The sequence below is a fragment of the Triticum urartu genome, chromosome 7A (genome assembly GCF_056163025.1).
Source record: "Triticum urartu cultivar PI428250 chromosome 7A, HENAU_Tu73, whole genome shotgun sequence".
Lineage (NCBI taxonomy): Eukaryota > Viridiplantae > Streptophyta > Magnoliopsida > Poales > Poaceae > Triticum > Triticum urartu.
Window position 1 is genome coordinate 255,484,960 of NC_141879.1, and position 69,677 is coordinate 255,554,636.

At 48.4% G+C, this 69,677-nt stretch overlaps 6 protein-coding genes and 1 pseudogene across 10 annotated transcripts; 4 read left to right on the top strand and 3 right to left on the bottom strand.

Annotated features, from left to right (window-relative positions):
- Positions 1 to 5,661: 5,661 nt before the first annotated feature.
- LOC125520733 (pentatricopeptide repeat-containing protein At3g42630) lies at positions 5,662 to 7,153 on the top strand. The gene has a single exon (XM_048685726.2). The coding sequence runs from the start codon at positions 5,738 to 5,740 to the stop codon at positions 6,992 to 6,994; it is 1,257 nt and encodes a 418-aa protein (XP_048541683.1). The 5' UTR covers positions 5,662 to 5,737; the 3' UTR covers positions 6,995 to 7,153.
- Positions 7,154 to 7,366: 213 nt separating this feature from the next.
- Positions 7,367 to 10,960, bottom strand: LOC125520732 (Pseudouridine synthase family protein). The gene is made up of 8 exons (XM_048685725.2): positions 10,454 to 10,960; positions 9,994 to 10,065; positions 9,736 to 9,894; positions 9,306 to 9,434; positions 9,103 to 9,219; positions 8,879 to 8,980; positions 8,035 to 8,193; positions 7,367 to 7,795 (listed from the first exon to the last, which is right to left on the bottom strand). The coding sequence occupies exons 1-8, from the start codon at positions 10,754 to 10,756 to the stop codon at positions 7,421 to 7,423; spliced, it is 1,416 nt and encodes a 471-aa protein (XP_048541682.1). The 5' UTR covers positions 10,757 to 10,960; the 3' UTR covers positions 7,367 to 7,420.
- Positions 10,961 to 11,372: 412 nt separating this feature from the next.
- Positions 11,373 to 13,776, top strand: LOC125522543 (putative mitochondrial adenine nucleotide transporter BTL1). The gene is made up of 5 exons (XM_048687593.2): positions 11,373 to 11,684; positions 12,142 to 12,236; positions 12,369 to 12,702; positions 12,938 to 13,178; positions 13,352 to 13,776. Exons 1-5 carry the CDS (start codon positions 11,493 to 11,495, stop codon positions 13,597 to 13,599), a joined length of 1,110 nt encoding a protein of 369 aa, XP_048543550.2. The 5' UTR covers positions 11,373 to 11,492; the 3' UTR covers positions 13,600 to 13,776.
- Positions 13,777 to 16,407: 2,631 nt separating this feature from the next.
- On the top strand, positions 16,408 to 19,003 carry LOC147959226 (exocyst complex component EXO70I-like). Its single transcript, XM_087532504.1, has one exon. It carries the CDS (start codon positions 16,848 to 16,850, stop codon positions 18,954 to 18,956), a length of 2,109 nt encoding a protein of 702 aa, XP_087388630.1. The 5' UTR covers positions 16,408 to 16,847; the 3' UTR covers positions 18,957 to 19,003.
- Positions 19,004 to 19,140: 137 nt separating this feature from the next.
- On the bottom strand, positions 19,141 to 26,281 carry LOC125520999 (pumilio homolog 5). The gene is made up of 10 exons (XM_048686037.2): positions 26,031 to 26,281; positions 24,814 to 25,408; positions 22,603 to 24,020; positions 22,290 to 22,431; positions 22,081 to 22,188; positions 20,763 to 20,975; positions 20,554 to 20,664; positions 20,105 to 20,299; positions 19,626 to 19,797; positions 19,141 to 19,512 (listed from the first exon to the last, which is right to left on the bottom strand). Exons 2-10 carry the CDS (start codon positions 25,402 to 25,404, stop codon positions 19,490 to 19,492), a joined length of 2,973 nt encoding a protein of 990 aa, XP_048541994.1. The 5' UTR covers positions 25,405 to 25,408; positions 26,031 to 26,281; the 3' UTR covers positions 19,141 to 19,489.
- A 336-nt stretch (positions 26,282 to 26,617) lies between these two features.
- On the top strand, positions 26,618 to 33,165 carry LOC147959227 (uncharacterized). Of its 5 annotated transcripts, XM_087532506.1 has the most exons (6): positions 26,618 to 27,169; positions 27,302 to 27,362; positions 27,671 to 27,693; positions 28,002 to 31,145; positions 31,188 to 31,758; positions 32,307 to 33,165. In XM_087532506.1, exons 1-4 carry the CDS (start codon positions 26,918 to 26,920, stop codon positions 28,065 to 28,067), a joined length of 402 nt encoding a protein of 133 aa, XP_087388632.1. In that variant the 5' UTR covers positions 26,618 to 26,917; the 3' UTR covers positions 28,068 to 31,145; positions 31,188 to 31,758; positions 32,307 to 33,165. The 5 variants fall into 5 exon arrangements, with proteins under 5 accessions (XP_087388632.1, XP_087388631.1, XP_087388633.1 ...); XM_087532505.1 differs by having other exon boundaries at positions 28,002 to 31,758; XM_087532507.1 differs by having other exon boundaries at positions 27,682 to 27,693; positions 28,002 to 31,758.
- On the bottom strand, positions 29,536 to 31,206 carry LOC147959228 (uncharacterized; annotated as a pseudogene).
- Positions 33,166 to 69,677: the final 36,512 nt, after the last annotated feature.

Genomic DNA, 69,677 nt, shown 5'->3' on the forward strand with positions numbered 1-69,677 from the left:
TGGGAGGTATTTGATGGCGTGTAGGTCATCACCGTGGGCCATGTGGATATGGAGGAGATAGTCCTCGATCCATACCGCAGGATCTGTTGTGCCATCGTATGATTCGATGTTCACGGGTTTGAAACCCTCGGGGATTTGATGATCCATTACTTCATCTGTGAAGCATAGTGGGTGTGCGGCGCCTCTGTATTGGGCTACATCACGACGCAGCTCAAACGAGCTTTGTCTCCTGTGTTCGGCTCGGCCGGATTTACTGTATCTGGTGTGACGAGTACCGTCTCGTGCCGTGGGGCACCCACGTGATCCGTAGATCGATCTTGTTTGCCTTGCCTTGTCCTCCAATATATCTCGCAGGTCTGGCGCATTTTCCCATGCCTTGGTAGTTTATGAGCGGCGCCGGGGTGCGGCTTGAGTGGAGGGCCGAGAGGCCTCTCTGTCACGGCCACGGGGTGGCCGGTCGGCCGCATCATGCGCTGGTGATGTAGGTTTAGGTGCTTCCTCCTCTAATTGGGGTAGCAACCTGTGCTTTGGGTAGCTCTTGGAGGGGCGTTCGAGTTCATACTCTTCGGCCGCGAGGACTTCAGTCCATCTGTTGGCTAGCAAATCTTGATCAGCTCTAAGATGTTGCTGTTTTTTCTTGAGGCTGCTTGCCGTGGCCATAAGCCTGCGTTTGAAACGCTCTTGTTCGACGGGATCCTCCAGCACGGCAAATTCGTCGTCGTCGAGGCTTGCCTCGTCTTCGGAGGGAGGCATATAATTATCATCCTCGACCTCTCGGTCTGCCGCTCTCTCATGAGGGCTGGCTTCTCTATCCTCCTGTGCTGAATCTTGCTGGAGGTGGTTGTCTTCGGCACTGTCCAGGGTGTTATTATCCCCCGTGCCGGAATCACCGTTTTTGTTTTGGCGGGATTTAGAGCGGCGCCGCTGACGCCGGCGCTTAGGCTGCTTCTTGGAGGGGTCATCCTCCGCTGTTCCATAGCCATTGCCTTCTTTTGGGGTGTCCACCATGTATATATCATACGATGAGGTGGCTTTCCAGTGCCCTATAGGCGCTGGTTCTTGATCGTCTCCTGCATCGGCATCCATACCGTCGATGTCCTCGGAGTCGAAGTCAAGCATGTCGGTTAAATCATCGACAGTGGCTATGAAGTGGGTGGTGGGTGGGTAATGAATTTCTTCATCATCCGCATCCCAACCTTGCCGACCATAGTCCGGCCAGGGCTCTCCTGACAAAGAGAGAGACTTTAGTGAATTCAGAATATCGCCGAAGGGCGAGTGCTGAAAGATGTCCGCGGCGGTGAACTCCATGATCGGCGCCCAATCGGGTTCAATCGGTCGGGGGTGCGGAGGGCTCGGAGTCTAGAGAGGAGTCCGGCTCCTTGGAGTCACGGGCTTCGCAGAGAATAGGGCAGGTGTTCAGCTCGATCGCCATAGAGATTGCAGCCCCCGAGGCGGTGTCTAACCACCCATCCTCGGTTGGTGTGATCGGCTCCGAGCTAGGGGTCGGAGCGGACACAGGTGCGGCCTCCAGGGCACTGTTCGGCGGCAGAGCTAAATCATGCCCATCGTGACAGTGCGGCGCGCTCGGCTGTGGCTCGAATCCGTCGAAGATCAAGTCTCCGCGGATGTCGGCCGTGTAGTTCAAACTTCCAAATCTGACCTGATGGCCAGGGGCGTAGCTTTCGATCTGCTCCAGATGACCAAGCGAATTGGCCCGCAGTGCAAAGTCGCCGAATACGAAGATCTGTCCGGGGAGAAAAGTCTCACCCTGGATCGCATCGCTGTTGATGATCGGAGAAGCCATCGGGCCTAAAAGTGACGACACAGAGGAACTCTCAATGAAAGCACCAATGTCGGTGTCAAAACCGGTGGATCTTGGGTAGGGGGTCCCGAACTATGCGTCTAGGTCGGATGGTAACAGGAGGCAGGGGACACGATGTTTTACCCAGGTTCGAGCCCTCTTGATGGAGGTAAAACCCTACGTCCTGCTTGATTAATATTGATGATATCGGTAGTACAAGAGTAGATCTACCATGAGATCAAGGAGGCTAAACCCTAGAAGCTAGCCTATGGTATGATTGTTGTTCGTCCTACAGACTAAAACTCTCCAGTTTATATAGACACCGGAGAGGGCTAGGGTTACACAGAGTCGGTTACAATGGTAGGAGATCTACATATCCGTATCGCCAAGCTTGCCTTCCACGCCAAGGAAAGTCCCTTCCGGACACGGGACGCAGTCTTCAATCTTGTATCTTCATAGTCCAGGAGTCCGGCCGAAGGTATAGTCCGGCCATCCGGACACCCCCTAATCCAGGACTCCCTCACTTTTGTTGTAGTTGCGGATGCTTGCAATAGAGGTTAATCATAAGTGGTATGCTTGTCCAAGTAAGGACAGCACCCAAGCACCAGTCCACCCACATACCAAATTATCAAAGTACCGAACGCGAATCATATGAACGTGATGAAAACTAGCTTGACGATAATTCCCATGTGTCCTCGGGAGCGCTTTTCTCTATATAAGAATTTTTCCAGGCTTGTCCTTTGCTACAAAAAGGATTGGGCCACCTTGCTGCACTTTATTTACTTTTGTTACTTGTTGCTCATTACCAATTATCTTATCACAAAACTATCTGTTACCTATAATTTCAGTGCTTGCAGAGAATACCTTGCTGAAAACCGCTTATCATTTCCTTCTGCTCCTCGTTGGGTTCGACACTCTTACTTATCGAAAGGACTACGATAGATCCCCTATACTTGTGGGTCATCAATCATCATCGTCACCACGCCGTGATGACGGGACTCATCTACTACCTCGACACCTTGCTGGATCAAGAAGGCGAGGAACTCACCGAGCTGAACGTGTGCAGAACTCGGAGGTACCATACATTCAGTGCTTGGTCGGTCGGAGCTAGAATAAGTTCGACTACATCAACCGCGTTGTCAAATGCTTCCGCTTTCGGTCTACGAGGGTACGTCGACACACTCTCCCATCTCATTGATATGCATCTCCTAGATAGATATTGCGTGAGCGTAGGGATTTTTTTGAAATTGCATCCTGCATTTACCAACAATGCTACCCTGGCCGTTCCTATTTGAGGTGATGAGGAAGAAAGGGTTTGGGCCCAAGTGGATTGGCTCGATCGCAATTCTTCTCTAGACCGCTTCTACCAAGGTACCCCTGGTAAGAGTGTATATCTTGCTTGCGGCTTAAGACAAGGTGATCCGGTTCCCCCTTGCTGTTTGTTATTGCCATGGACGTCCTCACGCATATCTTCAGCAAGGGTGCCGATATGGGCGTGCTTAGTTCATTCAGAGGGATCTCGGCTATGCAGCGGGTCTCTATCTACGTCGATGATGTTGCATTATTTGTGAAGCCTAGCGTTGGAGACCTCACTTTTGTCAGGACTACCTTGGGGGCTTTCGGCCGGGCGTATGGTCTTCGTGTTAACTATTGCAAATCTTCGGCGATTATGATCCAAGGCAACAAAGAAGATCAAGGCAGAGTTGAGAGTATGATGCAGTGCAACATTGGAGAATTCCCTTGCAAGTATCTAGGGCTTCAGCTTGCCATCAGGCAGCTTACCCGTGGTGATTGCCAGCCAATTTTGGACAAGGCAAAAAAATGGTCCCTGTGTGGCAAAGGGGACTCATTCACCGACCTGCCAGGCTGATTCTTGTAAAATCTGTCATGACTGTGAGGCCTATCCACGATTTCATGATCATGGATGCTCCAAAGTGGGTTTTTGAGGACCTAGATAAGTGGATGTGTGCGTTCTTTTGGACTGCGGAAGACAAGGTCAAGGGAGGACAATGCTTGATCCCATGGAACACCATTTGCAGGCCCCTCTACTTTGGTGGACTAGGAGTAAAAAATTTAGAGCTGCAAGCGCTTGCGCTGCGAGTCCGATGGGAATGGCTGAGAAGAACAGATCCGGAGAGGCCATGGCAGGATATGCCCTTGGTGGTTGATAGAGAGGCTCGACAAGTTTTTGACAGTTTGGTGCACATCTCGGTTGGTGATGGAGCCAACACCTTATTTTGGCGCGATAGATGGATACATGAATTCGGCATTGCAGACTTTGCCCCTCTGATCATAAACTTGGTGGAAAGAAGGACGCAAAATAGACATATGATTCAGCAAGCACTCGAGAACAATCAATGGGTCAGTGACATCAACGGCGATCTGAATTTCATGGCGCACTTGCAATTGATCATCTTGGGGCAAGCCATTGCCTCGGTTCCTCGCGATGACAGCCACCCTGATGCTTTCTCCTGGCCCGCTGACATCTCTGGAAAGTACACCGCCGGCTCAGTTTATGACAGGCTGTGTCAGGGCTTGGAAAGGGTGCCTTTTGCCTCTTGCATTTGGAAGAGCTGGGCTTCTTTGAAGTGCAAGTTACACATGTGGCTGACGGTGCAACATAGGGTTTGGACATCTGATCGTCGCGCTAGGTATGGTTTACAGGATCACCCTTCGGCTTGCTTCACGTGCTTACAAGAGGAGGATAACGTGGATCACATCCATGTCCAGTGCGTCTATGCACGGAAGGTCTAGCACAAATGCATCCAAAGCCTCGACTTGAGTGTAGCCATACCGCAGGTGCATGATGGCATGTTAGACTGGTGGCTTCGAGCTAGGAGACCTTTTGTTGGGAGGATCAAGAGAGGTTTTGACACCTTCGTCATTGCGGTTGCCTGGTCTCTATGGAAGCAAAGGAATGCCCGTGTGTTTAACCAGAGGGAATAGGAAAAGAACGTTGATGAGTTGCATTTGCACATCCTCAACGAGCTCAAGGAGTGAAAGGATGCAGGCCTAGGTGTTGGTAGCTTACATCATTTTATGAGAGAGGAGCTTTAGGCATAGGTATTGGTGTTGAGTTGTACTCCCTCCGTTCCGAATTATTTGTCGCGGGTATGAATGTATCTAGATGTATTTTTGTTCTAGATACATCCATTTCTACGACGAGTACTTTGAAACGGAGGGAGTACTTCCTTGTGTGGATGTTCGCGTCACACGCAAGCTCTTGTAAATAACCTTCTGTCTTTCATAAAAATATGGTACGTCATTGGGGTACTCTCGAAGAAAAAAAGAGTACAATGAGTCCTATTTGGAACAGACCTGGCGGCACGGCACGGCCTGTGCTAATCGTGCCTGGCCCGGCACAACCCGCCATGGCACGTTTAATAGTCGGGCTGTGGCGTGCCGGCCCACTGGCGCTGCTCTTTGGCCCAGGCACGACCTGATTAGTAAATGGGCCGGCCTGATGGCCCGTTTAGCATGCTGGGCTGCACATTTTCAACCTGTTGAGCTGGTTTTTTTGTCTATTGGGCTATATTTTAGGTATACATAAGTAAAAAAGATTTAAAATTATATAAAAAAAATTAAACGGGTCGTACCATGCCAGCCCGCGTACCCAGGCTCCAGGCCCAGGCATGGCCCAAGGCGTGCCGCGTGCCAGGCACGGCCCGTTTAGCCCGTGTCGTGCCTGGCCCATGGCGAGCCGTACCGGCATGCTCGCGGGCTGGCCTGTTTGGCCCGGCCCATTTGGCCAGCTATAGTTTGGAACGGGAGATTTTCCTCGATTCTTTAATATTTGAACTGCCTGGTGTGAAATTTCTGCGAAATTCGTGTTAAGCTACAAATAGGACTTGGCTTTTCTTGTGAAACCTACTCTTGGATCAATGATGGCAGTCTTTTTTCTTTTCTTACGATGGCTCCATGAAAGGATGAGGTGATATGGGCTCCCTCTTCCTTCCATGGCCGCTGCCTTCCGCCGTTTGTCCTCTCCCGGCCGCTCGTCGCCGACCCCCGGAGCACCACCACGCGCCGCTCGCCGTCCCATCCTCCTCGTCTCATCACGTCCGCCTCCCTCCTCCCCTTTCTTCGCTCAGTGAGCTCCGTCTCACTCAAACTGACCTCGCCCGAGCGCACACGCCGGCGTCGACGCGCATCGTGCCCCGTCCAAGAACTGCCCCACCGGATGCCGACGCCGCGGCGGCCCTCATGGTCGCCCGCGCGGAGGCCGGCGACTTCGTGCGGGCTCAGTCCATCTGGGCGCAGCTCCTGCTCAGCTCCGCCGCGCCGTGCCTGACTGCCGCGGCGCCCCGCCTCCTCCCGGCGTACGCGCGCGTCGGCCGCTACGACGAGGTCCTCCTCGCCGCGAGGGAGCTCGCCGCGCGTGACCCCGCCGCGGCGCGGGACCTCTACCCGCTCGCCGTTTCCTGCCTCGGCGCCGCCGGCGAGCTCGCTCTCATGGAGGACGCCGTGCAGGAGATGGCCCGCGCCGGCCTCGGCGTCGACTCCGCCACCGGCAACGCCTTCGTGCGGCACTACGCAGCCTCCGGCACCGTCTCGGAGATGGAGACGGCGGTCGGCCGGCTCAAGAAGACCGGCCTCCTCATCTCCGTCGACGCCATCCGCGCCGTCGCTTCGGCGTACATCGCCCACCGGAAGTACTACAAGCTCGGCGAGTTCGTCAGGGGCGTCGGCCTCGGCCGCCGGGACGCCGGCAACCTGCTCTGGAACCTCTACCTTCTCTCCTTCGCGGCCAACTTCAAGATGAAGTCGCTGCAGCGCGCCTTCCTGGAGATGACCGCCGCCGGGTGCCGGCCGGACCTCACCACCTTCAACATCCGCGCCGCCGCCTTCTCCAAGATGTGCATGTTCTGGGACCTCCACCTCACCGCCGAGCACATGCGCCGCGACGGCGTCGCGCCGGACCTCGTCACGCACGGCTGCTTCGTGGACGCCTACATGGAGCGCCGGCTCGCGCGCAACATCTCCTTCGCGTTCCGCCGGCTGGATGGCGGCGCCGAGCCTGTCGTGGCCACGGACGGCGTCGTGTTCGAGGCGTTCGGCAAGGGGGGCTTCCACGCCACCTCCGAGGCGCTGCTAGAGGCGGCCGGCGGGAAGCGGCGATGGACGTACTACGACTTGCTCGGCGTCTACCTGAGGAAGCAGCACAGGAGAAACCAAATCTTTTGGAACTACTGATCTTCATCAGTGCAGCACTGTTACACTAGTGCAACAAGGTAGGAGTACCAGATGCTACGATGTACAGGGATGATTGTTATGCTAATAGAAACAAAATCATAGATGTAATGGAACTATGGAAGAGTCTTTGTAAGATGACTGCCAAATTTGATTTATAATCTCCCTAAAAAAATTACAGTACTAGCATCAATTTCTCACTGATTCTGAAATGCCAGCTGCTACAAATCTACAACCTGACAATCCCAAAGAAAACCTAAATAACAATATTATATGTAACTCCCTAATTCTGAGTTTCAGAATATGCCACTCCATGTGTCACTGAAATGTGGGCATGGGCCCTGCACGTCAGTGATCTTAAAGGGGTCACATCATGAAATGCAACTTAAGAGGAGTCACATTAAAAATCATTCAAACAAAGATAAACTATTACACCAGGTAGGAAGACATTATATTCCAGCTAATTTTCATGTGCGCGGGCAACGGTGCAATGAACCTTAGGAGATTCGGCTTCTCCTTGGACCATGGGGTGCCATTATCATGCCACTCTCCGGTGTTACTCAGGAACTTTGCGATGTTCGGGACCACCATCTCCCGGCAATGCAGGTGCAGCAAAGGGACTTTAGAGAGAACACTGCCCTTCTGAACCTCCAAGCCTTCAGGCCGCCTCAGCTTGTATGGTTCCCCGGTGAACGGCTCAAAGTCCGGTTGGGGATTCTGCTTCCACCTTTGGTGCACGAACCACCCATATTTGTAATCTCCAACAATGGGAGTGCCCAAGGCTTCCGCACAGTGCACTCGGAGCTGCAGCAGGGTCAGCATAGTTTAGATTGGTGATTTCAGTTAAAAAAAATCAATTATAAATGTAAGGATATGTGAATATATTCACCGTATTACAAAACAAACTCGGGTGTTGAAGGGGAAATCGAAAGATGATGCAACAGGATGTACGGCGTATCCATAATACAAGTATGTTAACATCTTCATATATTTTACAGAAATGTGTTTCACCAGTAAGAGTTAATTAGGTGCCGTGAGACTACCTGATGCTTCCGGCCTGTCAATGGGCGCAACTCAATCCAGGAACAGCCATTGATGGTGGGTCCCATCACTCGATACTCAGTAACAGCCTCTTGTGCACCATCTATGCCAGAGGGATGCGCCAGAATGACCCTCTCAGCTTTTCCATCATCAAGAAGTACCTAGTTCAGTGAGAAAGAAACCAGGACATGTGACAAATCTTGCCATTAAAAAAATGGATCGTTACTACATATGAGTATGACCTTATCTATGAATCATCTTGGTTCAATCCGTGGAAAGGAGCCAGGGATGCACCAACTGTGATGGTTGATGAGAGTGCTAAGAGCATCTCCAATAGGTGCCCTATTTTAAGGCACCAAAGTGTGCTTGGAGTAAAATTTACAACATCAAAAAGTGGATTATAGCCGAAAAATGTTCATCTCAAACAATTGCCCTAAAATTGGTTCCCTAAAATACATCACGGTTGCCTTCTTGCCGGTGCCCTATTTTAGGGCACCTGTTGGAACAACGAAGTGAGCTGTTTTCTTGTGGTCTTGCGTGGTCCCTGCTGCCCTAAAAAAATTGCAACAGCAGCTGAAGTGTTGCAATGCAACACTTGGTGCTGTATTTTGCAGCTGCCCAATCCTTGGGAGTATTTTTTTTTGCATATAAGGCACCTGTTGGAGCAGCGTTTTTGCCCTTCGTGCGCTAAAAAGCGGTTATGCCCTATTTTAGGGCACCTATTGGAGATGCAAAGATGACTACATCTTCTAAATGATGCAATGATTTAAGTAACATAAAACATTAAAGGATTCTTCATTTCTTAATAACCAAATACTTTTCTTAGTAAGATACATGATATAATACCTTTGTGAGAGGAGCAGATATAACTCCTTCACTCTCTGTAGGGGTCCCAATGACCAACGCCCAGTACCTCTGCACGTATGATTCACAGGCAGTATTCCATATCTACAAGATGCATCAATAATACAAGACATCAGTGGGCTATTACTGCAAAAGGGCATGTCAATCAAAATCATTTAGATATAAGCCCACTTGCCAAGTCGCCAAAATCACGAATTTATGTTAACCTGCGAAGCTGTTCTTGCCAATTTGATGCTAGTGAAGAGCCAGTGCAGCCGGGTAAAGCTTTCTCTTGTTCTTCCCATCAACAGCAAACCACTAGTATCTCTGTCCAGTCGATGGACCTGCACTCACAAACCGCAGGAAGAAAATCATCAGAGAGAGCTTAAGACAACACATAGCATCCCAAAATAAAGAGAAACAATCTAACCAATTTTGGACCCTCTTCATTCCCATATGACAGTGCTGCTGCTGCAAGCACATCCATACTGTTATGTACTGGTAAATTCCCCTTCATGGGCACTTTTGGAGGCTTGTTAAGCACAAGTATGGCTGAGTCCTATAATTTAGAAAGTTCAGCATACTATGATGGATCTGAATAAGGAAAATCAAATAACCAAACCCTAGGTGACACCTTTGAAATATCAATAAGTAACTTGTGAATGGCATTTTTACGGCATTGTGGAAGTAATATAATATGTAGATAGACACTTGATTTACACATATCATAATCTTGTATGCGCAAGTTAATTTACTGTACAGAGGTCAGGGGCTTACACAACTGCCCACAAAAAAAGCATTTGTTACGGCAGCAATCATGCAAGAAACTAATCAGAGTACAACATAGAATGATAGATTACCTTGTAGATGACAAGCCTTTTCAGGTACTCAATCTCATCCCTATTGGGATGCAGTGTGGCAGTTGGAATGGTCTCATACCGCTTCTTTATCTCGGCCTCAGCCACAGACACAGGAAGATGAATTCTCATGCCAGGCTCCATCACTTCAGAATGCTTGATCTGCAACGAACTGCTGAGCATATTTACTTCACTCACGTAGTAAATAACATTTCACTAAAAGAACCCCAGAAAATACAGCATGAATTCTTCATTACATACCTTCTTCAAATGATGCTTCCGGCACCAAATGCTCTCTGCTGAAACCTCCTGATCTGAGCACTCAGTGTAAACCTGATAACAGATAGCAGCACTTTTCATGTCAGATTGAAAACAATGCCTACATGCAGTGTAAACTGGTAGTGAAATGATAGAAACTAAAGCAAAATATACCAAAGCGAATCAATCAATGGCTCATTGGAGAAAAACATTGCGATCATTAACTGAATTCATCACAATTAATCAATGGTACCTAAGCATGAAAGCAGCTAAATCATTTCGCCACTATAATAGCCTACACTTTGAACAAGCAATTCACATCTGAGAACAATGCAATCCCATTCTTATCGCGTGTTAACACTAACTGAAAAAAGTAGTGCAATCTTTTCATTAATAAGACCGCAGATGATAACAACAGGGCCTGTATAGAGTGCGGAGGCGTGGCACCCGCAGTAATACGCACCTGCCTCTTGTTGAAGTGCGCCTGCACGACCTCCTGCGGCACGTCGGCGAAGCAGTGCTTCACCCAGCTGACCGCCGTCACGTGGCGCGGCGCCACCTTCCTCCCGGGGAGCGGGTCGGCGCCGGCAGGGAACGGCGGCAGGGAGAGCAGCTGCCGCGGCCTCGGCCCGGGCTTGGGCGCGCCGAGGCGGGCCACGTTGTTGCTGTCCACGCGCACCACCGGCGCGGGCGCGGGCGGCGCCAGCCGCGACAGCCCCCGCCTTGCCGCCGGCCATGGCCACGTCCCCAGGCGACGCCGCAGCATCCTCCTCCGAGCCGTGCTGTGGTGGTGGGCACTGGCCCGCAGCGGCCAGGTAGATTACATAACTGGGCCGTCCTGACCCCGAGACCCGTGAAGGCCCGTAAGCAGAACTCAATCCTGCACGGCCCGGCGCGAGGGCAGGCCCGATACGCTGATATCTCTCGACAGGTAATCGCCTCGGGTTGCTCAAAAAAAAAAAGGTAATCGCCTCGGGAAACGTACAATGATGGTCCTCCGCTTGTTCAATTTGTAGTTCTCCCGCTCTCGAAAAATAAGGGGGAAACTTAAATATCTCTATGGTTTGCATGCAGGATACGAACCCAGTCTCTGTCTTCGAAAATGCCACTGTCCCGAAAATCCCAGGAAGAAACCCCTGACGCAAATGTACAAAAAACTCGCACACGAACGTGTAAAACATACGGAGAAACTCCAAAAAATATACGAAACGTAGCACCGAAAATGTTCACATCACGCTTTTCTCTTCTATTTCTGAGGAAAAAAACGTTCACATCACGCGAGACCACAACAATGCACGTCGAAAACGTGCAGCAAGTTAGCCGAGCGTCGCACAACATGTAGAAATGTGTCAAAAAAAGTGGACACTGCAGAATAAATACACCTCCTCCTTTCCGCCGTGGAACCGTAGACGACGGCCGATTCTTTCCGACGCCACGTCGTGAATCGCCGTTCTTCCTTCCCCATTCCGCGCCTCTGTTTGCCGTTGTCCGGGGTTCCAGCCATGGGCGTGGAGGAGGGCTTTCGCGGCAACAAGCTCACGCTCGCCAGCATCGGCTTCGCCGAAGCCCGCGGCGCCGGCGCGTTCAAGGACGACGGTCTGCTTGGAGTGGGGCTCCCCAAGCCCAAGGACGGCTACCTCGACTGGGACGTAGCAGTCAGGCTCAGCCTGCCGGACGTCGGCGCCGCCGTCAGGGTAAGGAACCGCAGATCCCAGCGCCTCGGGTAGCCGTGTGTGCGGTTCATGCAAATTGGGACGGTTTACGACTTCGTTTGGAGGCATTGTTGCGCTTTTTTTCTAAATTTTTTTGGAAATTGCTGTGCTTGCTTGTTTGTTCTGATGCATTTCGCACTTGGCGATCTTTCGTCAGTAACTGTTCACAGTGTTTCTGCTGAAGCTTCTCTCTGTCAGGGTTTCAGAACGTCCACTTGCTTCAAATTTGAACTCCCTTGATCTGTTTCGCTCTCTTTCAATTGTATGGTATGATAGTACAACAGTCACTGCAATTGTTTTTACTAGTATGACTATGGCTGATGTATATCTTATGATTTAGGATTAGCTTTGTAGTTTGATGTGTGCATCTTTCTATTTCCCATCGACATGTGTTGTGAGTTGTTACATCAGAACCTAAGAACCTTAATTTCTAGCGCAGACTTTGCTGAGGCGTCGAGAAATTGCAGAATTCGTCAGCGGGGCAATGGCTGGTACCATGACTAAAGCTGTTCTTGCTCCTCTAGAAACTATCAGGTATTCATTTTACTTTCATCTAAACTTTCAATTTTTTCTGATGATAGCAAGATTCGATTGGTCGGGTAAGTTAATCAGGCTCATTTGATATTAATAAAAAATAGTGATGCCATGGTTTCTGATTGATTTCAGGACAAGAATGGTTGTCGGTGTAGGGTCAAAACAGATTTTCGGTACTTTCATGGAGATCATGGAACACAATGGCTGGCAAGGGCTCTGGGCAGGCAACACGATTAACATGATCCGCATCATTCCTACTCAAGCAATTGAGCTCGGCACATTCGAGTGCGTCAAACGGAGCATGACTTCAGCACAATTGCGATGGAAAGAGGATGGATGCCCAAAGATACAGCTCGGTGGTTTGACGATCGAGCTGCCTCTTCACCTGCTATCTCCAATCGCCGTTGGAGGCGCGGCAGCTGGGATAGTCAGCACTTTAGTGTGCCACCCCCTTGAGGTCCTCAAGGTACATCAGACCTGACTCTGTATTAACTGACTACAATGATACTGACAAATTTGATGGTTACTATCGATGATAAACTACCTGTGGCTTAAATAAATTGTGTAATGTGCTGTCTGTTCCCAAATCAGCAGGGCATACTGACAAATATCTTTGCATTTGATGTGAATGTGATGGTATTTTATATACTTGTGCTGGCAAACCACTTGCCGATTCGTTGATGTTCTATGCTCTGTCTCAGGATCGTCTGACTGTTAACCGCGACGCGTATCCTAGAAATATCGCCCTTGCGTTCAACAAGATCTACCGAACCGAAGGCGTCGGCGGTCTGTACGCCGGCCTGTGCCCGACGCTGGTCGGCATGCTCCCTTACAGCACATGCTACTACTTCATGTATGAGACGATCAAGACCTCCTACTGCCGTGCACATGAGAAGAAGTCGCTGAGCCGTCCCGAGCTGCTGGTCATCGGAGCTCTTTCAGGTGAGAGGATTCAGTGCAGCCCAGAAGGCAGAAAGTTACTACTTGGTTTCATTCTGTTTACCTGTGCTGTGCAACAAAATCCTTGGAGAAACTTAGAAATGGGGTGTGTTCAAGATTCACTTACAGTTTGGCCACTGAATACGCCGTTAAATTTCGAGGTTGCTTTTGTCCAGGTCTGACGGCGAGCACGATCAGCTTCCCTCTGGAAGTGGCGAGGAAGCGGCTGATGGTCGGAGCCCTGCGAGGGAGATGCCCGCCCAACATGGTCGCGGCCTTGGCCGAGGTGGTCAAGGAGGAGGGCTTCAAGGGGCTGTTCCGCGGCTGGGCGGCGAGCTCCCTCAAGGTCATGCCCACGTCCGGCGTCACCTTGGTGTTCTACGAGGCATGCAAGGACATCCTTCTGGCTCCACACCTAGCCTAGGCGTTGCCTTGCCTGAGATCATTCAGCAGGGCAGCAGGCACAACTCATTGTGATGTGCTTGTGTGTGGATTGTCATCTTTTTGTCCCATTTGGAAACACGCACTTGCCAGGAGCAATGCTACACCTACGAAGGGAGTTACATAAAATTTACGCCAGTTGGCAGATTGTGATTGGATCTAGGGGGAGGAGGGGCCCAACCCATTGAAATTAGGGGGGGGGGGGGGGGGGGGTAGCGAGGGAAAGTTAGGTAAAAAAAATGTAACCCCTTCATAGGTGTACGATTATTGCACTTGACAGATATCTTAGATAAAGTGGTTACTCGCCTGACAGTTGTCCGTACCCCGTCTTCCTCTCTAGGAAAAAAGGGCGATTGTGGGCATACAGTTTCTCCTTTTGGTGAAAGCCGGCAAGGCCGTGGTTTCCTCCTCCTCTGCTCGCTACTGCAACGGCGGGTGGAGGAGGGTGTCTTGTTTCTTTCCTGTGCTTTTTTCATAGGTGGAGTTAGTCTTTTGTGTGATGCCGCCGGAAGGATGAGAACGGCGCCGTGTCGAGTAAAGTTGCCTCGGTGTCCTCCTCACCATGACGACGTTCTCAATGACGGCGTTGAGAAGCCGATGGCCTCATCCTCTCACTGCCTAGTCAGGGTGATGAGATTGGGTCTTCTTTTCCTCTCCGGCAGTTGTTGTTTTCTGTAGTGGTGTCAGTGGCTGGGTGACGGTGTAATACACTGCGGGTGGCCACCGGAGTCCGGCAGCAGGCCCGTCTTGGGGCCCATTAATCTCGACGAAGACCTAACCACAAGAGGAATCCTCGGAGCTCGGATAAACGACAAGGGTCATCTTGGCGAGCAAGCCAAGATGGCGGCAGCTTAGATCGGATCGATCTCCTATAAAACCCTAGCCCTTGTCATCTATATAAGGTGGGGCTAGGGATAGCCATTGCCATCTATATTCGTAGAATCATACTCTCGCATGAGGTACTCCACCGTGAATACAAACCAAAAGCAGGAGGTACAATGATACTCTTTCCCGGAGGATAGAGTCTGAGTAACTTCCTCGTGTGATCTCCGATCAGGTACTTCAGACCATGGTCGCTGCCCTACGGGGGTACTGATGGGTTTATGCACCGTCACTTGGCATGCCAGGCATGAGCCTTGTCAACGGCCCAATTGAGGGCTCGGGTTTCAGCTCTCCTCTGATACAGGAACGACCCCGGAAGCCACAAGATGAGGGAACCGTGACGCGCAGGCCCGAAGACCTTCCCGAACCGTGATGCGACGAGAAGCTGTGAACCCGTGGGGCTCGGGGATGAAGACTTGCAAGCACCACTAGGCCACGCAACATGCAGGCCCGAAGACCTCCCTGAAGTCGGACTCACGAAAGCAAGCAACAAGGATATGGGGAGCCCGCTTGGGCTCTAAGAGATCGAGGCGCTTCAACCCAAAACATGCTCAGGGGCTACTGGCGGTGTAATACACAGGGGGTGGCCACTTGGTGGGAAGCCTGGTAGCAAGCACATCTCAGGGCCCACGAAGCTCTGCGAAGACCTAACCACAGGAGGAATCCCCCGGATAAACCACAAGGATCATCTTGCAAGCAAGCCAAGATGGCGGTGGGTTAGATCGGATCGATCTCCTGTAAAACCCTAGCCCCCATCATCTATATAAGGTGGGGGCTAGGGAAGGTATCTACATATGTAGAATCACACTCTCAGTAGTCTCATACTTCATCCTCCATTGTAACCCCCGCACGAGGTACTCCACCATAAATACATACCAAAAGCAGGACGTAGGGTGTTGCTCCTTCATGGAGGCCCGAGCCTAGGTAACTTCCTCGTGTGATCTCCCATCTGGTACTTCCGGCCACGTTTGCCACCCTATCAAGAATAACGACGGGTTTATGCACAGTCACTGGGATGAGATGGATTTCCTAAAGCGGGATTCATGGGACGACAAATTGTGGATTTGGCACTCTTCCCCAACTACATCAATGGGATGTGGTGGATTCGGGTCTAGCTTAGCATGGGGATGTTCCCAAGTCGACGTGCCATAGCGACATGTGATGTGCAATGGTGTCATCGACTCAGAAAGCCATTATGGCGATGGTGTTTCCCTAGATTGCGCGATGGTGGAAATTTTGCTTCTTCTCCGACGAGCGCCTCAGTGGCGTTGGATTTTGATTGCAATTGTTAGTTTCGGTGTGTGCATGAATCCTTGTGGACCTCCGTGTGTTCTTTCATACCTTGGATCCTCTTTGCATAGTTTTCAAGACATTTGTCAACTCCTAGTTTCTTTACTTGTTGTCGCGTATGTTTGTACATGTATTCTAATTGTTGATTAATGATATGCACGGTTTACTAAAAAAGATAAAATGGTTATTAGTCCCCTGAAAAAAGGTTGCTATTAGAAGCATTAGTTAATTTAATTTCGCTAACCTGGATTTGTCTAATTCCTGGGTATTCCTTAAAAAGATGGGATCACTTTGATTTGTAGTGAAATTCCCTCAATAATCAAAAAGCGAATTTTCATTGGCAAGAATGTGGTGCGAGTGATCTCGACATTTGGGTGCACTCTAAATGCACCATGTGGTGTGTTTCTTCCTGAGAATTACTTCCTCCGTAACTAATATAAGAGCGTTTAAATCGTAGTGATCTAAACGCTCTTATATTAGTTTACAGAGGAAGTATTGTTTACTTCACATTCTCGAACATGATAATTTTCTGTTTACCCAATTACAACACAATTATGGTGTGATTGTATTATTTCAAACAAATGATCTGTCTAGGTATCGGTGGGCCGAGATCTTCTTAATTCTCTCGATATAGAAGTGCAACCTTTTTGTTTTCGGGAATGATATAGAAGTGCAACTTGCGCTTTCACTAAACTAAAATTGCATGTTCGGAATTGATAGACCGAGACTTAAGAATTCCCAGTTGATTGAGACTCAGCAAAACATTTTGTTATCAGAAGAAGAATGCCACGAAGGTCATGCAGTGACAATATGATTGTTGTCTGATGCATCGTGCCGCTTGTGAGGAGTGAGACACGAGAAGGAGCGATCTCCAAAGATGGCCATTTGGCCACACTCCACAGCACAAAAGGCTAAGAAGACTCAGGCCTTGCTCTGACCGTCCATCCGCGATCACGCGGTCCAGCTTTCTCGTGGCGGGCATATAATACTTGGCGCCAGCAATGTGCAGCACATACCAATACGCACGCCCGCACGTACTTACAAGCCGGCCGGCCGGCCATGTGCCCCACCACCGCCCCGGTGACCGGCGCTGGCATGGACGACACCGTCCTTGCAAAGCTTCGTGCCTCGCGAGCCGCCATCGTCTCCGCGCTTTCCGACGCTGCCGGGGCGGAAGCTGCCATCGACGAGGCCGGCGACCGCCTCACTGACCTCCTGTCCAGCGCCTCTTCGCCGTCCTCCTCCAACCTCCAGTCCAAGGCCGTGGCGGCGCGTGCACTGCGCGCGCGCATCGACCGCGCCGTCGCCCCCGCCGAGCCACTCCTCGCGGCTCTGCGCCGGGTGTCTTCCCTCGCCGAGGAGGCCGCGCAGCTCCCGGAGAACCCGGCCGACACCGAGAGCGCCGTCGCCTTCGTCGACCGCGTGGACCAGATGCGCGACGCCATCGAGGACGTGGTGGCGCGAGGGGACGAGGCCGTCCGGAGGGTCGAGGAGGCGGTGGGGTTCCTTGGCCGCACCACCACCAAAGCCGCCGGCCGCGGTCGGGTGCGGCGGCTCACCGAGGCGGCCTCCGCGCTGCGCGCCGTGTACGAGACGGAGGCGGAGGCGATGCGCTTCGAGGGCCCGCTCGACGAGGCGCTGCTCGGCCTCCAGGATCTCTTCGAGGCGGTCCTGCTCAGGCTCAAGCACGCCGCGCCCGAGGACGATGCCGGCGCCGTGGGAGAAATGGACGAGTATGAACTCGGCACGGACGGCGAGGTGGACGCCGCCGCGAGGATGGCCAAGACGCTGGCCGGCAACGACTGCCTGGACATCTGCGTCGACATCTACGTGAAGGCGAGGTACAGGAGAGCGGCCAAGGCGATGATGCGGCTGGACCCGGCGTACCTCAAGGCTTACACGGCCGAGGCCATCGACGGCATGGAGTGGGAGGCGCTGGAGTCCTCCATGGCGCTGTGGAGCCCGCACTTCCACGTGGCCATCGCCTCCGTGCTCACGGCGGAGCGCCGTCTGTGCGCGCGGGTGCTCGCGCACCTCCCGCCGGCGGTCTGGCCCGAGTGCTTCGCCAAGATCGCCGCGCGCATCGTGGCCGCGTTCTTCCGCTTCGCCGACGGCGTGGTCGCGGCCGAGCGGGAGCCGCAGAGGCTGTTCAAGCTGCTGGACATGTTCGACGCGGTGGCACGGGAGAGGGAGCGCCTCGACGCGCTCTTCTCCGGCGAGTCGGCAACGCTGGTCGCCATCCGCGAGCGAGCGAGCGAGGTGGAGCGCGCCCTCGCGCGCGCCGCGGCCGGCGTGTTCTACGAGTTCGGCCTCCGCGTTGAGACGCACTACATCGCCGGCGCCGGCGCCGGGAACGACGCCGTGCACGTGCCCAAGATCGTCCGCTACGCCGTGAACTATCTGAAGTGCCTCGCGTCCGAAGACTACCGCGGGCTCATGGACACCGCGCTGCGAGCGGAGCGCGAGCGCGGCGGCGGCGGCGACGACGGCGATGAGGACGGAGGCGAAGCGGGGAGCGGGGGAGGCCGCGCGGCGCTCGCGGAGGCGGCGTCGAACGTGCTGGAGGCGCTGCACCGGCACGTGGAGGCGGCGCGCAAGGTGTGCGCGGACGCGGTGGCGGGGCACGTCATGGCCATGAACGCCTACTGGTACATATACATGCGCACCCGGGGCAGCGACCTGTCGAAGCTGATCGGCGAGGAACCCATGAAGCGGCGGTACAAGACCTCGGCCGAGGAGGCGGCGTGGGAGTACCAGGACGTGGCGTGGAGCCCGCTGGTCCGGCTCCTCGGCGGCAGCGGCGGCAAGGCGTGGCCGGCCGACGAGGCGCGGGAGAAGGCGGCGGCGTTCGCCGGCGTGCTGGAGGAGAGGGTGAGGAAGCACGGGGCGGAGTACAAGATCCCGGACGGCGACCTCCGGGCGCAGATCAAGGCCGCGGTGACCAAGGCCGTGCGCGGCGCGTACGCCGGGTTCGTGAAGGCGAACGAGAAGGCGGTGGCCGGCGGGAGGCGGGAGCTCCTGCAGGTGGACGTCGTCGAGAGCATGGTGAGGCGGGTGTTCGAGGAGATGGGCGACGCTGAAGCCGGCGGCAAGGGCATGGGCCGGACGAGGAGCAGCGGCCGGGTACGGCGGGAGAGCGGCAATATCGAAGGGTTTGAGGCCAACTGAAGTTGCTACAGCCTACAGCACGCACGCCATGGATTGCCACACAGTCAAACTTCAGCGTGGAATAATATTTTTGCATGAAGGTTCTTGTTACTACTACCAATTACTGTAATCTGCAATAAATCACAGGCCATTTTCTCCTCAGTCAATCCAGTGAATGGATGATGTTTTACCACACAACTGGAGATTTAAGCAAGCAACCAAGCCATTACATTACCAAGCAGTCAAGATACACACATGTATCACACATACAAGCCAAACCACTGGAACTATACATATTTTGCACACGGCTACCAACTACTAGTACAGTGTGGATAAGCACACCCTAACATATCCACACTCTAACATAGATACACTGGTGCGCACAGAATAAACCTTGTGCCTAGCACCTCCCTACACTGCCTAAGCAAAGTCACGTATGTACAATCTTCCTTGCTGGAGTTCCATGTTTTGTTAGCACTTTGAAGCACCGCGGTTCCAAGTTATGCTTTCTTCCTTGCTGATGAATTTGGCGGGGGTTGAGGCGCCTCCAATGCCTAGGAGTCGCACTCGGCATCTCCTGGAAGGATTATTATAGGATTAATTAAGACACTTCAAAACACTGGAGCTGAAGCAAAGCACTGGGAAGATTAACTGATTCATCGTGAAGTATCGCTAGTTCAAGAGGCTCACCTTCACCGCAAAGCTGCTCGACTCGGCTCGCGATATGTTTGCCATAGGTGTACTTCCTCAGTGCTTGCAAGTGACCCTTTACACGGCTGACCAGAAGTTCCCGCTGCTCATCGTTGCATGTTTCAAGTATCTTCTGAACAACATAATTAGCATACTGATCCTTCATCATTGCCTAATTGCATAGCAAGTGGTTAGCAAATGAACTCACAGGAATTTAATAGTGAACAAGCTTAGAATCTAGAATCAACGGAATCAGTAACAATAGACGGTACAAAGATACAGGATTCCTCAGTCAGGCTTGGAAATGTAACTCTCACTGCTAAATTGTCATTATCTGATTCCACATGGGATAATACTGCCTACTTCAGACTTAAGACTTGTACCGCGGAGCATTACTGCCTTCAAATTTATCAGCCAAAAAAGGAGGGAAACAAAAGGGATGGAAACATTGCGTTAAAGTGTCAAATTATCATACATACCAGCAAGGTATCATTTCCGTCAGTCTGCTCCACAATCTCTCTGATCAGAAGATCTCGTTCCGCAATATCTCCATGTTGGAAACACTTCTCTATCACATTTGATGCAAATTTATTTTGGCTCATGGTGACAACCTGCCCAGCCAACTTACTGATAATTTGAGCCCTTTCATGACTTTTTCCTTTTTCCACAACATGCTGCAAAAGAGACGGAAAAAAGAAATAAGCTGATATATTATGACGTAAAGTAGCCAAGGGCACTTCACTCACATCATCTGGTATCATAGAACTCCATAGCATATTCTTTTGCGACAAATGAACCAAAGGCAGGTCATAACTGGCGATGTATTTTGTGTTTACTATAGCCACTCAGTTAGTTTATAAATCAACAACTACTGTGCACTTTTTAGAATTTGGCAAAAGATATGGAATCAAATTGCAAATAATTTCACCTGGGTGACATAGTTGCCATACTGGTCTTGTGCGAGGATGCAAGCGGACTGCAATATTTCATCTATTATGCACTGACCTCGTGAATCACCACCACAATGCTCCAAAACTCTCTGCAGACAAGTGTATGGATTGAAGGGAGAAAGAAAGTCAGTGTGACAGGATCAAGTAGCAAATTCGTATCAAGCATTATTCTGGAGTCTGAACCCACCTGAATAACACGGCAACCATATGGATGCATTGAAAGACTAGCAACTTGTCCCCGAAAAGCAGATACTACAAAACCAATATGTTCCGTGGGGACACACTCTATGCACTTCTGTATAACATGATTCCCATTTTGGTCACGAACACATCGCATAATATTTCCATCAAGCTCGCGGACCAGATCTATTTTCTGGTCAAGTTCCATAACTTCCAGAGCCTGCATATTATAGAAGAGAATTAAACAAGCAAAAATTAATAATAACTGCAGGACACATCAGATACTATGGCGTATGCTGGTTGCATCCAGAATTCCTATACCGTGCCAACATGTAACTGCCAGGTTACACACTAATTTACATAGCAGATTACACACTAATTTCTACTTGTTATTTTGAATTTCCTAAGTAAATTTTCCAATCATACTGATTGCAAGCAGAAAAATATAATGTTCTCACGTACTGCCAACTACAGGTATACTTCAACCCATTTCTCTTAATTTCCTGATTACTCTAGCTCTCTTCAAAGCTTTCTACAAGCTGGTGATAACTTGATGAGATTTTCTTTACAAAATTGCATTTACCTCTCTTTGCACATTATCCCTGAAATCAGAAGTTTTATCTGACTGGACACCATATTTAACTGATGTTACATGTCAGATGATCTAGTGAGGTAGCTTAATCTCAAAGGGTACACTCTTAATCCACAAGTTGGAACCAAACTCAAACTCTCAACCCTAGTTCTGACAAATCCTTATCTCTAATATAGCAATTGTCACTATTGTATTTTCAAGGCATATGATGTTGCCTGCCTTGGAGCTGTCATATCAGCCTTGGCCCATAAACAACCCATGATTATGTCAACACACTGAAATGGTGGAATAAGCTAACCTACCATAATTAACCACCAACCTTCTTTTTTCTACAGTTATCCAAGCGAACAAACCTAAGCTAGCCAAAGAGTAATTTGGGCTAATCAGGTTAGTTGCCAGACACAAAATCTAGGTTACACCAACCTACATGTGTTAAGCTTAGCTAACCTAGTTATCCATTGCAAACAAAATGCAGCCATGCCACTTGTTCATGCATACAAGGGTACCATCCAGAATGTATGATAAACTCAGTAGCTAATTCTTGAGATAAACAGCTTTATAACTTTTAAGTGAACATCCCAAGTAAACCCCCAAAAATGCTATAAATACATGGGGGAAACTAGATACATAATAGACGAACAAGGTGCATACTCATAGACCCATATCTTTACAATTAACACAGAACGAGATCGGGCTGGACTAAAAACAGGCAAATGTTAAAGAGTAAGAGTACCTTTTGAATTACTCGGCATCCATACATCTGAAGGCTCAAAGGTACAACATGACCAGCAAGCTTGGCGGCAAGATCCCTTCTTTGCTCAGGAGTTCCATGTTCAAAAAACTGCAGAGATTACATGTCACTTTTTTGTACAACCAGCAGTTACCATGTGCGACAAAGTGATGCAGACAATTTGCTCCACATAACAGATAACCGGAGCATACCTTTTGGATCACATAATTCCCGAACACATCAGTCATTAAAGATGAAGCATGAGGAAGAACTTCTGCAAACACGGCTGCCTTCTCTTCAGCAGTGCAGTTTTCCAATTTCTGCTGGATGAAACGGCTACCATGTTGGTCAGCGCTGAGGTCAAGAGCACATCACGCATTAGCGACCAAAACTGGTATTGGTGTATATATGCTTAGTTAGAAGTTAGAGTGATACATATGCTGAGTTGCATGCCTAATAGAATGATAAATATGCTAAAATGCATATCAAATTAGAATGATAAATAATCAACACAACACAACTAACCTGAAATCTACTATGCGACCTGTGATATCAGATAGCTCAACCCTACGTGCTCTGTTGGACTTCAGTTCTTCCAGGAAAGTGCATGCCTTCGGGTTATCAAATTTCTCCCTTTCTCGCTGCCCTTGAAACCCAGAAACAGCAGTCATACTTCTTGAGGCGGACTGAAACCTCGCAGAATCATTTCTACCAGAGGGGGAAATTCCAGAGAAAGGTTGCCCCTGAAACACTGGGCTTGTTGGATAAGTCAATGGCGCTCCAACATAGGGTGAAATGCCATGATAATTTGGAACAGTTCCTCCTCTTAGGGTTGTAGGAGAATTAAAAATTCCAGTTTTTGGAAGTTGAAGCCTCTGATCAGATGGATATTGAGCTTGAGGAAATAACTTACGTGGATCAAAATTATCAGCAACATTTCCAAAAACACTACCCCTTGGAGCCAATGTATTGTATTGATTTCCACTAGCATACTGTGGAAAAGAGGGATGCTGAAAGAACTGAAAAAAGTTCGGGTCGGGAATAGTTGGCTGCATGGGAACCCCGAGTTGCCCATACATTTTATATGGCTGAACAAACTCGGTTCCTGCAGTAAGATTCCCTGCTGAAGGAAAACCAGATGGCCTACCACTAAAGCTTGGAGTCATAGGACTGTCGAGAGGTGTCGCAGCAGAACTCTGGGGAGAATAGCTAGTCATAACGGGTGGGAAACCTGAACCACCCAAAGCATACCCAGCAGTCACATAAGGATTTGCCAATACACTGGCTGGATGCAAATTCTGATAATATGGGCTTCCAAAAGAATTCGATGTATAAAAGGGTGTTGGCATACCAAGTTGAGGTAAAAGTTGCTGCATGTCACCAGTGGGTAGTTTTAGCTGAGTATGAGACACGTTGTCAACAAAAGGAACATGGGGCAGATGTGCTCCATGAGGAGTCATTGGCATATGGTCGCCTTGGACTAGAGGTGAGAAGCCATACTGCTGCAAGAAATTGCCCTGCCACTGCTGCTTAACTTGTGACGTAGTCGGGCTATCCAAACTTAACTTCAAATTCTTCATGCTAGAGTCCACAACATCAAGTTTAGTAACAACTGCCCCACTGACAGGCACATCATTTCCAGGCTTCATGTCTATGCTCTGCTTTTCTTGCTGTTGCTCAGAAATTTGTACACTAGGGTTATTATCAGAACATGATGAACTGGGAACAGATGTAGATGAAAGATTGTTGCCAAGTGTACTTCTCAGTACACTGGCCAAAGGTACAGGTGTCCACGAATTTAACCCTGATGGCTTGACAACATCATGTGGCAAATTCCTTGATGAGTCAATATTAGAATGGACAGCTACGCCATCACCAATACTGCTGCTTGATAGATGTGAAGAGTTATCATACAACGAATCGGGGTTCTGCTGGAAGCTCTCCTAGGGAAAATATGAACAGATAATGAGATGATCAACTGTAACATGCTTGGACATAAAATTAAAATATTAATGTAATGTCAACATTCATTTGCATGTGCAGCATGGAAAAAATGTAACTAAACATGACCATTAATTGTGCATCTATGCAAAAAAAAAACTCAGTATTATGCAAGTGCAGAAGGGGAGCCTTGGCGCAGTGGTAAAGCTGCTGCCTTGTGACCATGAGGTCACGGGTTCAAGTCCTGGAAACAGCCTCTTACAGAAATGTAGGGAAAGGCTGCGTACAATAGACCCAAAGTGGTCGGACCCTTCCCCAGACCCTGCGCAAGCGGGAGCTACATGCACTGGGGCTGCCCTTTTTATTATGCAAGTGCAACTAACAGGCGTTCCAAAGATATTTTCAGTGCCACCATATTTTCTGCCCAATCATCCTTGTTTTGGTATATTTACAAGATATGCAGCAAGATGACTAGATTAGCGCAACCAACGTATACTTTAACTATCCAAACAAAAGCCAACCATTTCTAAGAAAGGAGTGCTGATTTTCCTTCAAATTGGAGTTGAAAGATTGGCTGATATTGATATAAGCACAGGGTAGCTCATTTGCAACTTCTTGCAATAAACTTGATGGCATCTTAATATAGGAAAGCAATTGCATTAATACTTTGATCCAACACAGTTATTATTACTAGTTCAAGCAGGTACAGAGACCAAGCATCCCTGAGCGGCACATAATCGATCAGAAAAATGGAAAGGAGGCAAGAGAGACTTGTGGTCTACGTGGAACACTCACCTGCACAAAATCCACAAGATTCATCTGTTCATCATCTGCAGAACTTGAATCCAACCTTGGAGACTTATCATCTTCCGGTTCTTCCTTGTGAGTTGATAGAGTAGATCGAGGTATAAATAAGGAGCCTTTATTGCTGTCATCTTGGGAAACCACTCTCCATTCTTTAACCTTGCCAACTCGGTTCATGAAGCGGCGGCTCTCCCTTGAGATTAGTGGAGGAGGAAGCCTTGGGTTCAAATTCACCTTGGAACCATAATAGTCAAAGTATGCAGGATCAGCACGTAACTGCTCCTCAGCCGTGGAACTGCCAGTCACATTGTCCAAGTTACCTAAACTGGTGTCGAAGTTTCCACTCCGCTGACCTATAAGATTACCAAGAGCAGCCAGAGATCCCTCCATGCTAGGAGGTGCGCTTCCACTTCGATTTGGGACAGATTCCCCCCAGCCCCCATAAATCCCACTGCCATTCTCCACAAACCCCAGCCCTTCTCCTGGAAGATTTCCCAGTGGAGAGTCGAATGCTCCGAAATCCTTAGTCCAGCCACCAGCCCCTGCCCCTCCAATCAACCGAACAGCACTCTGTGTGGCCATTACACTGCAAGGAACCATATGAAAGGGGGAAAAAGAATATTTAGTGTTTATCAATTGACTATATTAGCAAGTTCATTCAGGAGCAACTGGATTTACCGATTTGGCATATTCAACAGGCAACAGAATAAGTTCTGTTGAAGCAAATGATTTCCAAAGTTACTGTTTCATATTAGGAAACTATGAATGACAGAATAATAACAGCATACAAGAAGACTGCCCAAACATGCTAAGGTACCAGGTCTCTGAATCTCTCGAAGATGCAAAATGTGGCATTATATCTTGGGGCGAATGGAAATGATTTGTAAACGAGAAGCCTAAAGCAATGGATTACATGCTTGCAGCCCAACCACACAGCAATTCCAAAGCGAAAGCGCCTAATTTGCACCTAAAAGGCAAGAGCTTGGCAGCGAAATCAGGCATAAATCCATCAAACGCCTGGACATAAAGTTAGGCCATCCCCGACGCCCTCAATCCTGCACCTCCGAATCACAACAAAATCGAGGAAAACCCCGGTTCCTTTCTGTTCCGGTGAGTCTTTTAGACGACTTTTTTTTTGTTCTAGTGAGGTCGCATGATTATATACGGGAGAGGGAGCGAGCGAGCGAGAGAGAGGGATAGATAGGTACCTTGACGCCTCCGAAGCAGCCGAAGCTTCCAAACCCTAGGCGAGCACCAGCGCCAGCACCAACCCGGCCTCCTCCTTCCCCTCTCCCTCCTCGACCCCAAGCCGCGGCAGTTGGCCAGGCCTCGCTTCCCTCTCCCTCTCCCTCCCCGGAGAAGAACCAGCTCGAGTCCCCCCTTCTCCCTCTCGTCGCCGCCGATCTTCTCCTTCTGGAAGCCTTCCTTCTCCTCTCTCGGTCTTCCCCTCTTTCTCTTTTGCGGGCGGAGAAAAAGGATGTCGCGTCTAAAACCCTCGAACCGCTTGCTTGCTGCGGGCGGCGGCGCCGTCCCCGCTGCTTTGAGGGTCGTGCTGGGAGGCGATGTGCGGCGAGGATGCGGTGGTGGTGACGGTGACGGGCCTATCTGGTACGCCAACGTGTCGCCGGAGCACGGGGCACAGGGGTCAGCTAGGTGACGGTAGCAGGCGCGCTAGACGCTACGGCCACCCCAATGGAGCAGCTCTACTCGGAACGTGGAAATGGCTCTCGCAGAGAACCAAATATTGTACTCCCTCCGTCCCAAAAAACATGTCGCGATGTCATTTTTTCAGTTTAGTCCTTGTCGTTCTCCCACCAAACCCGCGGTCCTCGTCCTTCCTCAGTCTTCTCCGACGCCGGCCGATTTGGTCGCCCCGTCCCCGCCGCCCCACGCCGCCTCCGCCTTGCTTCCCTCCCGCCTCCCCACACCGGCGCCTTGTTCCCCTCCCCTCCGACCGCCGCCTCGTTCCCCTACGCCCGCCGCCTTGTTCCCCTACGCCCGCCGCCCGCGAAGGTTCAATTTTGGAGACCACCGTCTGCAGTCCTCGCTCTCCTTCCGCCTGCGCTCGTCGTGAATCACCTCCTCTCTGTCGACCATGAAGCTCGCCCCTCCATGGACGCCGTTGACCCGAGCACTGGGAAGCACGGGTGCCCCTTCTCCAATCCGCAGACGGTGCCTTCCACCAGCGGCGCTCCGTCCGACGGAGCCGTCCTTCCCCGAGGGTGGCGAGCCGGAGCTGGCACTGCCCTTCGTCGACCCCCTCCTCGCCGTATGGCTGCCTCGCTGCCCAGCAGCCACCACCACTGTCCACCTGGCCGTCAACCTCATCCACTACTACAGAGCGAAGGTGAGGATGCTTGCCTGAATCCCCAAAATGTCAAAACTGAAAAATTTAGTACTGTACTCACATGTGAATCACTCCATTTTGGGCAATTTTTGTGGAATTTTGAAACATTTACTCCATTTGGGACACACGCAGGTGGGATTCAGTGTACTCTACGAACTGCTTCAAAATGTAGGGCATTTTGGGACACACGCAGGTGTGCATTTTTGTGGAATTTTCAGTTTGTAAAATTGGAGTATTGAAGAAGTGTATTTTCCATTTTGAAACTGAAAATAAACCGTATGTTCTGCATTCTGTATGTTGATTATCAATTTTGTTTCCACTAAATTTTGATCAGTGACTATAGCACAATATTCAGTTTCCACTTTGTAAATTCAGTTAACACATTTGTTCCTTTGTAAATTCAGGTAACACATTTAACACTTGGTAAATTCAGTTAACTCAAGGCTAAAGACAATCTACCAAGGCTAAAGCATATACTGACATGAAACGACAATAATGGAGCCATGGAGCAGCAGGAACTCAAGGTCATGGATCATCTCTCTTGCCTTGTGCAGCTTGCTCTGTTTCAAAGCATCTAAATTTTCCATTAGTTGATAGCAGCACGAGTCATGTAAATTCTCACAGATTCAGTGTAAATGCATTCAGTGTATATTCTCACAGATTCAGTGCAAAATGCATTCAGTGTAAATTCCGAGCAGCACATTCCACACTAGCTTCATCTTAGAAATTTAATTAGTGCATTTGTACACTTTAAACTGGAGTACATTTTCATTTTGATAACTGACAGCATATTCATGCACTGATTTTGATTTCGGTTTTGTTTTCTATACAGGACAATTGGTTTCTTCAAGAAGGTAGAAGACGCCGTCCACCCCGTGTCGCCGTCGCCAGAAGGTAGAAGACGCCGTCCACTCCTATTCAGCCACTGCACCATCGTCCAGCACCTCAAGGCCGACATCACCTGGAGCTCCTGTTCAAGATTTCAGATTCAGAGATGAGTACTGAAACTACTTGATGCTAAGATTCAGACTAAAGTTACTGTCAAAACTGTCATTTTTCTCCTTGATGTGAGCATTTATAGTTTGATCCAGAGATTCAGCCAAATTGTCCATTTAACAGAAGTTAGGTTCATAACTGATCCCTAGCTATCAAAATTTAGTTAATAAAACTGTAACAAACCGTCCATTTAACAAAACTTAGGTTCATACCTGATCACTAACTGACAAAACTGAGAAGTGTACTCCTGGAGTACTCCTGCTTGGAACATTTTCCATTTTGAAACTAAGATCTGCTTGGAACATTTTCAGTTTGCAAAACTGTAGTACAGCAGAAGTGTATTTTCCATTTTCAGTTTAACAAATTTCACTAAATTCAGTCAATAGCAATCATTTTAAATGGTGTACACAAGAATCAGTAGTTATCTGATTTTTACAGTAGAGTGGATCTTGTTTGAACTACTATGAATTATGTCAAGATGACAAGATGAGAATGCCTCCCCCTTTCCTAGAACAGCCTTCCTTTAGTTTCATTCAGTTTGGGCATGGGACCTCCACATTTTCTTTTTACTGGACCTCCACAGACTAATGGTTTTATTCTCACAGATTGATCATGAAATGTGGGGGCATCATTCACCAAAGCCATGACATGAAAAAAAGTTGGGTCATCTTGACATCCTGTGTTGTGTGTGTGTGTGTGTGGTGTAGGAAAAAGCTTAGACTTGCTCTTAGTGGATCAGAACATGCTGTTAGGAAGTCTAAGTTTACTCAAGGCCTTGTTGTTAATGCATCTTTAACTGAATTTACTCAAGGCCTTTTTTAACTGAATTTCCCTTACTGCAAGTGCTCTTCAAGTCCCATTTGCTCCTTTGTAAACCCAAGGATTGCAACATAAAGATACTCCTACTTCTTCCTACTTCTTCCTTCTCCTCAGTTCTGAAACTTCAGCTATCCTATCTACAGTACCTAGCTACTGCCAGAACAGAACACTGTATATCTATGGCTTCATTTTAGAAATTTAATTAGTGCATTTCTAAAATGGCAAACATTATGTTAGCACAAATATTCAGTTTTAATCCAAATTATTCAAATTAATCCAAATATTTTAAATTGATTCAAATAACTAAATTAATCCAAATCAATTCAAATTCCAAATAACCCAAATTCCAATATATTCCAACAAGGAGTTTATATACAAGGATTAGACAAGGCATACACAAGGGCATGACATAAGGTCCTCTTTGTCCCCTCTTGACACAAGATTACACATGACATAAGGGCATCTTTGTCCCCTCTTGACACAAGATTACACAAGACATACACAAGGAGCACCTGACTACATGACATAAGGGCCTCTTTGTCCCCTCTTGACTACATTCTTTTCCTTTCTTTGGCCACTTCTTCCCTTCCCTTCCCTTTACTTTTCTTTCTTTTACCTTCTCTAGCTAATTCTTTCCTTTCATTTTCTTTTCCTATTGCAATTTCCATTTCTTCTATAACGGCCCTAGTATCAACAACTACCCGGCTGTCGCAATATACACCGGTTATTTCCATTCCAGCATTCTGAACGTGATCCTTGTGCAAGTGGGGCAACTTATATTGATTTCCTCCTTTGTCTCTCATAACTTCAAACATTACTGCTTCTAATGTGATAAAGCTTTTGTGCAACTTGTCGGGATCGTAGTTCTCGAATTCCTCTTTCACACCCTGTACCAGTTCCTGGATGTTTGTAGGTGACCTACAGTCGGTTAGAGACTGGAGAGAGGTATGGAAGTAGAGGTCCAAACAATTTAACTCAGGGCTATTTGGGGGCTGTTGTAGCAATCGGATGTCAAGATCAGTTTGTTCCACAGCTTCTCGAAAAGCTACATCATTGGGAAGGACATGAGGCTTTGCGTTATCCTATTGGATGAATATTGTTGCTCCCTCATCATTGTCAGGCCACTTATCCTGAATTGCCGGGATAATCTTATTGATTAGATAATCTCTGCACACGGGCCTGGTTACTTTCACTGATGTCAACACTTTTGTCCCCTTTGTTCTGTTCTGACTTGTCCGCTTCGCCTCAGTCTCTTCGACGAATGCCCAAATGCCGATCTTCCCATCGAATGTTAGCTCCCCCTCATTGTTATATCGAGGCCTGGCAACAGCTGTTAGGAACATTACCTTCCCAACGTTGTGAGTGTTTGACACGGTGCGCTTTGGTTCAGGTTCTCCTGGAAGTACATAGTAACTATTCTTCACCCTCGTCATGTCAAACCACTTCTCATCGATGTGAACCATATTCGCCATTGGTTTGAACATAGCCCGAGAAGTTGAGATCGAATTGTCATCGACCATGGACATACAAAATTTCAATCTCGCAAGCTTGTTCTCTAGCTTGAGGTGAGGCTTCACGGTGCTTGTGATGCGGTTGAGCTCATTCAACTGGAGCCTCTTATGTAGGGTCGATCGGGCCACACCTAGAGACCGTGCCAGAGATCGAATTGTTCTTCTTTTATTCAGTGGGATTGTTGAGGTCCTCTCTAGATTTAGCTCCTTTCTCTTTCGGCCAGATCTTCCCGGCTTCTTGCTTGAGACATCTACTTCTTTGCCATCGGCAATTTGCCTTTTGGCGTCTTCCCAGATTCTTTCAACAGATCGTACACTTATGTCCAACAGGTTTGAGACTAGCAGCTTGTCGTCTGGTTGAACAGACCCATCTCTGAGCTCGATTACCAGCAAGGCGAAGTAAACACCATGCCTTTCCTTATCTGACAATTCTCTTCTCTTCTCTTGAAGTATCCAATTCATAACTTCATCCTCTTCCTCTTGAGCTTCATCCTCTTTCCCTTCATCTTCTTGAGGCATCCAATTCATATCTTCATCGTCTTCCTCTTGAGGCATCAAGTTCAAATCCATAGCTACATTCTCTGCCACTTGAGGTTCCTCCTCTTGAGGCATCAAATTCAAATTAATACCTTCATCGTCTTCCTCTTGAGGCATCAAGTTCAAATCAATGGTTTCATGTTCTTCCTCTTGAGGCATCAAGTTCAAATTCATATTTATGTGTTCCTGCCATCAATGACAAAAGATGAGTACACCATGGTACCATAACAAGAATATACACACACAAAATGAGTATGCAAGTCAAACAAGAAATAGGTGCCATGGCACCATTTCTAGTTTGGTTGCCACGGTACCCAACAAGAAATGGTGCCATGGGACCATTTCTACAAATGGCTGCCATGGCACCATTTATAGAAAGGCTGCCATGGCAGCCAAACACTTTGCTCTAACCATAAGCCATTTTCTCTAGTTAGAGTAGTTCACATAATTTTACTCTAGTTAGAGTAGTTTTGCTGAATTTTACTTGCTCATAGTACCATGCCTATGGTAGAAAAGTGTCAAGAAAAATATACTCCTGTCAATAGAATCAAAACTGATTTATTACCTTTGCATATAAACTACTCCTAGTGAAACTACAACACATTCCAATCAATTTATGTTTGCTTATTTTTGTTTTTTCTCTCTACAGAAAATACTTTGGCATGGTACAGTTTGACCAGCCACAGGACCAAATGAGTTAACCTACTCCCTTTAGTCTGCATCAAGGTACAGATCTTTTAACTGAATTTTAACAGTCTGGTGATGTTTTCACTAACATCATTTGGGTTCCATCGGCAAGTGGGGATATACTGTATGTTGTTACTCAGAAAATTGAATTTTTGAGGAGATTGACCATCCTATATGGAAAACAGCTTGACTAGTTACAAGCCCTTGTGCGGGTGTCCATGTTCTGCCAAAAGTCTCCAGCTCCTCTTGATTTCCTCCTAGATTTTGATTTCTGAAGTCAAACTAAAGCAACAATCTGTCTGCAACCAACCAACAAGCAAAAAAAGAGAGATGACTCTGTTTTAACACTGCTGAAGTTTTAAGGCTGATCTTAGGAAGAATGTCTTAAGTTAAAAGATCTGTACCTACAGTTTAACTGAATCTCTCTAACCCACTACAGTACAGAATTACCTCACCGTAGCATGTGCGGATGGATGTTGGGTGATGCTACTGATTCAGTTAACAGTAAATCAATTTGACAAATTTCCAGGTAGCAATTTTACTCTGATGGAATACCTTCTCTGATGATATTGTCTCTGAATTTTCAGGTAGCAATTCTTCAGATTGCAATTAGCAGTAGCAACAACAACACGAGCAGAGGATCAGCAGCATCAACACGAGCAGAGGAGCAGCAGCAGTAGCACGGTCAGTTGGATCAGAAACACGGTCACGGGCAGAGGAGCAGCAACATCAACACGGGCAGAGCAGCAGCAACAGCAGCTCCACCGGCGACAGCGGAGAAGAAGAGAAGAAACAGCCGTGCGGGCACGCGGGCAGAGGAGAAGGAGGAGCACAGCGGCGCGTGGGAGCTCGAAGAGGACTCACGGGAGATAGAGGAGGACGCACGCGAGCTCCTATCCACCGGATCGTGGAGGCTGGTTCCGGCAAAGTCCATAGGGGATCACGGCGGGAGGGATCGCGGTGGCGCACGGGAGGCAGCTCAAGGTGGACTCGCGGGAGCTCGAGGAGGACTCGCGGTAGCTCGAGGACGATGAGAGGGAGCTCCTGCTCCACCGGATCGTGGTGGGAAATTCCGGCGACGCCCACAGGTAGTCGTGGTGGGAGGGGATCGCGGCGGCGGCAGGTCAGGGCGGCGGTGGAGGAGCAGGTACTTGGCGACAACGGCGACGTTGAAGGTACGTGGCGATGGAGGCACGACGGCGGCAGAGCACTTCCTGATGGGCGACAAATCGCGCAGCTTGGCGGCGACAGCCCCTGGCGACGCACAGGCGACGGCCGAGGAAGAACACAGGGTGGAGGGACTTGTTTGTGACGATTTTGAAACTATGAGGGCTTTTTTGCAAAATTAGCAATGAACTACAGGCACGACATGTTTTTCGGGACGGAGGGAGTATGTTTAGAGAGCGACTCCAAACACACCGATTTAAATGAACGGTGTTTTTGTCCGCTTTTTGTTTGTTTGGTTCGGCCGCCCGCTCGGCACCCGTCCTGTTTAAGATTTGGGTCGACAGTGCGCCAAACGCGCCGACCCATATATGCAGGCGTGACCGGTTACTCGCCTTTTTTCAACAAATAGCACAAATATTTCACACTCAAATCATATAGTCCACAAACCAAATAAATAGTATAGGTTTGCAAGCCGAATAAAAAATAAAATATTTGTTGCCAACATGAGTCCATATTTTTTTGCGGCAACATGAGTCCATATATACTTAACTAAATCATTTTGCAGTTGCATGTGAATTTTTTAATCACGCAAGTTATGATGAAATTGGGTGAACTGTTCAAACCTTGCCGTTCCTCCATGCTCAGGCACAACATTCTCACCCTGAAACTGAAACCCTTTATCATAAAGACGTTTCGGGCGCTCATCTTCTACGACCATATTGTGCATGATCGCACAAGCAGTCATCACCTCCCACAGTTTCTTCGTGCTGCAAGTATTAGTAGGATACCGAACGATGTCCCCTTGTTGCCATGCATCTCCATGGATAGATCATTGCATGTGCGTAGATTTTTTTTGTTTTTCAATGCAACGATTCCCAACATAGATTTGGTCCCTCAACTTTAAAATCGGACAACTTGCATCCTTAACTTCTGAAACCGGACTAGATTCATCTCTGGTCACGGTTTTGATCGGTTTTGGTGCTGTCTCACCCCGGTTTTATAAACTTTCTAACTCACATGGCATTTTTATTTATTATAAGAGATGGCATATTTGTTTATATTAAGAGATGATTTTTTTGTTATGAGATGGCATTTATACTTTTTCACAAGAGACGGCATTTTTATAATAAGAGGTGTCATTTTTATATTAAGAGGTGACATTTTTATTTGCGAGATGACATATTTTATTATTAAGAGCTAAACTCTCGGTCTCGTAATACAAAATTGTTTTATAAGCTAAAACAGCTTGCAAAACGATCTTATATTATCGGATGAAAGGAGTAGCATTCTTTATTAAGAGATGGAATTACAATATTCGATCGACCATCCAGGGAACGAATCGGTCACTAGAGCCTTCCTCCCTGGAGAACCATCGCCAGATATTGGCGTCTTATAAAAAAATAAAGGGAAAAGCTTTCCTTCAGCCGACCGATCTCGCACGCGCATCCGCCGGTTCCGTGTCTGTTGGATCGCCTGTTGATTAGACGGATGAGAACGGCCCCGCTTTCCGCGTCACGCGCCTTCGTTTTATGAAACAGAGCTATTGTTTCAGGATAAGCATTCGTGCAACTGGCCTCTGTTGACTCGTGTCTCTGGGAGGGCGACGCTTCTAGATTTAGGAGGGCGGCGGAGGCCGCGGTGTTCGGCGACCGGGGCATATCCAACACGATGGCGACGGCGACGGGTTCGGCAGTGGCCGACATCGACTCCAGCAGGTATGGATTGGAAACCCCTTCCCATTCCCCCGCATTTCTAGGCGGCCACCGTCCTGGCACCATCAACACTAGACACAGCCACATCACAACATTTTTACGTCCACGCGCACTCCAAGTTTCTGCAACAACAACGTTGTTGCGGAACGGCGGTAGCGAAGACTGCGCTACGCGGCCGGAGATGTTATTGCAATTTTTGTAGCAAGGGTCTTGTTACAGAAAATTAGGCGCGGCATGAGATGTCTTTTCAATTTTTGCAACAAGGGTCTTGTTGCAGAAAATAAAAAAAAAGACTTTTCACAACAAAGCTCTTGTTGTAGGAAATTAGAGATGAGAAAGTTTCGCAACAAAGCTCTTCTTGCAGGAAATTGGAGAAGAGGAGGTTTCGGAACTAAAGTAGCTCCTACACGCCGCCGGCGGGCTGATTTTGTGGTGGGTTGGTGACGGCGCCATGCGGGGCGCAACTCATTCGGGGTCGAGTCAAGAATTTCTTGTTTCTGCAATAGAGCGTTTGTTGCGGGAAATAACGGGTGGGCATGCGGGACGCGGACACCTGATCGGACGGCTATCAGCTCGGGTATCCAACGGCCGTCGAGGCGACGGATAAAATCTAAGGCGGCTGGTACAAATCATCCGGCTGATTTCCTGCGGAAATCAGTCGGGTCACAAGCCATTGTATTCATCCTCTGACAGCCCTTGGATCAGGTCAACGCGAGCAACGGTAGCGTCGCAGCAGGGACACAGCGTCGAAGTAGGGACGCAACGCCGCATGCTCGTCGCAGCAGGGACACAACGTCGAAGTAGGGACGCAACGCCGCATGCTCAAGGCAGGCCCCCCCCTCCCGCGGCTGGCGATATGAAGCTACACTACAGCTCCGGTGAAGTTTCATTGCAGCCATTGCCGGCGCCGGCGATGGTACACTGCATCGTCTACCCCGCTGCATCTCACCACAAGGCCGCCGGTGAAGCTCCATTGCAGCCGCCCACCCCGACCTCAGGCCCGCCGATGAACTCCATTTGCAGCCACCGATGAAGCTCCATTGCAGCACCACCCCGCTGCATCACAGCTCCGGGATCGTGGGTGAAGGTCCAATGCAGCGCCGGTGAAGTTTCATTGTAGCCATCACCGGCGATGCCGGCGATGCTACACTGCATCGCCTCCCCGCTGCATCGAAGCTCAAGGCCGTCGGTGAAGCTTCATTGCAACACCACCCGCCGCATCACAGCCTGGGGCTCGCTGGTGAGGCTCCAATGCAGCACGGGTGAAGCTTCGTTGCAGCTCCGCGTGCTCATCGCAGCTTCGGGCGCCGCGGATGAAAAGCTTCCTTGCAACACCGAGCTCCAGGCCTCCGTGCGGGCACTATGCCGCAGCACAGGAACCACCGGCGAGCACTCCGCTGCAACACCGCCACGCGCATGCGGCAGCGACGCCTAATGCTACGACAACGACGGAGTGCTGCGATGAAGCTCGCGGCGGTCGACTTTTGATGCTGGGACGGACCTGCTGCGGTGGAGATATAGTAGATGGCGGTCACCGTTGTTCTTCCGCTTCAAAGCGACGACGAGGTGGGGGCGTCCGGCGTCGCCATGGGAGCTCTCCTCTCCCAGAGGCCAGAGTGAGGAACGGAGTGGAAGGGAAAAAAGAACGGAGGAGAGCTGCTCATGCGAAAGGATAAGATAAGGCTTGATAGGAGAAAAGCGATGGTGGTGGGTCATAGGACACGTGTCCATTGCAGGAAGCGGCTTGCGTTCGGGAGTTTTCATCCGGCCTAGAATAAAATTTTCCAAAATCTAAACATCGACCGGCGGACGCGTAGCAGTGCCCAAAAATAAAGCGACAATCTTTTACCCTAAAAAGTTAAACAAAATGAAAGAAGATCGAGTTGGCATTGTTGGATTATGGATGGGCTTAGGCCCATATAAGACACTAATCCCTGGTTAATCTTGAGGCCCATGTATGAGATGGTAGGTGGTGGGAAGTTTAGTCCCACCTTGCTAGTTGAGGAGAGTTGAGACCCCTTTATAAGGGCTGCTCTACCACTTGCCATTGGGAGCTTGGGAAGAGGAGTGGTACACGCGCGCTCCTCCTCCTCCGTCGCCCGCCTCTCCACGCCTCGCCTCGTCACGACGCGCGCGCACTGCGGGTTGCGGGAATGAGCCAAGTGCGACCCTTGCCGGGAACAATGACTCCCTTGCCGGGAGTGGGTCGACTCGGTCATGGGCCTCGGCAAGGCCCACGACTTTCTCCCTTACGGACTATATAAGAAGGCTCTTGCCAGTGAAGTAACCTAGTTCGATTTACTCACTCCCTCTCGCGTGAACTAGCCATCATCTACTGTTCCTCACTCTGTGCTGCCTCCGGCGATCCCATCCCAACGACCGCGTGCAGGGCTGGTCGGGAGAGCAGGTGCCTGCGGAACCCTATCGTTCGAGATCCTGCCCGGGAGAACGGCAATAAGGTTTTTGGGGAGCGTCTCGACGCGACTGCTCCCGATCCGCCTCCAACTCCATTCGTCTCTGCTTCCACTATCCTCTGCATCGACACCATGGCCGACGACGCCGCCGCTAAGAAGAAGGCCACGGACGACGCCGAGGCTGCTGCCGCCGCCGCCGCGTTGGCCTGGCCAACCGGAGGGTATGATCTGTTTATCCCTCGTTTACTCGTACTTATGCTAGCCGTATATGCGCTGCTCATGGAAGGTTCAATTCTATGTTGTGTACGTGCCAATATGCTTAGGTATCGCTATGAGATGCATACCTTTTATGCCATGCTTACTTTTTACTCGTGGATAAGTCTAATTAGAAAAGTGCTAATATTTCCAACAATCCAGAAACCTTATTTTAGGCACTTTTCGATTCAAGGCTTTGCTGCTACTCTGAAACCGGAAAAGTTTACCGGGACGCATTTTAAGCGTTGGCAGATTAGGACCACCTTGTGGCTCACAGCGATGAACGTGTTCTGGGTTGGTGGTGTGTCCCTCACAGAAACGATTGCTCCTGAACAGGAGAAGGCGTTTAGGGAGGCAACCACAATCTTTCTAGGAGCAGTTCTGAGTGTGATTGGAGACAAGTTGGTTCACGCCTACATTCATATGGGGGTTGCCAAAAACTTGTGGGATGCGCTCGAAGTCAAATTCGGCACAACTGATGCTGGCAGTGAGTTGTATGCCATGGAGCAGTTCCATGATTACGGGATGGTTGATAACCATTCTGTATTGGACCAGGCTCATGAGATACAGTGCATTGCTAAGGAGCTGGAGCTCCTGAAGTGTGAGTTACCAGACAAGTTTGTCACGGGTTGCATTATTGCAAAACTCCCTCCTAGTTGGAGAAACTTTGCTACTTCTCTCAAGCACTTGAGACGTGAATTCTCTGTTGAGGATGTCATTGGTCATCTCAGTGTTGAGCAGAACTTGAGAGCAAAGGACTCACACGTGAAAGAGGCAGAGGGTTCTTCTAGCGCCAATGTGGTGCAGAAGAACTTCCACAAGTTCAAGGGAAAGAACTCTGTCCAGCAGAATACTACCTTTAAGAAGAAGGGTAAGAAGAAAGACAAAATGAGAGATGGCTGCTTTACTTGTGGTTCAGATGAACATTGGGCAAACAAGTGCCCAAACAAGTACAAGAAGCCAGCACAGGACTCCAAGTCTGTGAATGTCACTCTGAGCAACAATGATGCGGTATCTGGGTATGGTAATCTGTTTACCATACTTTCAGTTTGTCAGTCCACCGATTGGTGGGTTGACACTGGGGCCAATATTCATGTGTGTGCTGATGTGTCTTTGTTTTCTTCCTACCAGGTCGCACGAGATTGTTCCTTCCTGATGGGGAATGGCTCGCATGCTTCTGTTCATGGTGTTGGCACGGTAGATCTGAAATTTACTTCGGGAAAGATCGTGCAACTGAAGAATGTGCAGCATGTCCCCGCCATAAAGAAGAATCTCGTTAGTGGCTCCCTTCTATGTAAAGAAGGGTTTAAGTTAGTATTTGAGTCTAACAAAGTAGTCGTATCTCGGTATGGACTATTTGTTGGAAAAGGATATGATTGTGGTGGTTTGTTCCGCCTTTCCCTGGAGGATTTCTATAATAAAGTCATGAACCAAATTCATTCTAATGCGAACGAATCTGAGGTTTGGCATTCACATCTTTGTCACATAAATTTCGGTTGTATGACGCAACCAACTAAGATGGATTTAATCCCGAGTTTCACTTTAGCCAATGGCTCTAAGTGCCATGTGTGTTGATACGTCTCCAACGTATCTATAATTTTTGATTGTTCCATGCTATTATATTATCAACCTTGGATGTTTTATGGGCTTTATTATAAACTTTTATATTATTTTTGGGACTAACCTATTAACCCAGAGCCCAGTGCCAATTTCTGTTTTTTCCTTGTTTTAGAGTATCGCAGAAAAGGAAAATCAAATAGAGTCCAATTGACCTGAAACTTCACGAAACTTATTTTTGGAATGGAAGCAACCCAGAAGACTTGGAGTGTACGTAAGGGAAGCAACAAGGAAGGCACGAGGCAGGGGGGCGCGCCCACCCCCTGGGCGCGCCCTCCACACTCGTGGGCCCCTCGTGGCTCCCCTGATGTATTTCTTCCGCCTATATATATCCATATACCCTAAAATTATCGAAGACGAGAATAGATCGAGAGTTCCGCCGCCAGAAGCCTCCGTAGCCATCGAAAGCCAATCTAGACCCGTTCTGGCACCCTGCCGGAGGGAGAATCCCTCTCCGGTGGCCATCTTCATCATCCCAGTGCTCTCCATGACGAGGAGGGAGTAGTTCTCCCTCAGGGCTGAGGGTATGTACCAGTAGCTATGTGTTTGATCTCTCTCTCTCTCTCTCGTGTTCTTGATTTGGCATGATCTTGATGTATCGCGAGCTTTGCTATTATAGTTGAATCTTATGTTTCTTCTCCCCCTCTACTCTCTTGTAATGGATTGAGTTTTCCCTTTGAAGTTATCTTATCGGATTGAGTCTTTAATGATTTGAGAACACTTGATGTATGTCTTGCCGTGCGTATCTGTGGTGACAAAGGGATATCACGTGATTCACTTGATGTGTTTTTTGGTGACCAACTTGCGGGTTCCGCCCATGAACTTATGCATAGGGGTTGGCACACGTTTTCGTCTTGATTCTCCGGTAGAAACTTTGGGGCACTTTTTGAGGTTCTATGTGTTGGTTGAATAGATGAATCTGAAATTGTGTGATGCATATCATATAATCATACCCACGGATACTTGAGGTGACATTGGAGTATCTAGGTGACATTAGGGTTTTGGTTGATTTGTGTCTTAAGGTGTTATTCTAGTACGAACTCTAGGGCTGTTTGTGACACTTATAGGAATAGCCCAACGGATTGATTGGAAAGAATAACTTTGAGGTGGTTTCGTACCCTACCATAATCTCTTCGTTCGTTCTCCGCTATTAGTGACTTTGGAGTGACTCTTTGTTGCATGTTGAGGGACAGTTATGTGATCCAATTATGTTATTATTGTTGAGAGAACTTGCACTAGTGAAAGTATGAACCCTATGCCTTGTTTCCTAGCATTGCAATACCGTTTACGCTCATTTTTACCATTAGTTACCTTGCTGTTTTTATATTTTCAGATTACAAAAACCTTTATCTATTATCCATATACCACTTGTATCACCATCTCTTCGCTGAACTAGTGCACCTATACAATTTACCATTGTATTGGGTGTGTTGGGGACATAAGAGACTCTTTGTTATTTGGTTGCAGGGTTGCTTGAGAGAGACCATTTTCATCCTACGCCTCCCACGGATTGATAAACCTTAGGTCATGCACTTGAGGGAAATTTGCTACTGTCCTACAAACCTCTGCATTTGGAGGCCCAACAACGTCTACAAGAAGAAGGTTGTGTAGTAGACATCAAGCTCTTTTCTGGCGCCGTTGCCGGGGAGGTGAGTGCTTGAAGGTATATCTTTAGATCTTGCAGTCAAATCTTTTTGTTTCTTGTTTTAGCACTAGTTTAGTTTAAAAAAGAAAACTACAAAAAATATGGAATTGAGTTTGCCTCATACGCTTCATCTTTTTAATATCTTTCGTGAGTATGATGGAAAGGAAAATTGTGCCAAAGTATTAGAAGAAGAATGCATTAAAATGTTTGGCACTAAATCTTTGAATGATGAGTATGATTGCAATGTTGTTAGTATGAACTCTTTAAATATCCATGGTACTAATGATGATTGCACTAGTTACGATGAAAATGTCTTCTATAAACATGTCAATTTTTGTGGAGTGCATTGGGTTTGTAAGTACACACCAAATAGGGAAGATAGATATTGCAAGAGACATAAGCATTTAGAAACTAAATTGTTGCAGGAAAGGCTAGATGTTTGTGCTGAAAATTTAAATTTTCTTGGCCATACTTATGAACTTTGCAATGAAGGGGGTCATTTAACTATCCAATGCAAATTGTTTCATGATCTAATCGTGTCCAAAAATTGTGATGACTTGATTTCCCTTGCACATTATAATGAACTTAGTTTGCTTATGGGTTACGAAGAAATGAAACGTATAACTAACTATTTTCCAGTATTTGCCCGTGATAAACTTCTTTGCTTTGATCTAGAGAAAATTTATATGTATTGTGCGGTGAATTGTATTGAAAATTCTTATATTGCCAACTACATAAAGAAAAGAAAACAAATAGAAGATGAAGAGAATACTAATGAAAGGGAAGAGACTTCCCAATACCCTCCTATTATTTCTTATGATGAATCAGGTAACGAGGAGGAGCCTCCTATTCAACCAATCTCATTAATAAGGAGCTCCAAAAATAGGATTGAACCCACACATTATGTGGTGAAGAAAAAGAAAAGAAAAAGGAAGAGAGGTAAAAAGATATCTCTCCCAAATAATGCTGCTCCTATTACTATTGTGCCTCATGAAAATATAATTGTGGAAGATAATGATACTTCTTATGATCTTGAAAATCTTCTTGGCACTTGCTTGGAAGAATATGATAATTGCTATACTATTGGTGCTATCCATACTATTAATGATGAGAGTGATTATGCTTATGATATGAAAAGGCCCAAGCTTGGGGATGCTATGTTTGATGAAGATGATGTTTTTGAGAATATATTTTCTGCAATTAATGTTTTTCCCAAGCTTGGGGATGCTACTTTTAATGAAGATGATATTTTTAGTCTCCCAAGTTTTGATATGCAAATTTATAATGATAATAGCATGCCTCCTACTTATGATGATTATTGTGATGATACTTATGCTATAAAAAGTAGTGATTATATTTATAAGACTTGTCATGATTATGGTTACCCCTTTTCTGAACATTACTCTTTTAATGTGGAAACAATTTATAGTATTCGAGTTTCTTATGATACTCCCACTATTCCGAATGAAAAGAATTTTGCTTATGTGGAGAGTAATAAAATTTTATGCTTGTAGATCATGAAAAGAATGCTTTATGTGCTGGTTATATTGTTGAATTCATTCATGATGCTACTGAAAATTATTATGAGGGAGGAATATATGCTTGTAGGAATTGCAATAATATCAAGTTTCCTCTCTATGTGCTTAAAGTTTTGAAGTTATGCTTATTTTACCTTCCTATGCAAGTTGATTCTTGTTCCCACAAGTTTTTTGCTCACAAGATCCCTATGTATAGGAAGTGGATTAGACTTAAATTTGCTATTAATATTCTTCATGATGCTCTCTTTATGTTTCAATTCTTGTTTTTTATGTGAGCATCATTGTAATCATCATGCCTAGTTAGGGGCGTTAAACGATAGCGCTTGTTGGGAGGCAACCCAATCTTATTCTTGTTACTTGCTTTTTGCTCCTGTTTAGCAATAAATAATTTATCTATCCTCTCTTATGATTGAGTTTTTATGTTTTAATTAGTGTTTGTTCCAAGTAGAACCGTTGGGAAGACTTGGGGAAAGTCTTGTTGATCTTGCTGTAGAAAACAGAAACTTTAGCGCTCACGAGAATTGCTGCCATTTTTTATTGGAGAGTGCTATTTAGTTAATTCTTTTTGCATATGATTAATAGATAAATTCCTCAGGTCCACAAATTTATTTTAGAATTTTATGAGTTCCAGAAGTGGTCGAAACCTACAGATTACTACAGACTATTCTGTTTTTGACAGATTCTGTTTTCATTGCGTTGTTTACTTATTTTGATGAATCTATGGCTAGTAAAAGAGTTTATAAACCATAGAGAAGTTGGAATACAGTAGGTTTAACACCAATATAAATAAAGAATGAGTTCATTACAGCACCTTGAAGTGGTGTTTTGTTTTCTTTCGCTAACGGAGCTTACGAGTTTTCTGTTAAGTTTTGTGTTGTGAAGTTTTCAAGTTTTGGGTAAAGATTCGATGGACTATGGAATAAGGAGTGGCAAGAGCCTAAGCTTGGGGATTCCCAAGGCACTCCAAAGTAATATTCAAGGACAACCAAAATCCTAAACTTGGGGATGCCCCGGAAGGGATCCCCTCTTTCGTCTTCGTTCATCGGTAACTTTACTTGGAGCTATATTTTTATTTACCACATGATATGTGTTTTGCTTGGAGAGTCATTTTATTTTCTTTTGTTTTGCTTGATGTTTGAATAAAATACCAAGATCTGAAATTATTAAATGTTAGAGAGTCTTCATATAGTTGCATAATTGTTTGACTACTCATTAATCTTCACTTATATCTTTCGGAGTAGTTTGTCATTTGCTCTAGTGCTTCACTTATATCTTTTTAGAACACGATGGTGGTTTTATTTTGAAGAAATAATTGATCTCTCATGCTTCACTTATATTATTTTGAGAGTCTTTAAAACAACATGGTAGTTAGCTTTGGTTATGAAACTAGTCCTAATATGATGGGCATACAAGAGGGATATAATAAAAACTTTCATATAAGTGCATTGAATACTAAGAGAAGTTTGATACTTGATGATTGTTTTGAGATATCGAGATAGTGATATCAAAGTTGTGCTAGTTGAGTAGTTGTGAATTTGAGGAATACTTGTGTTGAAGTTTGCAAGTCCCGTAGCATGCATGTATGGTAAACGTTGTGTAACAAATTTGAAACATGAGGTGTTATTTGATTGTCTTCCTTATGAGTGGTGGTCGGGGACGAGCGATGGTCTTTTCCTACCAATCTATCCCTCTAGGAGCATGCGCGTAATACTTGGTTTTTGATGACTTGTAGATTTTTGCAATAAGTATGTGAGTTCTTTATGACTAATGTTGAGTCCATGGATTATACGCACTCTTACCCTTCCATCATTGCTAGCCTCTTCGATACCGTGCATTGCCCTTTCTCACATTGAGAGTTGGTTCAAACTTCGCCGGTGCATCCAAACCCCGTGATATGATACGCTCTTTCACACATAAACCTCCTTATATATTCCTCAAAACAGCCACCATACCTACCTATTATGGCATTTCCATAGCCATTCTGAGATATATTGCCATGCAACTTTCCACCATTCCATTTATCATGACACATTCATCATTGTCATATTGCTTAGCATGATCATGTATTTGACATTGTATTTGTGGCAAAGCCACCATGCATAATTTATCATACATGTCACTCTTGATTAATTGCCCATCCCGGTACACCGCCGGAGGCATTCATATAGAGTCATACTTTGCTCTAGTATCGAGTTCTAATCTTTGAGTTGTAAATAAATAGAAGTGTGATGATCATCATTAATAGAGCATTGTCCCAAAAAATAAAAAAATGGTCCAAAAAAAGAGAGAAATGCTAAATAAAAAAAAGGCCAAATAAAATAAAATAAAATAAAAAATAAAAGGGACAATGCTACTATCCTTTTTTCCACACTTGTGCTTCAAAGTAGCACCATGATCTTCATGATAGAGAGTCTCTTGTTTTGTCACTTTCATATACTAGTGGGAAATTTTCATTATAGAACTTGGCTTGTATATTCCAACAATGGGCCTCCTCAAGTGCCCTAGGTCTTCGTGAGCAAGCAAGTTGGATGCACACCCACTTAGTTTCTTTTGTTGAGCTTTCATACATTTATAGCTCTAGTGCATCCATTGCATGGTAATCCCTACTCCTTGCATTGACATCAATTGATGGGCATCTCCCTAGCCCATTGATTAGCCGCGTCGATGTGAGACTTTCTCCTTTTTTGTCTTCTCCACATAACCCCCCTTATTATATTCTATTCCACCCATAGTGCTATATCCATGGCTCACGCTCATGTATTGCTTGGAAGTTGAAAAAAGTTTGAGATTACTAAAGTGTGAAACAATTGCTTGGCTTGTCATCGGGGTTGTGCATGATGAGAGCATTCTTGTGTGACGAAAATGGAGGATGACCAAACTATATGATTTTGTAGGGATGAACTTTCTTTGGCCATGTTATTTTGAGAAGACGTGATTGCTTAGTTAGTATGCTTGAAGTATTATTATTTTTATGTCAATATTAAACTTTTGTCTTGAATCTTATGGATCTGAACATTCATGCCAAAATTAAGAGAATTACTTAGAGAAATATGTTAGGTAGCATTCCACATCAAAAATTCTGTTTTTATCATTTACCTACTCGAGGACGAGCAGGAATTAAGCTTGGGGATGCTGATATGTCTCCAACGTATCTATAATTTTTGATTGTTCCATGCTATTATATTATCAACCTTGGATGTTTTATGGGCTTTATTATACACTTTTATATTATTTTTGGGACTAACCTATTAACCCAGAGCCCAGTGCCAGTTTCTATGTTTTCCTTGTTTTAGAGTATCGCAGAAAAGGAAAATCAAACGGAGTCCAATTGACCTGAAACTTCACGGAACTTATTTTTGGAATGGAAGCAACCCAGAAGACTTGGAGTGTACGTAAGGGAAGCAACGAGGAAGGCACGAGGCAGGGGACGCGCCCACCCCCCTGGGCGCGCCCTCCACCCTCGTGGCTCTCCTGATGTATTTCTTCCGCCTATGTATATCCATATACCCTAAAACTATCGAAGACGAGAATAGATCGGGAGTTCCGCCGCCAGAAGCCTCCGTAGCCACCGAAAGCCAATCTAGACCCATTCCGGCACCCTGCCGGAGGGGGAATCACTCTCCGGTGGCCATCATCATCATCCCGGTGCTCTCCATGACGAGGAGGGAGTAGTTCTCCCTCGGGGCTGAGGGTATGTACCAGTAGCTATGTGTTTGATCTCTCTCTCTCTCTCTCTCTCGTGTTCTTGATTTGGCACGATCTTGATGTATCGCGAGCTTTGCTATTATAGTTGGATCTTATGTTTCTTATCCCCCTCTACTCTCTTGTAATGGATTGAGTTTTCCCTTTGAAGTTATCTTATCGGATTGAGTCTTTAATGATTTGAGAACACTTGATGTATGTCTTGCCGTGTGTATCTGTGGTGACAAAGGGATATCACGTGATTCACTTGATGTATGTTTTGGTGACCAACTTGCGGGTTCCACCCATGAACTTATGCATAGGGGTTGGCACACGTTTTTGTCTTGATTCTCCGGTAGAAACTTTGGGGCACTCTTTGAGGTTCTATGTGTTGGTTGAATAGATGAATCTGAGATTGTGTGGTGCATATCGTATAATAATACCCACGGATACTTGAGGTGACATTGGAGTATCTAGGTGACATTAGGGTTTTGGTTGATTTGTGTCTTAATGTGTTATTCTAGTACGAACTCTAGGGCTGTTTGTGACACTTATAGGAATAGCCCAACGAATTGATTGGAAAGAATAACTTTGAGGTGGTTTCGTACCCTACCATAATCTCTTCGTTCGTTCTCCGCTATTAGTGACTTTGGAGTGACTCTTTGTTGCATGTTGAGGGATAGTTATGTGATCCAATTATGTTATTATTGTTGAGAGAACTTGCACTAGTGAAAGTATGAACCCTAGGCCTTGTTTCCTAGCATTGCAATATCATTTACGCTCACTTTTACCATTAGTTACCTTGTTGTTTTTATATTTTCAGATTACAAAAACCTTTATCTATTATCCATATACCACTTGTATCACCATCTCTTCGCCGAACTAGTGCACCTATACAATTTATCATTGTATTGGGTGTGTTGGGGACACAAGAGACTCTTTGTTATTTGGTTGCAGGGTTGCTTGAGAGAGACCATCTTCATCCTACGCCTCCCACGGATTGGTAAACCTTAGGTCATCCACTTGAGAGAAATTTGCTACTGTTCTACAAACCTCTGCACTTGGAGGCCCAACAACGTCTACAAGAAGAAGGTTGTGTAGTAGACATCATGTGTGTGCAAGCTAAGAAACCTCGTAAGCCTCACAAGCCTGCGAAGGAGAGACACTTGGCACCTCTAGAGCTCATACATTCAAATCTCTGTGAGATGAATGGTGTGTTGACTAAATGTGGAAATGAATACTTCATGACTCTGATTGATGATTCCACTAGATTCTGCTACGTGTATTTGTTAAATACTAAGGATGAGGCTCTACACTACTTTAAAGTCTATAAGGCTGAAGCTGAGAGCCAACTTGAGAAGAAAATAAAACGAGTCCGGTCTGATCGTGGTGGAGAGTACTTTTCTAATGAATTTGATTTATTCTGTGCGGAACATGGTATTATTCATGAGAGGACGGCTCCCTACTCACCCCAGTCAAACGAGGTTGCCGAACGGAAAACCCGTACTCTAACTGATTTGGTTAACGCCATATTAGATACATCGGGTTTATCCAAGGCATGGTGGGGGAGGCTGTATTGACATCTTGTCATGTCCTGAATAAAGTTCCCACAAAGGATAATGAGACTAATCCCTATGAGCAATGGGAAAAGAAAAGAACTACACTCTCTTACTTGCGCACTTGGGGCTGTTTGGCGAAAGTCAACGTGTCTATAATCAAAAAGCGCAAGTTGGGACCAAAGACCATGGACTGTGTTTTTCTTGGCTATGCCAAGCATAGCGTTGGGTATAGATTTCTAGTGGTGAAATCTGAGGTACCTGACCAGAAGGTCGGTACAATTATAGAGTCTAGGGATGCTACATTCTTTGAGAATATTTTCCCCATGAGAGATATGCAAAGCAATTCTAGACTGAAATCTGATGAGACTCCTGAACCTGCTATTCCGATGGAATATTATGAACATAAAAGTGATAAGAGTTCCACGAAGGATGACGAGGAAGCTCCTGTTAGGAGCAAGAGACAGAGGACTACAAATTCCTTTGGTGATGATTTCCTCGTGTACCTCGTGGATGATGATACTCCCAGCTCCATTTCAGAAGCTTATGCATCTCCGGATGCTGACTACTGGAAGGATGCAGTCCGTAGTGATATGGATTCCATCTTGGCTAACGGGACTTGGGAGATCACTGATCGTCCTTATGGTTGTCGACCATTAGGATGTAAGTGGGTGTTCAAAAAGAAGGTTAGGCCCGATGGTACTGTTGAGAAGTACAAGGCTAGGCTTGTGGCCAAGGGTTATACCCAGAAAGACGAATAGGATTTCTTTGACACTTATTCACCTATGGCTAGACTGACAACCATTCGAGTGTTACTCGCTTTGGCTGCCTCGCATGGTCTTCTCGTTCATCAGATGGACGTTAAGACGGCTTTCCTTAATGGAGAGCTAGACGAGGAAATTTACATGCAACAGCCGGATGGCTTTGTAGTAAATGGTCGGGAAAGAAAGGTGTGTAAGCTAGTGAAATCTCTGTATGGCCTGAAACAAGCGCCTAAGCAATGGCATGAGAAGTTCAACACTACTCTGACATCTGCTGGCTTTATTGTGAACGAAGCTGAAAAATGTATATACGATCGCTATGGTGGGGGCGAAGGAGTTATATTGTGTTTGTATGTCGATGACATATTGATATTTGGGACCCACCTCAAGGTCATTGAGGAGGTCAAGTCTTTTCTATCTGACAACTTTGAGATGAAGGACCTGGGTGTGGCTGATGTTATCCTGAACATCAAGCTACTGAGAAATCCTGAGGGTGGAATTACACTTTTGCAATCCCACTATGTTGAGAAGATTTTGAGCCATTTTGGATATTCGGACTGCAAACCTTCTGCAACACCATATGATCCTAGTGTGCGGATTCAAAAGTTCGAAGGCACGGCTGTAGATCAATTGAGATATTCTCAAGTGGTTGGTTCACTGATGTACCTAGCATGTGCTACTCGTCCTGACATCTCATTTGCTGTGTGCAAACTGAGACGGTTTGTTTCCAATCCGGGAGATGTGCATTGGCATGCTATTGAGCGAGTGATGCGTTATTTGCAAGGTACTGCGAACTATGGAATTCACTATTCTGGGTACCCGACGGTACTTGAGGGGTATAGTGATTCGAATTGGATATCTGATGCTGATGAGATGAAAGTCACAAGTGGACATGTCTTCACACTTGGTGGTGGTGTTGTTTTCTGGAAGTCTTGCAAGCAGACGATCTTAACCAGATCGACTATGGAAGCCGAAATCACAGCATTAGACACATCATGCGTCGAAGCAGAATGGCTTCGAGAGCTTTTGATGGATTTGCCGGTGGTTGATAAACCAGTGCCGGCTGTCCTTATGAACTATGACAATCAAACAGTGATTGCCAAGGCTAAGAGTTCAAAGGATAACATGAAATCCACAAAGCACATAAGAAGAAGATTGAAATCTGTCAGAAAATCAAGAAACTCCGGAGTAATAGCGTTGGATTATATCCAGACGGCTAAGAATCTGGCAGACCCTTTTACGAAAGGGCTATCATGGATTGTGATAGAAAATACATCGAGGGAGATGGTATGAGACCCACGTAAGTTGCCATGGGGGTAACCCAACCTATGTGATCGGAGATCCCGTGAATTAGGACCTGGAAAAACAATCCAGAGGTCAACTGAGGAGAGTATTCTTAATAAACCCACTCCGTTGGAGATGTAGTAATACTCTCAATTCTGTAAGGCAGGCTGACTTTTGTCTTAATATGTTCCAAAGCTTATGTAAGCAAGATGCTAACCTACAGAGCATTCTTTGGAGGAACACACCTACGTGAGCCCGACTGCTGGTCACAGTCTATGAGATTGGGTAATCTCCATTAAGCTTATGAGAAGGTATGGAGTATGACTAATAAGCTCCACCCGTGGGGTTTAGCCTACGGCAGCCATGTATCAGCTGACAATAGGCAAAACGTCTGCACGCCAAACTAGCAATTCAAGACATAGTCCATTGTTTAGTTCTGAAGAAGTCTAATCCTGTTGCTCTAGGTGGAAGTTCAACTTAACAGTCTCCACTGATAATTCTGGTATATCAAACATTGTTTGGAACAGTTGACAAACTTATGTGCCTCGAGATCTGGTGGGGGATTGTTGGATTATGGATGGGCTTAGGCCCATATAAGACACTAATCCCTGGTTAATCTTGAGGCCCATGTATGAGATGGCATGTGGTGGGAAGTTTAATCCCACCTTGCTAGTTGAGGAGAGTTGAGACCCCTTTATAAGGGCTGCTCTACCACTTGCCATTGGGAACTTGGGAAGGGGAGTGGTATACGCGCGCTCCTCCTCCGCCGCCCGCCTCGCCTCGTCACGACGCGCACCGCGGGTTGCGGGAATGAGCCGAGCTGAAGCTTATTTTTGCCGCTCAGGAATAAATTAATTAATCAGGGATTAATTAACGAGTCGCTAACATGTGAGCCACTATCCAAGACGTTGGACTGTGGGCTGACTTGCATTGCCGGGATTCGTCGACTCCTTTGCCGGGGGTGTGATCCTTGCCAGGATTCGTCGACTCCCTTGTCGGGAATGAGTCTACTTGGTCGTGGGCCTCAGCAAGGACCACGACTTTCTCCCTTACAGACTATATAAGAAGGCTCTGGCCAGTGAAGTAACCTAGTTCGATTCACTCACTTCTTCTCGCGTGACCTAGCCGTCATCTACTGTTCCTCACTCTGTGTTGCCTCCGGCGATCCCATCCCGACGACCGCGTGCACGGCTGGTCGGGAGAGCAGGTGTCTCCGGAACCCTGTCGTTCGAGATCCTGCCCGGGAGAACGACAATAAGGTTTTTGGGAGCGTCTCGACGCGACTGCTCCCGATCCGTCTCCAACTCCGTTCGTCTCTACTTCCACTACTTCCTCTGCATCGACACTATGGCCGACGACGTCGCCGCTAAGAAGAAGGCCACGGACGACGCCGAGGCTCCTGCCGCCGCCGCCGCGTTGGCCTGGCCAACCGAAGGGTATGATCTGTTCATCCCTCGTTTACTCGTATTTATGCTAGCCGTATATGTGTTGCTCATAGAAGATTCGATTCTATATTCTGTATCGCTATGAGATGCATATCTTTTATGCCATACTTAATTTTTACTCATGGATAAATTTAATCGGAAAAGTGCTAATATTTTCAACAGGCATCGGTCACGTCTCGAAAACCTTATATCAACCAAACCAAGGAAACCCTCTTTTCTTCTTCTTCTGCCGCAGCACAGATCGCAAATCCACCGCCAGCTCGGCTCGTGCCGGCCGCCTGATGGATAGCTCCGGCGCGTCGTCGTCAGCTCCCGAGGCCTCGTCCCCGTCCTCGTCAGCCCCGCACCGCTACCCGGACTAGGTGTTGCTGGGCACCAACACCCTGATCGACCCCGACGACCACTTCCACGCGACCAGCGCTGGCGCCATCACCTCCAAGGGCGAGCCCATCCTCGTCTCCTTCCGCGCTTACCACCCCCGGGGATCTTCTCCATCTACGTGCGCTGGGCTCGCGGCAATCACAGGTCGGAACCCTTGCCCTCCGTGGCCGCTGCCCATGACAACTCCATCCTCCTCAAGCTCCGTCGTGGTTACAACAGCAGAGACCTGTTCGTGTACACTGCCGGCTCCACCGGGCCGACATGGCTCCAGCTCCTCCCTGCTTTCGGACGCAATTATTACGACGACGATTACGACTCGTTATGTAGAGAGTTCAGCCTTGATCACATCGATCTCCTATGCGATGGTGATGGACAAGAATTCACGGTGGCCGAGCTCAAGATTGAACCGAAAAGCAGATACTTCTACGGCCGGCGTCGCCGCCGGGACGATGACAATACCACTCCGGTGGAAGCTGCGCTCTTGGTGTTCTGGTCCAGCTGCCCGGGGGACAGTTTTTTTAGACAATCACCGAAGCTTTTATTAAACCGTCACCACATTTACAGGGACGAACTGAAGTTCACCAGGGTTGCCTAATCAAACATGGCGGCCTACCCCCAGTTTCAAAGCATGCTTCGCTAGATTGTGAGCCTCGAAATTCAAGCTTCTAAATTCATGCACAAAATTGCATGACTGAAAACTACGAGCGTAATCTATGATCTCATGAATAATAGCACCATAGCTCGGACTACTCTTCTGACTGATGTCGTTTACAATACCTTTACAATCAGTTGCGACATGAATCGCCTGCATGTGAAGATCTTGTGCGAGTGTCATTGCTTCCCGGACTGCCAACGCTTCTAGAGTAGTTGGGTCAGATATACCCTTGAACACTATTGCTGATGCTCCCATGTAATCTCCCGCTCGGTTTCTACAAACTGCAGCAACAGTACCAAACCTCGATCCCCGTCCAGTGGCTGCATCAACATTCACTTTCATCATGCCGTGAGGGGGTTGGATCCACTGTCTCGGTCGCACGGGTGCAGAGTTCACTCCAGCACTTTCCGGCTTCTTCACTATCTCAATATCATTCAGAAAAGATTTGACAAAGCAGTGAGTCGAGAACGGGCTCTGAAATATATCCTCATAGACGGCCTTTCTTCTTGCTGCCCAAATAGCCCATAGTGTTACCGTCAACTGGACAAAAAGATCGCTCCTCAACGCCTTCCTCATAGCGAAAAGCCAGTCCCGTACATTCTTGCTGTCAAAACTGCTTATCTGATCCAAAATTGCCTCATCAGTCAGTGCCCAAACACTGCGTGCCATCGAGCAGTTCAGCAATGCATGTCTTCACGAATCCCTCGCCCCACATAACACACATGATGGCGATGTTGTCATGTTCCTATGCTGTAATACATCTGCTGTTGGAATGGAATTCTGGGCCAGCCGCCACAAGAACGGCTTAATTTTTAAGGGTACATCTGTTTTCCAGAGATCCTTCCATTCACCACCAACGTTACCTGCAACGGATGTACTGTCCTGTTCCTCAATCCAATTCTCCCTCGTGGTCTTCGTGTGGATGATAAGCCTATATGCAGATTTGACCGAGAAAGAACCGCTCCTCTCTCCGCTCCAGGCCCAGAAGTCATTTATATTCCGTGTACACAAAGGGATTGATAGTATAGCCTCAGCGTCAATTGGCAGGAAGATAGCCCGGACGAGCTGCTCATTCCAGCTTGCTATAAACACATTTATCAATTCTGAGACCATTTGTGGTGGGTTAGGAATTAGTGGTGCTATTGGCCTCATCATACCAGAACGTGGTAGCCAGTTTTGTGTCCAGATTTCAGTTGTCTGCCCATTGCCAATCCTCCGAATTAGCCCTTGCCTGAGCATATCACGTCCATCAAGGATTGCTCGCCAGATTTGCGAGGGTCTGTTGCCCAGCTCCACCTCCATCAGAGATGTTTGAGGGAAGTAAACTGCCTTCAGAAGTCGTGCACTGAGAGATGAGGGATCACACAGTACTCTCCATGCCTGTCTTGCTAATAAAGCAAGGTTGAAAACTTCCATATCCCGAAAGCCAAGACCTCCGAGATGCTTTGGCTGTGTCAAAATATCCCATGCCACCCATGCTAGTTTACATTTACCCACTTTGCTTCCCCACCAAAATTGTCTGATAATTGAGGAGATATTCTCACAGAGACCCCTAGGCAACCTGAAACATGCCATAGAATAGACTGGTAGGGCTTGGGCCACTGCTTTAATGAAAACTTCTTTCCCCCTGCCGATAAGAGCTTCTCCATCCAGCCCTTTAACTTCCCCCAAACTCTATCTCTGAGATATTTGAACGTCCTCATCTTGGATTGTCCCACATCCGTTGGCATGCCCAAATAGCGCTCGTTCAGTGACTCATTATGGACATTTAAGATCGTTTTAATGCTATCTCTCATATGTTGTGGACATCCTTTACTGAAGAAAATAGACGACTTCTCGTTGTTGATTCGCTGACCCGATGCTTTACAGTATACCTCCAAAAGGTTAGATACCTCCTATGCCCCCTCTGTACTAGCCTTGAACAACAACAGGCTGTCGTCTGCAAAGAGGAGGTGGTTGACAGCGGGAGCTGTGTTTGCCACCTTAATCCCCTCAAGCGCAGATGACTGAGAACTGTTTTTTAGTAGGCACGAAAGGCCCTCTGCTGCGATCAAGAAAAGATAGGGGGAGATCGGATCTCCCTGTCGGATACCTCGTGATGGTTTGAAAGATTCAAGCTTCTCTCCATTGAACGGAACTGAGAAGGATACTAAGCTAATCATGCTCATTATGATCTGTACCCATTGTTGTGCAAAACCCATTTTTAGCATGATAGCCTCGAGATACGGCCATTCTAATCTTTCATAAGTCTTCATCATGTCCAACTTCAACGCACAATGACTATTTGTTTTGGCTTTGCTTCGCTTCATAAAATGCAGGCATTCATAAGCACAAATGATATTGTCAGTTATCAACCGACCTGGAACGAACGCAGATTGCTCCTCTGATATTATCTCTGGTAGGATAAGTTTCAACCTGTTTGCAATAACTTTGGAAGCAATTTTGTATATGACGTTACATAAACTGATAGGACGGAATTGCGTTAGGAGTGTCGGGTTTATCACCTTAGGAATAAGCACCAGCACCGTATCATTAACACACTCTGCGCTCTCCTCTCCTTTAATTATCATCAAAACAGCCGTGGTCACTTCATCTCCACAGATTTCCCAATGTTTTTGGTAAAACTGTGCTGGAAATCCATCTGGGCCTGGTGCCTTCGTCGGGCCCATTTGAAAGAGAGCCTTCTTAACCTCTTCTTTTGTGTATGGAGCCACTAACATCTCATTCATCTGATGTGTAACCTTAGTAGGTACATGTTGGAGGACACTCTCCATGTTTGTGACCCCTTCGGTGTTATACAGGCTTTTATAGAAATCCGTAACCATCTCTTTTAGTTCGGCTGGCTCCTCAACAGTAACACCCAGCGCATTAGCTAATGCTTTTATCATGTTTTTCTTCCTTCTCCTACTTGCTCGAAGGTGGAAAAATTTGGTATTCTTATCCCCCGAAGCTAACCATTCAATTCTCGACCGTTGTCGCCACATGAGCTCTTCACGATGATAAAGTTCTACTAGCCGTTCATTGACTTTAATCTCAAGATGTGACGGCCCCATTCTTGCTGGATCCCCACGAAGGCGTTCAAGTTCCTCAAGCTGTTGTTTTATCTCCTTTCGGACGCTCCCAAAAGTCTCCCTATTCCACCTGCCAAAGTTACTTCCCAGATTAGTAAGTTTAGTTCGGAGCTCCTCCGGATTCAGCGCCGGCTGATCACCAATCCATCACTGCCTCAATGCATCATTCCACTCCTCATGTGTCTCCCACATCACCTCATATCAGAAAGGCGGCTTGGCTGGAGGACGTGCTTGAGTGTCCACCATATTAATCAGGATCGGCTATGGTCACTTGACACTGCAGTGAGGTGTTTCAAATATGCATACGAGAATCGGACAACCCATTCAGCTGATGCAAGCGCCCTATCCAGCCAGACGCGGGTGTAGCTTCCTCCCGTGACCTTTTTCTCCCATGTCCAAAAGTTACCTTGATAGCCAATATCTTCCAACATGCAAATATCCACTGCGTCCCGAAAGCCCTGGATTTGGGCATTGCTTCGCTCTCCAACTCCTTCTTGTTCTTTCGGACGCAGTACTTCGTTGAAATCCCCAAAACAAATCCACGGAAGATCACTCAAAGACGCAATCCCCTTCATCGTATCCCAAGTCTGGTACCTTAGCTACGTTTGCGCTTCTCCATAGAAACACGAGGCTCTACAAGATTACTTTCCTGGTTCATCCACCTTGCAATCAATATGATACATTGAATAACCAAGAATTTCAATATTTATTGGACTGTTCCAAAAAATTCCGAGGCCACCGCCACGGCCCTGACTACTAACAGCAAAAGCATGATCGTAACCGAGAGTACTTACTAGTTTTTCTACCCTAAGTCTATCAATCTGGGTTTCCACGATACAAAGCAGGGTAGGGGCAAATTTCTGTGCTAGCTCACGGAGCTCTCAGACTGTCGCGGCCTTGCCCACGCCGCGGCAGTTCCAGTTGAGGAGACTCATTGTGCCCGGCGGTACTCCGCCTGGGAGTCCGCGGATGTTGCATCTGATGATTTGCTGCCTTTCTTGTTGCTCTTCTCTTGTGTACTCTTCTCATTTATCATTCCTGTTTTCGCTCTCTTCTGCTCATGCTTTGGTGGCGGGCTCAACGGTGTCTGTGGCGGAGGTAGGGTTAGCAAACCACCGATGACAGATCCACCCGAAGTGTTCTGAGCGGTCCCCAACACGGTTGGTTGCGTCCTCTTCTTGTTGCGTTCCGCCTCATCCATCTGTGTATCCTCATCCTCCTCAAACTCCTCTCCCCCACCATGGGCAGCCTCATGCTCAGTTCTTGCACTATTTCCTCGGCCACTACGGCCTCCCCGGCGTCCGCCTCTACGCCCGCGGCCACCCCCAGGTCCTTGGCCTGTCCGCATCACCCAAGATGCCCTTAGCTCCTTGAAAACAAGCGTAGATGGAGGGTGGATCCCCGTGCCATGCTCCTTGAATAAGTGTCCCAACATGCCCAAAACCGCACACCAATCAGGTAGTTTCTCATATTTCACTTTGTAAATTTGCCTCCGTCCTTCCCATATCATAGAGACAGCATTCTTCAAAGGCTTAGTAACATTGATCCTCACCCAAACACGGTGGAAATTCCCCGTAAAATCTTGTGAAAGTGGTTCAGCAAAAAGGACTTCACCCACCTTTGCCGCCATAGATGGCACTAGATGAGCATACAGAGGAGGTACATCATGAATTTGCACCCAAATATCAATAATATCAAGCTGGAAAGTTGAAGGTTTCGCCAAACCATCATAGGGCTTAATGATAACAGCATCTCCTCTGAAGTGCCAAGGTCCGTCTTGGATTACTCTCTCCCAATCTCCCAAGCACGAAAACTGGATGGTATACAAGTTCTCCTCTAGCGGCTTGAATTGTACCTCTTGAGCAAGATCCAATGCAGCTCTCATGTTCTTGAAAAACCAATATTGACTGTATGTTTTGACGCAGTGGACCTTCGCGAGCGCAATCCAATGAGCCGCCTCTGGCGGAGCGGTCTTGTCATCGAAAATCACATCGTCGAGATCCTCTTCCCGCAGGCCAAGTTCCTTCATCAGTGACGCCACATCGTCTATCTCCGATCGCCCTGCCGTAGCAGAACCCGAAGCCCCGTCCGATGCCATATGCTCTCGATCCCTAACCCGACTAGAAACAACCGGGCCTTCTTCAGGAACCCTAAAGTCTCCCCCTCCCACGATCGCCCAGACCAGCGAGCATCAGACGCGCCGCCTGTCAAGGATCAATGGTCGCGGATCACGGCGGAGGTAGGGAAAAACCAGGTCTCAACGGCGGCAACGTAGATCGCCCCGAGAGGAAAGAGAAACCCTAACTTGAGGGAAAGCGAAGCATATTATGGTGCCCGGGGGACAGCTGGAAGGCCACACAGCCGCGGATCCATGTCAGCGGTCAAGAAGAGGGCCAAGCTGACATTCAGTATGCGGGCCGGTCCAAACGACATCCTCGCCCGCCGGCTCGGTTAGCTGGGCCAGAGTGGGCCAAGTAGGACGTTGGTACTTATACAGCTGTAACTGTGAGAGAGAGGCAGGAAGGAAAGGAACGGCCAAGTGGCTGGATGTTGCGTGTGTGTTCTGCCTCCTGAAGGAGATGACTCTCTTCTCCTCTGTAATTCCTCCTTGTAGCTCGAGAATTCGAATTCAATGGCAGATTCTGATCCCTAGCCTTCACAATTTGGTATCAGAGCCCTCGAATCCTGGAGTTCCCCACCCACCTCCGCCACACCCGCCTTGCTGTGCGTCGCCGAGCCGAAGCCATGGAAAAAATTTCGTCGGAAACTCGCGCGATCTACGAGTTCCTCCGCACGGATTTCGACGCCGCCCTCGCCAAGTCCTCGACGGAGCGCAGCGAGGAGATGATCACCGCCCTCGCCAAGCTGGACAACAAGCTGGATCAGCTGTCAGGGCGCATCGACAACGTCAAGCTAGCCATCGGCGTCGACCTCGACGGACTGAGGGGCGAGATCAGCGCTGATCGTGGGACTGCGTCGCCGACTTCAGCTCCGGTGTCCCCGAGGGAACCCCCGCCGAATCCCCAATCGGCACCGACCAACGGCGGATTAAGCGTCTCGGATGGGCCCCGATCTGATCTGGACCAACGACACTCGGCCCACAAGTATGTTCCGCCTGCTGCCCGAGGTATGCCAGTCGAGGCTGCCCAATTTCGTCAACTTATTCCAGCGCCAGAAAATTCTCGATCATTTCTGCATGATGCTCTGAATTTTGGTCCCCGAATTGAGTTGCCACATTTTGATGGCTCTAATCCCAAGCTCTGGCAGTCGCGTTGTGAGGATTACTTCAAATTTTGGAACACCCCGCAAGGGCAGTGGATCTTGTTTGCTTCGTCACAATTTGAGGGCACTGCAGTGCGATGGCTTGAGTCAGTCCAGCGTCGTGCTCCTAATGTCAGTTGGCCTGAATTTTGCTCCATGTTGCAGTCTCGTTTTGGTCGCAACAAGCACCAAAACTTGGTTCGTCAGATGTTTCATATTCGTCAGACTAGCACAGTCGAGGAATATGTGAAGCGTTTCTCTGAATTGTACGACCAATTGACAACATATGGGACGAACCCTAGCGCTGTTCACTATGTCAGAAGGTTCATGGAGGGCTTGATGCCATCAGTTCGTCTGCTAGTTGGGATTCAGCAGCTCATGGACCTTGACTCGGCATATGCACTTGCCTTACTGTCAGAAGAGTTGGGTGATTCGACCCTGTTACAGAATAATAGTTCATCCTCTTACAAGCGATCGGCGGCATCAGTGACAGCCCGTTCCTTGACCAAAATCACTGATGACAAGAGGCCACCTGAACCTATTCGGAGTTCTCCTGCTGTGGAGGACAGATGGTCTGCCCTGCATGCATATAGGAAATCTAAGGGGTTGTGTTTTGTGCGTGGTGAGAAATGGGCCCGTGAACATAAGTGCCAGCAACAAGTACAGTTACATGTTGTGTAGGAAATGCTCGATTATGTCCAGAACATGCCGACTGAATTCAGTGATAATGAAGAGGAAGTCTCTGAAGAAGCTAATGCAATCTGCATTTCTGCTGCTGCGTTAGGGGACATCTCAACTCCAGCTGTTACCACTATGAAGCTGAAGGTGCAGATGCAAGGACTTTCACTGATTTTCTTGGTAGATTCAGGTAGTACCCACTCATTTATTGATTGTGCTATGGCAAGTAAGCTCCAAGGTGTTTCCAAATTCCAGTCAGAATGGTCAGAGTGGCCAATGGCAGCTTGATTCCCTGTACTCAGCAGTTGCAGGATGGCCACTGGTTTTGTGATACATATGAATTTGTAAACACCTTCAAGGTTTTTCCTTTGGGCTCCTATGAGGGAATTTTGGGATTGGATTGGCTGGCTGCCCATAGCCCCATGCAAGTAGATTGGTCAGAACATTGGCTTTCTTTCGAACTCAATGGTGCACCGGTTACCCTGCTTGGACAAGATGCTACTCCACAAATTTGTTCCCTGATTGAGGTTTCTTATATGATGGTTTCTAACACTGTGACACAACCTGAGATTCCTTCTGAGATCAAGGAATTGTTGTCTAGATTTGCTCCAGTCTTTGAGGCTCCTAAAGGCCTTCCCCCTAGGAGGAAATATGATCACACCATCCCCCTAATCCCTGGAGCTCAACCAGTTTCTATCAATCCCTACAGAATTGCTCCATCATTGAAGGATGAAATGGAGAAGCAAGTCAAGGACATGTTAGATGCTGGTATCATTAGACACAACAACAGTGCTTTCTCTTCCCAATGATTTTGGTTCAGAAGAAAGATAAAACTTGGAGGCCAGTCTTTGACTACAGACATCTGAATGCCATTACTGTTAAAAGCAAGTTTCCCATCCCAGTAATAGATGAATTGTTGGATGAACTAGCTGGTTCTTGTTGGTTTTATAAGTTGGGTCTTCGGTCTGGTTATCATCAAATCAGACTTGCACCGGGTGAAGAGCATAAAACTGCTTTCCAAACACATATAGGGCACTATGAGTTCCTGGTGCTGTCATTTGGTCTCACAGGAGGACCATCCACTTTTCAGTTTGCTATGAATGACACCTTATCACCCTGCGTGAGAAAATATGTCGTTGTCTTCTTCGATGATATCTTAGTTTTCAGTGCCACTTATGCTCTTCACCTGCATCATTTGGAAGAAGTGTTGAAATTGCTATTGCAGCATCAATGGCAGGTGAAACTCTCTAAGTGTTCTTTTGCTCAGACCCAAATTGGCTATCTGGGGCATATTATTAGTGGGCAAGGTGTCTCCACTGACCCAGATAAAATTGCCACTATCCAGAATTGGCCAATTCCTGTATCTGCTAAGGAAGTGAGAGGTTTCCTCGGGTTAGCTGGGTATTACAGGAAATTCATTCGTCACTATGGCATTGTCAGTAAACCACTTACTAATTTGTTGAAGAAGGGGGTTCCTTTCCACTGGACACAAAATGAACAACAAGCTTTCACTGTCCTGAAACAAGCTCTCATGTCAGCTCCAGTTTTAGCTCTGCCCAATTTTTCTTCTCCTTTTGTCATTGAGACAGATGCTTGTGATGTGGGCATTGGGGCGGTGCTTATGCAAGATGGTCACCCCCTTGCTTATGTTAGTAAAGCCTTGGGACCCAGGAACCAAACATTGTCTGTATATGAAAAAGAGTATTTGGCAATCCTTCTTGCTGTAGACCACTGGCGTCAATATTTGCAAGTTTCTGAGTTTGTTATCAGAACGGATCAGCGCAGTTTGGCTAGTCTGTCTGAACAAAGGTTGCATACAAAATGGCAGCAGAAGGCTCTTACAAAATTGCTGGGCCTGCAGTACAACATCTGCTATAAAAAAGGGACTGAGAACAGTGCAGCTGACTCTCTTTCCAGGAAACCTCACGACCCTACCGAAGTATTACCAGAACTTCAAACCATATCATCTGCTCAACCTACTTGGTTAGAGGATATTGCGCAGAGTTACATGTCTGACAAATTCGCCACTGAACTTCTGTAGAAGTTGTCGACAAGTTCCACTCCTGACAACAAGTTTTCCTTAACAGCTGGTATTATCAGAGTGGACAACTGTATTTGGGTGGGTGCCAGCCCTGAATTGCATCAACAATTGTATCTGCTTTTCATGACAGTCCTTTAGGAGGACACTCCGGTTTCCCTATGACGTATCGTCGAGTCAGACAGTTGTTTCGCTCGAAAGGTATGAGGGGGTTTATTAAAAAGTTTGTGCAACACTTTTTGATTTGCCAGCAAGCGAAACCGTAGCGTGTGGCTTATCCTGGGTTACTGCAGCCTCTGCATGTACCGTCTGCTCCTTGGGAAATGGTGACTATGGATTTCGTTGAAGGGTTGCCGCCATCTGGTAGATATAACTGCCAGTTTGTGGTCATTGAAAAATTATCCAAATATGGCCATTTCGTTCCTATGCACCATCCTTTTACTACTGAAACAGTAGCTGAGACCTTTCTCAACTCTGTTTATCGCTTGCATGGGATGCCTGTGTCGATTGTATCTGATCGTGATCGCATCTTCACAAGCACTTTCTGGCGGGAGTTGTTTTCCAAGTCAGGTACATTACTCAGGATGAGTACGGCCAGACACCCTCAGTTTGACGGACAGACCGAGCGCGTTAACCAGCAAGTTGAATGTTTCTTAAGATGCTTTGTCAGTGCACACCCATCTCATTGGGCCAAATGGATCCCACTCTGTGAATTCTGGTATAATACCAATTGGCACTCGGCTACGGGCAAGACTCCCTTTGAGATCATCTATGAACATGGACCACGTCATTTTGGCCTCACCTCTGATGCTGTCATTCAATCTTCAGTTCTGCAGCAATGGCTAGAGGATCGGCGTGTGGTATTGGATTCTGTCCGCCAACATTTGCTCAGAACCCAACAACAGATGAAGGTCCAGGCTGATAAACATCGCTCTGAGCGTGAGTTCCAGGTTGGGGAATCCGTGTTTCTGGAACTACAACCCTACCTACAGTCTTCGGTCGCTCCCCGTGCAAATCACAAGCTTGTGGCCCCTTTAAAGTGGTGGATAGGGTCGGTGAGGTAGCCTACAGGCTGGACCTGCCGCCTTCAAGCCGCGTTCATCCAGTCTTCCATGTCTCATTGCTGCGCAAGGTCCTTGCTCCAGACTGTCAGGTACTACCCATGTTGCCTGTTCCTAATGCACAGTTTCAGTTTCCTGAACAGATCCTTCAACAACGAGTTGTTCGCCGTGGTGCGGATTCACTTGTCCAAGTGCTTGTCAAGTGGAATGATATGCTAGTGGAGATGGTTACATGGGAGGACAAAGTCACGTTGAAGCAAAAGTTCCCTCAAGCACCGGCTTAGGGAGGAGGGATTGTCAGTGGTCAAGAAGAGCGCCAAGCTGACATTCAGTATGCGGGCCGGCCCAAACGACATCCTCGCCTGCCGGCTAGGTTAGCTGGGCCAGAGTGGGCTAAGTAGGACGCTGGTACTTATACGGCTGTAACTGTGAGAGAGAGGCAGGAAGGTAAGGAACGACCAAATGGCTGGATGTTGCGTGTGTGTTCTGCCTCCTGAAGGAGACGACTCTCTTCTCCCCTGTAATTCCTCCTTGTAGCTCGAGAATTCGAATTCAATGGCGGATTCTGATCCCTAGCCTTCACAATCCGCCATAAGAAGGGGCAAGGCGAGGAGCTGACCAGCTGGTCGATCGATGAGACGGTTCCCTTCGGCGATTCCCTGTGCTACCTTGATTATTCCCGCGGCGTCTTCTTCGTGGACGTCCTCAGCGAGGGCCCGGAGCTACGGTACGTCCGGCTACCGGTGACGATCCCCACAATTTGTCCGTACGGCCTCAAAACTCTGACTGGCCATAGCCAGGTGTCCCCGGCACGGTGCCGGCGCTTGTGCGTCACCGATGGTGGCCGCGCCATGAAGTTCGTCGAGGTCGTCACCACCACCGTCTTCATGTCCCGCGGCCGTGCCACCGCCTCCGCTTTGTTTACCATCAACGTGTGGAGGTTGAGACGGGAAGGTAAATCCATGACATGGGAGAAAGAGAGCCACATGGAAGATTCAGAGCTCTGGACTCAGCAGGGCTACGGCGATCTCCCGCGTGCTGCCCCTACGTGCCCCCGTGTGAGCATGGAGGAGCCTAATGTCATCTACCTCACGATCGATGCCGACGAGACATGGGTCGTCATCGTGGTTGACATGTTGACCAAGACTGCGATCATCCTTCAGATACACGAGCAAGTCGGCCGCAATTCCTTGTGAGTTCTCTAAGCACTTGCATGTGCCTGAGACCAGCTAATTAACCACGTGCGTACATGATGTATGTCCTGTTCCTTCCCTTGTGTTTCTTCATATCTCTCACGTGAATTTGAATGGTGCTTATTTTTTTCCGGAACGAGCATGACACTTGCGCGTCAATTCATTTAAACAAGAACGGAGCAATGCTAGACACACGGGTCTTTACAGGGAATTACGAGGTAGTTAGAATTGATTGGATGAGATTTGGTTAAGTGAGGCGGGCCCATAAGTGAAAATTAGAAGGGCAATTAGAGTAGAGCATGCAGCCTAGTCCGTCTCTTTTTTCTGTGTGTGTAGTATTGTCAAGAAGAACGCGAGGCACCACAACCCACCAAAAACGCCTAGCACAACTACTCCCGACTACCCACCATACCACGGCTGAGATTCTTCCGTGGCCGTACCAATTGCAATACCCTCCACTCATCCCAAATTTTAAGACCAAAGCCAGCTTCTCGCCTTAGAGCAACTCCAAAGAGCCGACCCATTTCATGCGCCTACGCCCGTTTGGATTAGCGCGGACAAAAGTGGCGGCCCAACGCGCCGACCTAAACCCAAATCACGTCCGCGTCGCGTCTGCGCCGACGCATTTGCGGCCCAAATTTGCGCCCCAAATGCGTCGGCGCGGACGCCAAACGGACGCTTCGTGCGTCTTCTCGCTGTCTGCCGCGTCTCCACGTGGCGGCCGTTCAACTACCCGCTGCCCACGCGGTCAGCTTAATTTATGACGACGGACCCACGCGTCAGCGACGGCGCCCGTCCTTTTTAAGCCGACCGTGTGGCGGGGCCGTCCTCATCCAAACTCGCCGTCCCCATCTGCCCACCCTTGCTCCCTCGTCGCCGGCAAACCCTAGCCACCGCAACCACAACGACGATGGGCCTCTTCTTCGGCGCCAGCGGCGGCAAGGCCAAGGGCAAGTCCCCCGCCACCCTTTTCCCCTCCGAATTTCTCCCACCCCCGCCGGCGCCTCGCCGGCAGAGGCAGCGCGTCAACGTGCCAGTGCACCAGGCGGAGTGGCACTGGCAGAACCGCCAGCCGCTGCCGTATCCCGACGTGACGCTGCCGCACGACTGGCATCTGGATCCAGATAGGATCCCAGTGCCAGCGGCGCCGCGGTCGGCTCATGCTCACGCGGAGGAGGTGCGGCGCCGGCGGGCGCTACTGACGGTGGAGCAGCGCCGCGACTCCACCTACGCAACCGACTCGCCCAACTGAGCGAGGTGGTTCGCCTTCAAGCACGAGGAGGCGAGGCGCCGGGGCGTGCGCGAGGTCGACTGGAGGCCAACGCCGCTGGTCGTCCGCGAGGAGGACCAGGCGGCGGAGGACGCCTACCAGGCGGTCCTTGCGGCCGTCTACCGTGAGAGCGAAGAGGACGAACAGCGCAGAGCGGAGGCGGCAGAGGCGGCGGAGGCGGAAGAGGAGGCCTGCTACGAGGCGACAATGGCGGCCCTTACCCTCTCCGCGGCGGGCGACAGCGTGGTGCCGCCGGTGGCCCCGCCGTCCCCCATCAAGCTGGAGCCGCAGCCGGAGCCCGAGCCCGAGCCCATCGCGCGCTTCTCCTGGAATGGAGTGGTGCGCGAGTGGGTGTCCGCGCCACCGGTCTAGCTGGGGGCGACGCCGGCGCAGGAGCAGGCCTACCTCAAGATGTGGCGCCAGCGTCGGCTGATAGAGGAGTGCCGGCAAGGCGAGTACGAGGAGATGCTCGAGCGCGACCTCGAGGAGGAGGCGCGCGAGGCCAAGGAGGAGGCGCGCCAGGCCGCGGCTGCACAGGCGGCCGCACAGCCCCCCGCTCCGGCACTGCCTGCGCCGGCACAGCCCGACATGGCAGCGCTCTGAAACACGGCGTTCGCCTGGGCCGGGCCGGCGCCGACGCTCATCGACCTCATGGACCCCGAGGACGACGACGACGACGCCTAGGGCAGCGCGCCGCCTCATAGTTTAGGCTGTTTTTATTTTTTTTAAATGTAAATGTGGACGCGTGGACTCTCTCCGGCCTTCGTGGCCGGCTTTAATGTTTAATTAATGTAGTTTCACTTTTTTAAATATGCATGCGTTCATTTTTTTGGAGCCGTCTAAATGGGTCGCAGGTCAGCGTTGGGCGCAGGTGCCGACCCAAATGCGGAAGCGGGTATCCGTGTCCATCTGGCCGAGCCAAATGGACAAAAAACGAACGAAATCGACATCCATTTGGATCGGTCCGTTGGAGTTGCTCTTAGCACCTTGTGGAACACAGGATGGTTTCGCTCTTTCCAAATGGAGTTCATGCCCAACATGATGAGGCCATTCACCTCTTTCCTATGACCTTTCGGCACCGACTCGCCCGTAGCCGTCCACCACTTCACCACTTGTACCTGTAATGTAGGAGTGAGAAGCTTTCCCATCCATGTTGAAAATATGCCCCAGAGACAATAATAAAGTTGTTAGTGTCATATTTCTTTGTTCATTCCTGCAAAAAAAATATTTATTTGTTCATGATAAATGTTTATTATCCATGCTATAATTGTATTGACTGAAAACTTAGATACATGTGTGAATACATAAACAGACATCGTGTACCTAGTGAGCCTTTACTAAACTAGCTCGTTGATTAAAGATGGTTAAGGTTTGCTAACCATAAATATGAGTTGTCATTTAATAACGGGATCACATCATTAAAAGAATGATGTGATGGACAAACCCAACCGTAAGCTTAGCATCTGATCGTGTCACTTAGTTTAATTGCAACAAGTTTCTTCATGTCAAGTATCTGTTCCTTAGACCATGAGATCATGCCAGTCCTTAATACTAGAAGAATACTTTATGGGTTATCAAACATCACTTCATAACTGCGTGATCATAAAGGTGCTCTACAGGTATCTCGGAAAGTGTTTGCTGGGTTACATGGATCGAGACTAAGATTTGTTACTCCGTATGATAGATAGATATCTCTAGGCCCTCTTGATAATACAACATCATGAATAGCTTGCAAGCATGTGACTAATGAGTTTAGTCACGTGGATCTTGTATTACGGAATGAGCAAAGAGACATGCCGGTAACGTGATTGAACTAGGTATGACGATACTGACGATCAAATCTCGGGCAAATAACATATCATCGGGATAAAGGGAATTGTATACGGGATTGTCTGAATCCTGGACATCATGGTTCAAATTGATAAGATCTTCGTCCAATATGTGGGAGTCAATATGGGCATTCAGGTCCCGCTATTGATTATTGATCAGAGAGGTGTCCTGGTCATGACTGCATGTTCTCGAACCCGTACGGTCACACACTTAAAGTCCAGTAACGCTAGGGGAGTATTGAGATATTAATGTTGGCAAGACTGAACGTTGTTCGGAGTCTGGGATGGTATCCCAGACGTCACGAGTTGTTCTGCAATGCTCCGAAGGTAAAGATTTACATATGGGAAGTGGTTTTCCAGGGTTTCGAAAAAGTTCGGAAATTTTCGGTAGGGTAGCAGGAAGGTTCTAGAAGGTCCGGGGGTTTCACCGTGGGGCCGAATGACCCGGAAAGGACCCACATGGACCGAGGGGGGCTACTGGTGGATTTCGGGTTCCGGCAGACCCTTAAGGTTCGAACTCTGGGGTGTGCACGGGGATCTTTCCCCAACCGACTCGCGCTTCTATGGCTCGCAAGAAATCTAGGCTGGAAAGAAAAACACACAAAGGACACGAGGTTTATACTGGTTCGGGCCATCGATATGGTGTAATACCCTACTCCAGTGTGCGGTGTGGTGGATTGCCTCAGGGGCTGATGATGAACAATACAGGGGGAAGAACGGCCTCGCGAGAGGTGTTCTTGAGCTAGTGCGGTGTGTTCTACTCGGTCTGCCCCCCTCTTTCTCTTCTCTCTCTCTTTTCTCTTCTCTCCTCTTTCTTCCCCTCTTTTTTCCTCCTCTATGGTGGTTAGTCCTATTTATAGAGGCCCTGGTCCTCTTTCCAAAAAATGAGCGGGAAGGGCGTCAACAATTGGCCATTTTAAAGGGGAACATCTAGTACAAGTTATCCTGACCAAAGGTGGTCTTTGGCTGCCAAAAGCACTGGTGATGGCGCCGTCTTGGGCTCCATGGTGACCTCCGTCCTGCCGCTTTGCTGGTCTTGGTCTCGTTGCGCCGGAATGGTAACCTTTGCCCGATGCCTTGGACTATGCTTGTTCCCTTTGCACCGAAGGGGAAACAAGGACACTGCACAGGCCGGCGCCCGCCTGATCTCGATCGTCATGGCTTGCGTCACGGGCTCCTTGCGAGGTGCCCCTGCCTTGATCTCTCCGCCTCCTCGCGAGCCTGCCTGATGAGGCTGCTCCTGAGGAAGCCTCCTGTCGTCCGCCCCGCAAGGCTTGGCCCCTTGCGAGGGTCTTGAGCTTGAGCTGGTGAAGCTGGGCCGCACTGGGCCCCCACTCGAGCCACGCCGCAGGCCGCAGGCAGGCAAGTCTGGGGACCCTCGTTCCCAGAACGCCGACAGTAGCCCCCGGGCCCAAGGCGCGCCCGGGCTTGGCTTAGCAGAGAAGCGAAGGGGTAAGCGCGAAGCGCCGCGGGCCCCAATAGCCTGCGGCCTCGGGCACCGCGTGGCGATTGATTGGACGCGGGCATTTGCGCTTCCCCACGACGCCTTGTTACGCGCCCGGCTAAGCGGACCCGTAGTTGCACACAGTTGTTCCCCTTTCCGCTGCTCGCTCGCCTCCTACCTTTCCTTCTTCTTCGAGCTCCAACCTCCGCCGCCAATCCGGCTTGAGCTCTTCCCTCCTTCCATCGCCATGGCGCCAATGAAGAAAGGAAAGGGAAAGAAGCCCGCGCCTTCGCCCCGCTCACCTCCGGTGGCGGACCCCGCCGTTGATCGGTCGATCATACTCAATCCAGAAGCCTTGAACAAGGTCTGCTCTGCCCTTGCCATTATCTTCAACGAGTGCGGCACGACCACAGTCTGGCTTGCGTCCCATGCCTTCCTTGATAGGATCGTCACGGAGGTCCGATTCTTCGCAGATGCCCTGTGGGCAGGTTTGGTTCCCCCCTTTTTCACTTTCTTCAATGCGGTGCTCTCCCATTATCAGATCCGCATGATGCACCTCGAGCCTGAGTCCATTACCCTTCTGGTTGTCTTTGCTTTTGTTTGCGAGGCAATGGTAGGCATTCCTCCTTCCGTTGCCCTGCTGTGTCACTTCTTTTCTTTGTGCTTGAGCAACCCCACTCAGTGCTCAGGGTGCGTGGGCTTCTTCGCCGTGCCAGAGACGGCCGCTTCAGGGATCGACTTCGGCCTTCCTCCTCTTGAGGCCAGGTTCAGAGAGCGGTGGCTGTATGTGGACATCGGAGTGCCCAACCCTCTGGTCTCACACCCGACCTCGCCTGCTGTTCCCCACTCGGGCTGGGACCATGAGATGCTCGCGAGCCCCCGGCTCGCCTTTGTCTGGCGCCGCTTCCAGAGTTTGAGGGCGCTCAATGTGACAGCACCCAAGATGGTGAAGGAGTTCCTCCAATGCCGCATTGCTCCTCTCCAGCGCCACTCTCGCCAGATGTGGGACTTTACGGGGCACAGAGACCGCATGCGACTTCAGGAGGAGGACTTGGCGCCTGAAGTGCTACGGACGGTGCTCAGGGTCTTGACTGGCGATCCTTCCCCAAGCAGCCTTCGGCATGATGGTGCCCTTTTGTATCTTTGCTCTGGCAGGGCCGATTTTGTGAGGCAGATGCCCAGCCTCGACGAGTGGGGGCTGCGCCTGGCTGGCTTCACGGGGCCCCGCAAGAACCCAGCCGCCATGGTTGCTCCCCCTGTCATCCACAGTGGTCCTTCCTCAGGTGATAGAGCGGGGAGACGAGAACCGGCGGGAGCTGAGGCGACTGATGTCGAGGTGCCGATGCCGCGAGAAGCCCTGAAGGCGGCGCCTCCCGAGGCCCGCCCTGGAGCGGCGGCTGGCGCGGAGTTGCGGCCCTTGGCTCTTGAGGCCGGGGCTCCCGAGGCCTCGCCCGTTCCTCGCGACGGCTCCTTAGGCGCTGATCATCTTGACGCTTCTTCCGCGCCCCAGGCCGACCCCTGCGTCGGGCGCTTAGGTCGGTTCCGTGTAGATTTCGAGGCCCTCCGCAAGAGGAAGGAGGCCTTAGGTGGCGACGACCGCCCTTGCCGCTTGTTGAAGCGCAGGAAGTACTTCGCCATGGACGAGTAAGTCCTCTTCTTTCTCTGCTCATTTACTTTACTATCCCTGCGGCTGATTGTGGCCTTTCAGGCCCCGTCCTGCCAAATTCGCCGAGTCGGCCCGAGAGCCAGCCCCCAAAGCTTCGCCTTCTCCACTGGCTCTGGGCGCGCCGAGCTCGAGCGGCACCCCCGCCGCTGGACCGGTCGGTGGAGTGGTCCGTTCCACCGGGCTCCTTGAGCCTACGCGCCCGCTGTCCTTTCTTCATGAGTCCTCCTGGGGCACATCCGGCTTGCCCCGCGTTCCTCCTCTGATCATAGAGGGTGAATGGTTGAAGTCTGCCTTCAGCTCCTCCTTCATGGGTGGACCGACGCAAGGCTGGATTCC

Coding starts and splice junctions, on each gene's coding strand:
- LOC125520733 (XM_048685726.2), top strand. CDS start 5,738: ATGGGCTCCCTCTTCCTTCCATGGCCGCTGCCTTCCGCCGTTTGTCCT.
- LOC147959226 (XM_087532504.1), top strand. CDS start 16,848: ATGTGCCCCACCACCGCCCCGGTGACCGGCGCTGGCATGGACGACACC.
- LOC125520732 (XM_048685725.2), bottom strand. CDS start 10,756: ATGCTGCGGCGTCGCCTGGGGACGTGGCCATGGCCGGCGGCAAGGCGG. Junction 9,435..9,735: donor AAAGGCTTGTCATCTACAAG/GTAATCTATCAT, acceptor TCTAAATTATAG/GACTCAGCCATACTTGTGCT. Junction 8,981..9,102: donor TGGCAAGAACAGCTTCGCAG/GTTAACATAAAT, acceptor TGCATCTTGTAG/ATATGGAATACTGCCTGTGA.
- LOC125520999 (XM_048686037.2), bottom strand. CDS start 25,404: ATGGCCACACAGAGTGCTGTTCGGTTGATTGGAGGGGCAGGGGCTGGT. Junction 24,021..24,813: donor ATCTTGTGGATTTTGTGCAG/GTGAGTGTTCCA, acceptor TATTTTCCCTAG/GAGAGCTTCCAGCAGAACCC. Junction 19,513..19,625: donor CGAGCAGCTTTGCGGTGAAG/GTGAGCCTCTTG, acceptor TAATCCTTCCAG/GAGATGCCGAGTGCGACTCC.
- LOC125522543 (XM_048687593.2), top strand. CDS start 11,493: ATGGGCGTGGAGGAGGGCTTTCGCGGCAACAAGCTCACGCTCGCCAGC. Junction 12,703..12,937: donor ACCCCCTTGAGGTCCTCAAG/GTACATCAGACC, acceptor GCTCTGTCTCAG/GATCGTCTGACTGTTAACCG. Junction 13,179..13,351: donor GGTCATCGGAGCTCTTTCAG/GTGAGAGGATTC, acceptor GCTTTTGTCCAG/GTCTGACGGCGAGCACGATC.
- LOC147959227 (XM_087532505.1), top strand. CDS start 26,918: ATGAAGCTCGCCCCTCCATGGACGCCGTTGACCCGAGCACTGGGAAGC. Junction 27,170..27,301: donor TCCACTACTACAGAGCGAAG/GTGAGGATGCTT, acceptor GGACACACGCAG/GTGGGATTCAGTGTACTCTA. Junction 27,363..27,670: donor GCATTTTGGGACACACGCAG/GTGTGCATTTTT, acceptor ACAATAATGGAG/CCATGGAGCAGCAGGAACTC.